General features: G+C 41.9%; 1 protein-coding gene and 1 long non-coding RNA gene across 3 annotated transcripts; one reads left to right on the top strand and one right to left on the bottom strand.

Annotated features, from left to right (window-relative positions):
• Window positions 1–16,133: 16,133 nt before the first annotated feature.
• On the bottom strand, window positions 16,134–64,978 carry Galc (galactosylceramidase). 2 transcript variants are annotated; one of them, XM_048449371.3, is made up of 18 exons: window positions 63,352–63,819; window positions 60,828–60,897; window positions 58,222–58,290; window positions 57,923–57,986; window positions 55,219–55,332; window positions 53,612–53,751; window positions 49,861–49,899; window positions 45,791–45,921; window positions 39,751–39,906; window positions 37,214–37,338; window positions 34,611–34,738; window positions 30,468–30,557; window positions 27,608–27,694; window positions 25,771–25,921; window positions 24,507–24,687; window positions 22,330–22,493; window positions 20,947–21,023; window positions 16,134–17,489 (listed from the first exon to the last, which is right to left on the bottom strand). In XM_048449371.3, the coding sequence occupies exons 2-18, from the start codon at window positions 60,864–60,866 to the stop codon at window positions 17,343–17,345; spliced, it is 1,902 nt and encodes a 633-aa protein (XP_048305328.2). In that variant the 5' UTR covers window positions 60,867–60,897; window positions 63,352–63,819; the 3' UTR covers window positions 16,134–17,342. The 2 variants fall into 2 exon arrangements, with proteins under 2 accessions (XP_048305328.2, XP_048305327.2); XM_048449370.3 differs by lacking the exons at window positions 60,828–60,897; window positions 63,352–63,819 and adding an exon at window positions 64,751–64,978.
• Window positions 64,979–65,824: 846 nt separating this feature from the next.
• Window positions 65,825–69,493, top strand: LOC125410058 (uncharacterized). The gene is made up of 3 exons (XR_015739213.1): window positions 65,825–66,212; window positions 67,252–67,306; window positions 67,508–69,493. It is a non-coding gene; the product is annotated as an uncharacterized LOC125410058 (long non-coding RNA).
• Window positions 69,494–72,089: the final 2,596 nt, after the last annotated feature.

Genomic DNA, 72,089 nt, shown 5'->3' with positions numbered 1-72,089 from the left:
TTGTGAGCAATTTGGAAAACCAGCATTCTCTGTGACATTGCAGACTCATGAAGGAAATACAGCTTGGCTTGGCTAGCAAGAGAAGGATCTGGGAAGAAGGATGGTGTAGGAGGATATCTGAAAAAAGCAGCAGCAGGCTGGAAATAAAGTCTCCTTCCTGAAGGGAGGGCTAAGAGCTCTCCTGCAGAGCGGCACTTCCAGACATGCTGTGTGGGATGGAGATGCTTTCAGCCCTCTTGCTGGTCACCCCATTGGCAGCACTGAGCACCCCATTCTCACTTTGCATGTTGTATACATTCTTTTTTGTCTCTACCACACTGGCTATCTCTCTGTTTCTTTGGCCAGTGTCTCCTCTCCTTACCCTCCAAACTGGGGAGCATACAAGATCTCAGTCCTTTTGGTTCTCATCTTATTATTTCCAAATCTCTACCTGACCTCACCCAGAGGATCAAGCTGTCTTTGGCAGGTAAATGTAGCTCTCACCCCTCATCAAAGAAGCATCTACTTACAGCCAATGGAGATCATTACAGAAAACCACAACTGGATATAATGCAGAAATCAACAGATCATGGGGAGCCCAGGCTCATTGGATACATCGACCACATAATTCCTGTACCTAAGGCTCGGAGAACATCCTGGAAGAACGGGGCAGAAATACTGTAAGAGCTAGAGGACTAAGAAGTCTGCTGTGTGATCCAGCCCTGACCCTGGAACCAGAGCCAGTGAAAGAAACCCACCCTGACCCTGAAATCAAAGTTGGTGAAAGAAATCTACCATAGCCCTGACACTAGAGCCAAAAGGCTGAGAAGAACACATTTTGACCCTAAAACTAGAGCCAAAGAAATACACTCTGCCCCTAACCAACTGAGCAGGAAACCAACCAATCCCTGAGCAGGAAAACCAACCAATCCCTGAGTATGAAACCAACCCGGTACCTGAGTATGAAACCAACCAATCCCTGAGTACGAAATCTAGCCAATCTCTGAGCTTGTCAAGCTCAGAGGATTGAAGTCTGACCAGTTCCCACCCTGAAAATCTTCTCCCTGTAAAACTCTGCCCCCAGGAAGTCCTACGAAAACCCTGTGCCTCTTAAGTGGGCAGCTCCCCTTTCCTACCCTGACAGAGGCAGTCACTCTCCTAGATTTCTCCCTCCCAAATAAATCTCTTGAAAGACTTTTGGGTGAAGACCTTCTTTTGCCAGAGAGGAACAGAATCTCTGCTGGGAGACTCCCTAGTGGAGCAGAGCAGAGAAGTGACAGAAACCTCTGCTGGAAAACTTCCTCAGGGGAGCCGAGCAGAACTCAGCTATACAGGCTTTCTTGGAGAGGAGCAGGATTGCTACATCCCCAACAGAACCCTGCTTCAGGTATAGACTGATTTCCCAACAAGTTGGGGTACCCTTCTCTTCAGAGCTGTGGGTAGCCAAGATGCCTTCTCTTCACAGCTGCAGGTATTGCCTGACTTCCAACAGGCAGGGTGTCTTTCCCTCAAGAGCTGCAACACTTGCATCAGTGACTCGGACGTGTGGCACCAGATTCCCCAATCACAGATCAGTACACCCAATGGTCATTCAGCATCTTTACTAGGTATGTGGTATATAGCCTAATAAGTCACAAACATAAATTGTTGGTCTTCTATCCCAACTCTGCTCGCCTCACCTGTGTGCCCTTTTTCCAGAGGTAGTATAAGCTCTTAAAGCCATCCTTGGAGTTTGCTCTTTCTGATGTGCCTTAAATCTAGACTATCAGCAAGGCTGCTTTCTTCTACTTTATAGTTATATCAGAATCCAACTGCTTCTTACCACAATGGTTGCTACCACCATGGTGCCAGCCACCGTTCATTGGTATCTGGACCATTGAAATAACTTCCTAAGGAGTCTCCAAGCTTCTGTGTCTCCGCAGCATGCTACTCCAGAAAGACACAGCCTTTCCAGGGATTCAAGCAGATTATTTCCCTGCTCAGAACTTCTGAAGATTCCCATCTTGCCCCATTTAAATTCCTTCACCATCTGCCCCCCGTTATTTGTTATTAATTCCAAGTACCCAGTTACACATCCCATATGCCTTACACCTATAGACCTGTAAACATATCTCGACACACACTGTAGCTGCAAACTATCCCCCAGGCCAGCCACATGCTTCTTACAGGCTCCTATTGTAATACAGGCATGAGCAAAGGTGCCCGCTTTGACTAAACTTCAGCCAATACATCCAACCCTGCCACCATCTGTCTGTCTCTCAGACTATTAAGCTCAAATTTGGCAAGGCCTCCACCAACTCAATGCAATAAGACTCCTCACCTTTGATATCATTTAAATTCTTCACCTAAATATTTGCCGTGATGTTCAAAACAATTCTGTTGGGTTGGATTAAGGAGAATCTTCTCTCCTTGATATCTAATCGCATTCCTCTTAAGAGTTTTCCCATCTCCATGACTTGTTCTGCCATATTCTGGCCTGAGTAGTTCCATAGCAAAGTCTTTTCCCCTTCCTATAGTGACTTGAATACCTACTTTGTGTCATTCTTAGCAAGTATCCAGTGCAAATTTTTCCCTCACACCATTCATTTGCATGTTGCCCATGGTGACTTATGAAGAGCTTCGAGGCAGAGGTGAGTAGTTAAACAGAACGCATAATCTTTGAAACTTAAAATATTTCCTCTCTACTCACTTAAGCCTGCCAACCCTTGCTATTGATTGTGAACTCCACGAAAACAGAAAGCTTGTAGATGCTCGGCAAATATTGATTGAGTAAATAATAAAAACGAGATAAAATCAGAGTAGTAGCTGGGTTTCTAACAAAGGGAACAGGTTGGGACAATCAATCAAATATGGCCTTACTGCCATGATTATAATAAAGTAGTAGAATACTTCTCTCCAAATATGAGGTTGAAATCCCTGACGCCACAAATAGTGTCTGCTTCCAAAGGAAGGAGCTGTGAGCTTATTTTCAAGAAAGATCATACTTTAATTTAGAAAAACTATCCCACTCAGATATAAATAGATTCCCATCTGGTGTCATCAGGAACTATGACAGGGAGCAACCAAATGCTTATGCCCCTGATGCTATTTCACTTAATAAGGTAAAAAGAGGGATGCATTTCTGTAGAGCTGCAAGTTTTATATTAAGGTAAAGCAAAACTCTCTCTCTCTCTCTCTCTCTCTCTCTCTCTCTCTCTCTCTCTCTCTCTCTCTTGATACTGAGGGAAGCTGAGGGAAATACTATGGACTCTGAGCAAGGGAGGATCCTGGGTCATCCCAGTGTTGGAAAAGGAGTAGTTTCTTGCTTCTGATGACCGGCCAGTGATGGGGAAACTCTATCAACCAATCACATTTAGTTAGGGTGTGGCCACCTGGAGCCCAGGTAGAAAAATCAGTGGATACAGGTGCGCGGGCACTCTCTTCTTCTTCGCGGTGCCCACTGGACCGATCAGATTTCGGAACTCCCATTCTTATAGCGCAATTTTCTCCTCTTTAATCATTAAAGTATTCCTGTTACTCTTGAGATAGCCTGGCTACTTATCATATCGACCTAATTTGCTACAGGCTAGGAGGCAGGGAGAAAGTGGCCTTGGGGAGGCCAACCTGGGAAAAGCCTAGGCCTACAGTGACTAGTAGAAATTTGAAGTTCTTCTCTGTGGTATGTAGGTCTCTGAAATACTTCTGGAAGCTACAGGAAGAACACAGCCCAGGTGAGAGATGGGATGGCAAGAGTAGAGAGAAGCCCATCCTACCCTGAAACCAGAAGTGGGTTTTTTAGACAAGACCAACAAAAGGTAGACAGGATCCCTGGAAGGACTGAGGGTGACAAAGTCTGGGTGGCAACAAGGTGGACACATCACGTAGAAGCTAGAGAATGACAGAAAGAATTGGTCCTGAGTATAGTGGCGCGATAGTCCTTATAGAACACCCAGAATTATATTGGGGACAGGATTTCTACACTTAAAGTGGAAGGAATGCTCCAATGTAGATGTCTCAAGTAAAATGTGATCTTATTTTAGACCACAACCCACTGTCTTTTTCTTGTCTCCTAAGTTCATTAAGAAGAGGTATCTGGGGGCTTTCTCCCAGTAGGCAATTCTGTTCTTGAAAGACCTAAATAACTGAATGTCACTGGGAAATAGTGGCACACGCCTTTAATCCTAGCACTTGAGAAGCAGAAGCAGACAGATCTCTGTGAGTTCAAGGTCAGCCTGGTCTAAAAGAGCTAGTTCCAGAACAGGCACCAAAGTACAAGAACTCAGCTATCCCTGCCACACTCTTATGAAAACAGCTTCACCAGGATTCCCTGAGTCCCCTGCCTCTCCTCAGGACCTTGCTCCACACTTCAACAGTGTCAGAGCATGGGTAGAGGAGACAACAGACGAGTACCAGTTTGTTCTCCTGAGAGTAGGTGGGAGTGGTTCAGGCATCCTTTATGGATTTTGGAGCAGTCAGTTCTGAGACATGTTTTTCTTTATCATGGGATATCAACCTTCTAAATCATAATAGAAATGATTCAACAGGGATGCATCAAACTCTCATTGGTGTCTCTTAAACATGGGGAGGTTGGCAGACTGCCAATGCTACATCGAGTCTTCACTACTTTGAGGTCTCAGTTGTGGGTTTTACTGGAACTTCTAGGCAAAGTGATTCCCTTCCCTACCTGCCTATCAGCCACACCTATTATTTTTATTTTTTAATATCTTAAAACCAAAAATTTCACACTTTCTGGACAGACCCCAGAGAAAATCATTCTCTGGCCTTGGCTAGAGTTCTAAAAGGTCTGTGTCATCACATTTGGTAAAAGAAGACAACTTGGGTATGTCATCAGTCAGACCACACACTGACTGGTAGGAACTAAATGATCTCCAGATTTCAATGTTGGGTCACACGCAAGTGTGATAGAATTGGGAGGTACAGCCTTGGAGAACAATAGAGGAAAGATGAGGCCATGAGTACGGGTGGCATTGGAGCTGTTTACGTTCTCTGGCATCTTTCTACCTCCTCTGGGCACAGCAAAAAAAGCAACAGCCTAGAGAAAAAAGAAGGGAGTCCTCCACATATAGAGGACCTGCCGGAATCTTGGCCTTGAACTTCCAGTCTCCAGAACTATGAGCAATAAATGGCAGTTGCCTGGTCTGTGGCCTTCTGTTATAGCAGCTCAATATAAGATACCAACGACTGATAGATCAAGAGAAAAAAAAAAGATAACATCGTCTGCAAGGGTCTGGTCCCTCTGTTTCCTGGACCAGTCACAGCATATTTTAAACATCTTTTAAGTGCCAGTATACGGCAGGTGTTTGGGAATCCAGGATGCATGCAGTCCCGCCTCCTCCTACCCAAGAGTGGGCATTAGTTTAAAGAAGAAAAAGGATCTGAAAATAAATCTTTACACCACAAGACCAAGAGCAGCAAAGGAACAACTAACTATTCTTTGAGAGAATCTGGACATTCAGATGGATAATTCTTGCCCTCAATTGTGAAAGCAGACTACAACAACAGAATACTATCAGGTCTGAGGGGACAATTCAGTTGGTCTGACTCCATGTAAGAAGAAAAAGTCAGGTGTAGTAGCATGTTTATAAAGCCAGGACTGAAAAGGTAGAGACAAGCGGGTCCTTGGACAGCACAGGGAGCCAGTCTAACCTATGTGGTGAGTCCCAGGTCAGTGAGAGACCCTGTCTCAATAAACAAGCAGGCAGAAAGTGTGTGTCTGAGGAATTACATGAAGTTGTCTTCTGGGGCATTCAAATGTTCATGCATACACACACACAAACACACATGTGCATGTGCAAACACACACACACACACACACACACCATCCTACTCACATTCACACACATGCACACATGCACATCTACACACATGTAGTCACATACATAGTCACATATATTTTCACCCAAATAATAAATAAATTCAAATCACAATACTGGGGGTTGACAAAAAGGCTGTAAATAGCACTCAAAAAGCATGACAGGTATGATTTATTCTCATACCTCAAGTATCTCAGGATCCCCAAAATATCCCATCAGGGGCAATAAATACCACTTCCCAAAACTGTCCACGACAAGTCTCCCAACTGTTGTAGAGCTTAGAAGTAGAACAAGAATCAGGCCTTCTTTGAGTTGATTCTGACCTAGAATGAGAATCAGTGGGTGGAAGTCCTACAAAGGCGGATCTGTGGGTTCAAAATAAATCATTTCTGATGACTCTCACTCCCGCAATGAAGGCAGCTCTGTGGAGGAGCAGAGGCACCTGCCACGGAAGAGGTCAGACAGAAATCACACCATCATAGTGAGAGCTACAGAAGCATGGATTCATCTGAGGTCCAACATGACCTCCAGGTAACTCAAAGACTTGTTCATTCTATTGTGAAGCAGCTGCTCATCTGGATGCCACATTTTCATCAAGCTTATTAAACCATCTCTAAGGCTTCGTGTCATTACAAGAGGTAAGCTTTGTCAAGGAGGGTCATTTAGGAAAACAGCTTTTGTGCCAAACTATCCATTTGCTGTTTAGTCCTATGGTCAAAGCTTGGAGTTCTTGCTGTGGCACCCATGGAAGAAAGAGGATTGCTATTTTAAAAAATAAATGGGTCCAAAACTATTTGGGGGAAGGGGTATGAAAGATAAAAAGACTTTCTTCCTTCCAAACTCCATAGCTGATGTTGGATTGTGGTTGTCATGGTGACCTGAGCTGGTGCCTGCCTCCTGCTAGGACACCTCCCTACTCCCCGCTGGGGTACAGTGAGCTTCCAAGTTTGATAGATACTCAGCTTCCCTCCAGGGACCTCAGAGCCCTTCTGACAGTAGTGAGTTATGTTCTGCTTTAGTCAAAATGAATTTTAAAAAGGAGGGACTTCAAATCCTGGTCTTGTGTTCTTTAAATAAATTTTAATCACTTTATAAAATACTAAATACACATTATAAACAAATACATCTCTATGTACACAAATGCTGCATAATACAAAGTAAATCCACCTGAAATTCTATTTAAGGAGGCTCTCTGTGTGTACCAAACACTGGAAAATGCTGTTGTTTGTTCCTCCATTCAAGCATACAGTTGCTAAAAGGGACATATTGTTCTAATCCCTTTAACTCTCAGAAACTCCAGGCAAGTAGGGTTCCCTGCTTCTGGGACTATTTTACTAGTACCTTGTTTCACAAATAGCAAAGGGATGTATTGAGTTCCAAAACCACAGTGATGTAGGTGGGTCTTCATTCTATGTGTTGCTTTCATTGGTTAATTAATAAAGAAACTGCTTGGCCTGATAGGTCAGAACATGGGTAGGTGGAGTAGACAGAACAGAATGCTGGGAAGAAGGGAAGTGAGGCAGACGATGAAGCTCTGGCCCAAGATGGACGTTGGTTAGAATCTTCCCAGTAAACCACCACCTCGTGGTGCTACACACATTAATAGAAATGGGTTAATCAAGAAGTGAGAGTTAGCCAGTAAGAGGCTAGAGTTAATGGGCCAGGCAGTGTTTAAAAGAATACAGTTCCCGTGTAATTATTTCGAGTGTAAAGCTAGCCATGCAGGAGCCGGGCAGGATGAAAAGCAGGCCTGCTTGCCTCCTCACGACAGAATAGTGCCCAGCTCCTGTTACACCACAGAGCTAGGAAGTGGGAGGAATGAGATTCAGTTCCCCATTCCTCACCCAAAACCTGGTACACTTAATTGCCACATGATGTCTTTGAGAAACAGTAATTTTTCAAAAGTAGTATAGTACTATGAAGCATAAATGCACCCCTGTCTATCCGTCTGTCCCTTTTTTGATAGTCAGGTAGATGGTTGGCAATGATGAGCAACACTAATAGGCTGGCTTAGCTATAGCCCTTATGAGGTCATCTCCTCCACTTGACATTCCTGGCAGTAGGATAGGCAAGCAGGGGCCCCACTCTGCCCTGACTCTAGAAAGCAAGGTGAATGACACCTAAAGTATGACAATCTTGATTGATTTCTGAAGCACACATGTATGTGTGTCCATGCTTATGTATACACATGAACACATACATATGCACAAAGAAAGAATCACAAAGAAGAAATGCATTATTTACAAAGCTGTCTTCCAGTCTCTCTTCATTCAATTCTCCTAGTAGCATTAATTTTCTTCTCTTCTAGGGTAGTCTAAACAGAGACGTGAGTCTCAATGTTGTCTCCTGTGGACTGTGAGATTATAGGATTCTAATTTTTCCTGGTTTTATTTTATTATTATTGGCAAAATAGAAATAATAGTATCTGTATTGCAGGGTTTGGGAGGATTGGATGATTTATTTGGCACACAGAGATAAATACTTTTTTCTGGCTCTCTATTCTTCTTGCTGTCTGGTAAGAAAAGCCACGTCCTTGCCTATTTCTAACTTTAAGAATGGTTCTCTTGCTGGGTGGTGGCACATGTCTCTAATCCCAGCACTCAGGAGGCAGAGATGGGTTGATCTCTGTGAGTCTGAGGCCAGCCTAGTCTACAGAGCAAGTTCCAGGACAGATTCCAAAGCTACAGAGAAACTCTGTCTCAAAATCTAAAACAGATCAACAAACAAGAGTGGTTTTCTCTTCTGGCTCTAGAATTCCTTATGCTCTGTTTTGGCAGTGTTGCCTGAGCTTGGATGGATGTCTATGTCCTGTTTACGGTTCAGTCATCATCAATTCTTAGCCCTCCGAAGAGCCATATTTGTCTGCGTTCATCGCTGTTCACTGTAAGATCAGCTTCTTGGATTAAGGATGGAGAGTAGTATCTGTCTTTTGGGTACAACCATAAGTGTGGAGAGGACTTCTTGGTACCAACAGAAAGTCACAAAGCAAAACAAAAGGCCTGTGGGCAGAAGGACAAGAAACAACAGAGATGGGAAGGCTATAAGGGAGGGCGGCTTTGAAAGCAAACAGGAGCACATAAATTGTCAAAGAACAAAGTAAGACAATTTTTTTTAAAAAAAAAGAAGTCCTTCTGGAGAAAAATGATTCCAGACTTTTACTACGTTAGCATGCTGAAAACAACTTACAGGATTCTTCTAAATATGATCTATCCTCCCTTACTATTTATCCCACACACACCCTGGCCTTTCTCCAGCCACCTTTGCCACATCTGTTGACATCCAAGCTTTTCCTCCTCCTTTGCCCATCACATTAACACAAAGAGTTACATTGCAAGATTTCCACTCTGGGTGAGCCTTTGGTTTGTAACCCTGAACTTCACTTGGCCGTGGAGCTGTCGTTTCGCTCACTGCTCGCTTCTATTTGTCTGCTCTTTATTTGCAGTTTTTCATATTGATATGCTGAGCATGGCCAGCTGACGTCTCGCCCACCATGTCCAGGGGCGTGCTTCCCGAGATCACCAAGTGGTGCCCTTTCTCCTTCGCTCTGTCAAACTGCCCGAGGACTGCTCCTTCGTCAGCGAAACTGCCCAACTGGAAACTGTTTCTGCCTGATGTTTTATGGAAAATGGCAAGTGTGTTATTGTTCCATGATAATTGGTCATTTTCACTTGCTTCTGTTTCTCTTGAATTAGTTCTACTCAGATCTGTTCACAGAAAAGTACTCATTTGGGCTCATTTTGCCTTTGTCGGCAGGTTATCCAGATGTTATCCATATCTGGACATAACGGTTATAGGAAAATGACCTTTAGCCCAGGTTTCTTTAGTATTTATTTCCTCAACTAATTAACTTACAATTTAAAAGAAAATTCATTGTTGAGTACCTCACACTCTGTTTCATAGTCTGATTTCTTTACTTACCTTCTAAACTGACTAGGTCTAGTCTTTGATGGTCATTAGAACACCTTCCAAAAGAAGCAAGAGACCACCAGTTAGGTGAGGAAGGACACCAGGAAGGTAAGGGGTGAGAAATGGCCTCCAGAAGTGCCTTCCTCTTCTACAAGAATGGCTCTCTGTCCTGACTACACATCAGAATTACAGGCAGTGCTTACAATAAGAACCAATCCTCAAACTCCTCCCCCAGACCAACCAACCAGATTCTCTGGGATCAAACTCTTCAGATATGTTTAAAGTCCACCTAGTTGATGATGATTCTACTCTAAAAAAAAAATGGCAAGAGCAGAGTTTGGGATGTGGAGACATCAGAGCTCTTTCGGGAATATAGCCACATCATCTCTATTACATAGTGAGTCAGATATTAGAAGGCGAGGAAGTTTGAGGGTGGATCCCGCCTCCTTTATAATCTTCATATTATAAAACCAGGAACTTAAATTTTGATCACTGAACAATAGAATGAGATATGAATCATATTTTCAGCCCTGGTGAAGATAGCAAGTCCTCAAAGCCCATACGATTAATATCAGAGACTCCCTGCAATGGGACAAAGACATACTAGTTCCCCCTCCCTTAATCTAAACAGACCTATCAATCACCTGCCCAGTTAAACACATCTGTTCCTGAAATTTTACAAATTAGCGCAAAATCCACCGTAACAAGGGGCATGATGGCCACTCTCCACTGTCCTTTCTTCCCCTTGAAAGCCACTCCTTTTGTCCTGCTTGTTTTCTCCTCTCTGGGGTCCTGTCTGAATTAATTCAACAGAGATCACAAACACCAGCATGTTGAAGGGATGCCAGAGCCAGAACCCTGTTACCAATCCAGCCCATGTCTGCCACTAAAAGATCTATTTGATCCATAGGTATGGCTTAAAGAGTCTCTGCAGACACAGGGTTAAATCAGCCTCCGGACTTAACACAGGCTTCTAGGATTAACCGAGCTCAGGAAACAAGTCGTAAGCAAACAAGCACACAGCCATGCCAAACGTCCATCTCCTGATGGAGATGGGAGGGAAGTGCCAGAGGCACAGAGAGCCAGTTCTGTTCTTCACCCTTGCAAAAACTCATGACTTCCTTCGGAAACTTTAGAACCACGGAAATCAGTCCAATCCTGGGAGAATCTATGTCTCCTATTCAGGACCTATAAGACATTTAGACAGCATTTTTTAAAGATGAATGTATGGCTCAGAAGAGCAACATCTCCACAAAGGTAAGTGGAAGCTGTTTTGATTAACTGCTAATCACTCAGAATCACTTCATTCATCCCCCGAAATATCCAAGTATCTCTGTTTAAATTAACGTGTCAGCTTTTTGATTTTCTCTAATTGTTTGTAAGCATAATTAATTTTTGTGCTTAATCACGTGCCAACTAGCCAGACAGACCTCAAAAACTACCCTTATTTGGGCTAGGGAATTTGCTGTCAGTAAAGTACTTGCCATTGTAAACATGAAGTCCTGAATTCAGATCCCCAGGAGCAGCTAAATATCCTGGTGCAGTAGAACACAGCTGTAGTTCCAGCACTGAGGAGGCCGAGACATGAAGGTCCCTAAGGTCTAAGGTCCCTAAGGTGCCCAAGACAGCCCAGACAAACCAATGGGCTCCAGTTCAGAGAGACCCTGTCTCAAACAATAAGGAGAAGAGTGATGGAGACACCTGATGCTGACTTCTGACCTTCATAGGCATGTGCATACACATGCATGTGCAAACACATACACACATACACACACACACTTCTTCCTACTTAAAAGTAGTTTTATACATTTCATATGGTAATCAGTGGCAATTCCCAGCTTCCCTGGTAATCCAGGAAGGAGGCAGGCACCAGCACTCTAACGTCCTGTGGGTTTTAGTTGCAAACTAAAATAATGTAACTCATGAGAATTACTGAACACAAGATATCCGCTCCTCACAAATACTCCATCTATCCTACGGTAGTACTTTGAGAATGGCCTCCATAGGCTTATATATTTGGATGTTTTATATATTGGAATGCTTAATTCCTTGGTCCCTAGATGGTGGCTTTTTTTTTTTTAAGGAAAGATTAGGAGGTGCGGCCTTGTTAGAGAAAATTCAGCCTACTTGGAAGACGTGTCACTTGGGGGTGGGCTTTGAGGTTTCAAAAGCCTATACCAGGCCCAGTCTTTCTCTCCCCCTCTCTGCCTCTCCCCTATGGGCCAGAGGTAAGCTCTCAGCTATTGCTCTAGCATCATGCCTGCTTGCCAGCTGACACGCTGAACTTACCCTCTGAAAATGTTAAATAAAGCCTCAATCAAGTGCTCTCCTTTACAAGTCGCCTAGCTCACGTCGTCTCCTCGCAGCAGTAGAACAGCGGCTAAGATGCCTCCCAACAGGTACTTATTCGTTGCCTCTGCATTAATTATCGGGGCCTACACGAGATACTACAGATATGGCTCTGCACGGAATCAAACTTAATCCCCGTTTCCACGGAGCTTACAGCCTAATTCTCAATAAATGCCTGCTGATATTATTTCAAGACGCTAAGAAAGGGAACAATCCATTCACTGCTAAAAATAGTGTGGGTGGTACAGCAAGAATTTAGTCTTTCCCTAGAACATGCTGGTTCCCAAAAGGCAGGGATTTGTAAAGTTTCATGAGAAGAAATAATGCTGTCCCGGAGGGCCAGATAACTTTCTGCCATTAATTAAACGTGAAGCAAGGGAGACGGGCTGAGTCGATGCGATGCACGAGGACCATCTTCCTGCTCCCGAAGTCTTCCCAAAGCCCTGAGAGTCACTCACTTCACCCCTCCTGGGCCTGTGGGGGGGTCCACACACACAAATTCAGGAGCTTGAAGAGGTCAGAGGTCTTGTGTCCCCTGGAACTGGAATTATAGGTGGTTGTAAGGCCCCTGATATGGGTACGAGGAACCAAACTCAGGTCACGTGCACGCGCAGTAAGCATTCTTAACCTCTGAGCCATCTTTCCAGCTCCTATATTACAGATTTTAAATACTGCCATTTGGAAAGATAGTGAGGATCTTGAGAAAATGAGAGCACACACCTAAGAGCGGTCATGGACTTGCCAATCTGAAAAGTTATCAGATTATTTACAAGACATTAGAACTAAAGTTCCCAGAATAATAGCACCTATGTTAAAGATTCTCCAAGGCAGAGTGATGGTCTAGAATTTTAGTAACTATGGAGAACTGGAATATTCAGGTCTGGAGCCAAATTATCTTGGGCCATCTTTACCCCTTCAGGCCTCTTTATTGTTTTTTTAACTTTTATTCTTTGTGAATTCCACATCATGTATTCTAATCCCATTTACCTCCCCATCCCCTCCAAAACCAAACAAAGGAGAGAGTGAGTAAGAGAGAGAGAAAGAGAGAGAGAGAGAGATCTTGCCATGGAAAGTGTAGTGTGTCCCATTGAGTCACACAGTGTACCCTTTAGTCCATTCATGCTCACCACGAGTCGTGGGTCTGGTTTAATATCGGTGGCAGTGCCGTAGCCAGCGTCTTCAAGCCAGATCCTTGTGACGATCAAATTTAAACCCTTGTGAGGATGTATGAACGGACCTCTAAATTCCACCCACCCAGACTAAGAATGTCATCAGACAGCAGCTCAGGCCCGTATCTGAGAACTTCCCCACCTTGCTGTAACCCATCTACTGATATTGCCATCAATTTTCTTCAACAGTGCCTTGGTTCTCTTACTATAAGGACTTTATGAAATTGCTACCACACAGGAACATGGGATTTGAGATAACCTAAATCCATGTTCCTGGGCTGTAGTCACTCACATCTTGCTCAAGAATAAACTATTGCTGCCTTTGAAGCGAGATGTGCACTTCCGCATCAACAGTATTACACAACGCCCTAACACTTCCAGGGCTTTTGAAGGGCTCGGCAGTTTTTCATTTTCTTGTATCTGCTCCAGAAAGCAATTCTCCTACTTGCCAGCTCCAGCATGCATCTCAGGAAACTTCTAGACCTTCAGGAGCTGCAGTCCAACCATCTTCAGTGTGAGACAAACATCAGTCTGTGGAAAAGACCACTGCCAAGTCTGTTTTGTTTAACAGAAATGGGTGGAGCTAAGACACTGTTCTACTGTACAATCCAGGCTGGCCTCTAATTCAAGCTCCTCCTACCTCAGCCTCCCGGGTATTGGCACTGCAGGCCTGGCCGATTCTTGAAGCCCATTGCAGTTGTTTTAATGCTTAGTAGTTTATCTCACGCCGTTAGTTATCAACCTTTGTGTTAAGTGTTTTCTGTCTTCCATCTTTTGACTGGCCCCTGACTGAGAGAACATAAGAATTCTACAATTTAAGAATGTCACGATATGTTGGAGAAAATCAAGGAAGAGAAGCCAGCTACTAGCTATTTTTAGAAGGGATCACTCTGTAGCCCAAGCTGGACAAAGATTTAATAATGAAATCAAACTAGAGCAATATTGCACATGGGCATGGATGTCAACACCCTTATTCAATTAAAGAACTTCTGGGGGTTATCACCTCCCCCAATTTCAAACTATACTACAGAGCAATAATAAGAACAACCACACATTATTGGCATAAAAACAGACAGGTTGATCCAAGAAATCTAATTGAAGGCCCAGAAGTAAATCCTCACACCTATGGACACTTGATACAATGGAAAAAAAAAAAAAGAAACCATCTTTAGCCAATGGCGCTGGTCTAATTGGAAGTCAGCATGTAGAAGAATGAGAAAAGATCCGTATCTATCACTCTGCACAAAACTCAAGTCCAAGTGGATAAGAGGCCGTAACATAAATCCTGTTACACTGAACCTGATAGAAAAGATGGTGGAAGTGACTAGCTAATGACTGGCCCAGTCAGAGGAGGCCCATACTCTGGGAGGGAACTCACCCGACAGTCAGGATCCAGAGGCAGTATACCCCAGAGACCTAGGGTAGAACCAGATATGACTGGGGGGGGACAAAAAAATCAATGAAATGATTCCTAATTATATTCTGGTATACTCATAGACTGGTGCCCCACCCAACTGTCACCAGAGGCTTTATCCAGCAACTGATGGAAACAGACACAGAGACTCAAAGCCAAGCATTAGACAGATCTCAGAGAATTCTGCAGAAGAGGGAGATGAAGGATTTTAGGAGTCAGAGCGGTCAAGGACACTACAAGAAAACTCATGGAGTCCACTAACCTGCACTCTGAGGGGCTCACAGGGATGGAAAACACAATCAGGGAGCCTACACAGAACTGACATAGGCCCTCTGCATATATGTTACAACTGTGTAATCTGGTCTTCTTGTGAGAGTCCTAACAGTAACAGCAGGGGCTATTTCTGACTCTGTTGCCTATTTTGGGGACCTGTTCCCACAAGATTGCCTCTTCCAGTCTTATTAGAAGAGGAGGTACCTAGTTTCACAGCAGCTTGATATACCATGGCTAGCTGATATCCACGGGACACACCCTGCATCTGAAGGGAAACAGAGGAAGGGGAGTGGATGGGGGAGAGGGGATGTTGGGGGTAGAAAGCTCAGAAAACTGGAAGCAGAGGAAACTTTCCCTAGATAAAGGGATCTAAAAACAAAAAAGAGATGAGGAGGGGGAAAAGAAACCCCCGTCTTAGAAGATCACGCTAAGAGTGAAAGACGTTCTCCCCAAGATTAGGAACGAGGCAAGGAAGATGCTCTGAGCACTCCTCAAAACTGTACCTGAAAGTTCCAGCGAGCTCAAGATAGCAGAAACTTCTGAAACAAAGCAACACGCTGGGAAAGAAGCAAAACACCTGGAGCCACAGATGACAGAAGTGTGTGTGCAGAGATCTTCATCTATCCAAACACAAAAAACTGTATCGGCAAAAATGCTGTCATTGGTACATGAACACTGATGATGGGAGTGCAACATCATGGGATCATTTTGGGAACAACTGGTGGTTTCAGATGAAGTGCAACTTAACATAAGAGCTAGCAACTTTTCTCCCCAGTTCATCCAGTACAAATAAATGAATAGTTCCAAGATTTGTATGGAAACGCTGTCATGAGTTTTACTTTTCATCTCATTAAAACAGAAGATGGAAAACCAAACTGTGGTAGAGCCATTCAGTGGAGTTCTCTTCAGAAATAGGAAGGAGCCCACCGCTTCAGCAAGCGATAGCCTGGACAAATTTCACAGCCCTATGCGGATGGAAAGCAACCATTCTGAAGGTCGTTTCCATAGCAAACACGTTTAGCAGCAGAAGCAGAGTGGTTGCACGGGTGTAACAGGAAGCCCTCCGGGGTGATGGAGACAGATGATGACGTCATCACAGTGCTGCTTACAAAGGGATACATTTACCAAAACAAACTACACACTTCAAATGGGAATATTCTATTATATAGAAATTGTATGTTAGTTTTCAAAAATATTTAAAAATCTAAATTATAAATCACTTAGACTTGGTTTAAATATGATTTTCTTTAATCTGCATTATACTGGCAATTAGCTTCAAGTTTTGAAAAGCGACACGAAACCTCCTTCTGGTTCTACCAGTGTTAGACTGCTACAAATTCCCACGTAGTAGAATTAATTCAATGAGTAATTTTTTTCTTATAAAGAATTCCAGAGTTCTCTTTACCCACATGAAAAACTGATTTGGTTCTAAGAGTTACATTCATGTTTAGACATAAATCATACTAATGAGAAACATGCTTACCAACACTTAAATATAAACAGTAGGAACATAATAAGTGCACCTATCCATAAAAACACTAGGAAATGGCCCAATTTAGTAAGTAAGAGGCTAAGTGTACCCTCCTGCCTCACAGAGAGAGGTGATGGCTTTCGTTAGCACTAGGCTGTTTCCGGAGGCACCTGTGAGGACAAATGTCAGGAGAGATGAGGGGAAAGTTCTCAAGACAGTAATAAGGGTGAGAAGAGTCAAAAGCCAGAAGTAGATACTTAAAGAATACAAACAACCCAATTTAATCTGATTATTTTTATTACTGCAAAAATGGCTTTAAAGTTAGTTTATTAATGAGGTATTTTTCAAATTATCCCACCAATTCCAAAGGCAGCATTATGAGGAGAGGAAGGCAGAGAGAGAAGGAGGGAGGAGGGAGAGGCATGTGAGGAGAGAGGGTGTGTGTGTGTTTCTGAGAGAGAGAGAAAGAGAGAGAGAGAGAGAGAGAGAGAGAGAGAGAGAGAGAGAGAGCAGCATGTTAAAGTGTGCACTGAAATGTTCATCAGCTTCCTCTTAAGCATCAGCATCTTCTAAGGATGCCTCTACTCACTTAGACACATGGTCAGTGCTTGCTCACAAACCACCTGCGGTTCTCAGGTCCCGGCCATCCACATGATCATTTACAAACAATATGGAGAGAGCTACCAAGGTATCAGTGCCAAGACTGCAAGGCAGGTACCACCCAAATCACTCCTAAGGATGGGACCAACAGTGTTACAGCTACCACAGGCAATGCCAAAGACATCCGCATTCCTTCCGAAATTAGTTCTAATTAAATCTTTCACAGGATCTGGCAACCGTGTACCATTTCCCCTATATACTCTTCACTATTGCTAGCCTCAAAGGCTCACATAGAGGTCCATCAAAACTGGCCCTGAATTGAAATCAAAAATAGAAAATCCAAATCGCGTCTTGATGCCCTGTGAGTACTAGTGAGCCGCTTCCACGTGAAAGTTGTCAAACTGCGCAAACTCGAAGGTATGCGTTCCGATGGCAGCCCAGCCATTCCCTGAGTATTTCACAGGGACGTTTTCCCACAGGACCTTGCCGTTCAACATGCCAGAGGCGAAATAACCCTGCAGGAGAGAGAAAGGTGTTGTGTGAAAAGGTGGAAATGATCCTCAGAAGTCTATTTAAGAATGTAGCTCACATACTTAGTGGAACAAATATCTCTCTCATTCAAGACCTAGAACTATAAAATACAATTTCATGTATTTGAGCAAAAGTCTAAAATACTTCAAAATATTTTTGAAAGAATTAATAAGAAGTACCTGTCTAAACAGTTCCCAAAATACATTAAACCTCGATATTTCCTAATATTCAACCCAAAACCAAAACCACAAAACAAGGCCATAATATTTTTATAGCATTACTATGAAGCTTCAGACAAAAGTCCACTTAAAATAACACTGCAGTTGTACACACGGGCACTTTGACCATGGGAGATTCCTCCAGAGTTTGCTGAGCCCAATGCCTGCTGCAAACTACTATGTGCTTAAGATCTCAATTAAGGACTGTGCACCCAGTCAGAGAAGGAATTAGCTTTCCTTTTGCTCTTTTGTGCCCATGAGGAACATGTCACTACATGTTGGGCTACTCTTGGGTCAGAAGAGCAGTCATCATGAGCTAAACAGAACCATGGGGTGAAGTGGCAGGGGAGAAAGGAAAGTGCACAGAGGTGTGATTTACTGCTAATGAGGGGAAGAAATCAAGTGTGTCTTTCTCAGAAAGTGGCCATTACATTTCCTTTACTGTCTGGCACACGGTAAATTGTAAATTTCAACCTTTATTACCTCTGCTGTAGCACACTATGAACACACACTCAAAAGCACAGCCAGCCACCTAAAATAAGCTACTTTCAAAAGAGAAAGTGCTGGAGAGTCGAGCCATTAGGCCAATGTCCAGCCCAAATCTTTCTGTCTCAAAAGTATAGTACACTGCTCTTTAATTTTATAGATGAAGGCACTGAGAGTTGGGCTGAGTAAGATTCTATGTTGAAGGCTTCAGAGGAGCCAGGAAACAAATCCAAGTCACTCAGGGCCCAGTGTGAATCCACACACCTCTGACTACACAAGTGCACAGTTGTCTTCCTCTCAAAGGCACTCCTGGACACTCCCTGCCACTTCTAGAGCAGTGACCATTAGCCCTGGGCCAAGGAACACAAATACACAAATCATATTAGACATACAGCCTGTCCCATGGGGCCACAGTGCCTCCTGGTCCCACTCCCCAGGCTCCAGTCATCTGACTTCCCAGATGCTCCCTAGACAAGGCTAGACCAGCCGCCTTCTGCACCAGCTATGAGGGCTACTCAGCTTGTTCTCGGCCTCATTCACATCTAAACTCAAGCATGACCCACTTGGCACAGTCTTCTCTAACTTCCATGACTAGGAAGCCAGAGCAAGGGGGCCATTTTATCACATTACCCCAAATTTCTTTATATCTATGTCTGCACTCATTTCCAAGCTACCGACTTAGAACAAAGCTCAGCAAACCCAGGCCCCAGGCAGCCACCTCCTTCCATAGTGAACTTTGATTGGCATGCAGGCACACTAATCATTCACCTCCTGTCTGTCATGGCTGTCTCATGACAACAACAGAGTTGAGTGGCTGTAGCACAGAGCACATGGACCACAAGCCCAGCTGTCTCCCATCTGGCTCTTCAGGTCAAATGCTTGCCTAGTCCTGAGTATGAAGTCCTTCATCTAGCATGACTAATCTAGAAGGTAGCTAATTCCAAACCAGAGAATGGCAGAAGTTAATTGGTGTGCCCCAAGTCTCAAAAAAAAAAAAAAAAACCCCATTGGTGGCAGAATTGGACTTAGAAATAGACCTTTTGGTGTTTCTCTCTTACCTACCTGGCACTATTAACAGGTCATAGGATCTAGGAGAGATCCCACCACCACTCCCTTTCCACTTACCGAACATAATATTACACCAACTCTTAGTGACTTAAACCTATAGACTAATGTAGCTTTCAACCCTCATCCGAGAAGCTTCCTTTTGCAGCAGATGGTGATTAACACATAGACTCACAACTAGGCTAGGTGTAGAGAACGCTCCACCCTACACAGGACACCTACATCACACTCATTCTCCCAGGTGATCATGGGATCATGCAGAAGAGAAGATGGGTTTATAAGGACCAGAGACAATGGGTGACCACAGGAAAACGGTTTTCGGGACACAGCAGGACATCTGGATTATGAGCTCACAGCAGTTGGGACAGCATGCATGAGCCTTGTGCAAGCTCACACCAGACAACTGCCAAGGCGGAGAGAAGAGGTGGGTATGAAGCCCCTCCTGCCCCAGGCCAAGGAGCAACTGGCAACTGACAACCACACTGAGAGGACGGTTAAGTTTTCTTAAAGCATGTGGCTCCTGGTAGATAGAACATGCTCTAAGGGATTTGGCACATACCCAAGAGGATGTGGGCAATGTAAATTGGATTTGATAGATTTAAAAAAAAAAAAGGACACAAAGTCATGTGGGTAGGGAAGAAGTTAGATCTGGTAGAAGATGGGTGGTGAATATACCAAAATACATTATAGGAAATTCTCAAAAATAATTTAAGAATTAAATGCAATTAAAAAGAAATAAATGCAATTCTTCTTATAAATGCCTGTCTCCACCAATCACACCACATAAGCATTCAGGAACTATGTTTGGGATCATTCTATCAAAGAACAACGAAAACCAATTATGCCATTAAGAATGATACGATCAAATAAACTATACCACAGCACAATTAGATCCTCAAGTCTATTAATAAAGAGCTTAAAAATCAGAATTCTCATTTTCAGTGGCTGAATGGATACCAAGAAAAACATTTTAAGTTTTTTTCAGTCTCAATTTTAATTTCTATTTACAACCAAAGTGAAGGTATGAAAGGATCACTATGGAAGAGACACTTTCCCACACAGCATCCTTCGAGAGCACTGCCAGCCAGCACCGTGTGATCAACCAAGGATGCTGATGTTACTATGGAAGAGACACTTTCCCACACATCATCCTTCGGGAGCACTGTCAGCCAGCACCGCATGATCAACCAAGGATGCTGATGTTACTAGGGAGGAGACACTTTCCCACACAGCATCCTTCAGGAGCACTGTCAGCCAGCACCGCATGATCAACCAAGGATGCTGATGCTAATGCTTAGATTTCCTTTATCCCATGGTTACTCCAGTATCATCTCTAATACAGACCAGCAGGAATAAGCTTCTATGGCTTTGCTACTCTGGAGGGTTCTATTTACACTCATGGTTCAAGAACACTGAGAACTGCTAGTTCACTTGCTCACTTAACCAATTACAACTCAATTTAAAAGACAAAAACCAAGTTCAAAGAAAACAGTGCTCTAAAAAGTCAGGTTATGGGTCTCTGGCGCACCACCCTGTCCCGCAGATGGAGACTTTAATGACTCCACAGCAGACTCCCTCGTTTCATTGTTTCTATCCTTCCGTTTGTTTTCTAATAGAAAATTCTAGAAAGTTGCACATTTTATCTTTACTCTCTCCTGTCCATAATACTCACCTTAATGCTTAGGCTGAGTGTATACCATCTTTTTGCTGTAATGTCAGTGTGTCCTGAAGTATATGTGATCCATCCACCTGTAACACAAAACAATCTCTCAGCTGGGCTGCTTGTACAACCTAAATCCCAGGGTCTTACAACTTTGGGAGCTTCAGAAATGGCACCTGTATGTAGTTAAGTCTGCCTTAGGGAAGCACTGTCCCTTCATTTCCACATCTGTAAGTGACTTCCAAGGAAAATCCTTCATTCAGCTACACACTACACAAGCCTGTACTGAGAGTCTATTCTACACCACAGAACATAAGTGCACTCACGGCAGAATGAATGAGATAAACTTAAAAACCACTCACGTCTGACAAAGCAGCATGTAAACCCACAGATGTTCTTATATCTGATTAGAGCAGTCCAAGACTACCAGAAACTATCAGCTAGTAGATACGCTTACATGGAAACTATCAGCTAGTAGATACGCTTACATGGAAACTATCAGCTAGTAGATACGCTTACATGGAAACTATCAGCTAGTAGATACGCTTACATGGAAACAGCATCAGTTACAACAGAGAGAGAACCGAACAAGCTAGTTTTGCACTTAGGGCATTTGAATGTCTGGAAGAAACCTAGGGTTAGACATCAAGCAAGTGACTTCGAACTACAGCAGTGGGTACTGAAGATGCAGGTTGAAATTCCTAGTTCTGGCTCCACCACTAACTAGTTTGAGGGACTTTGGGATGAGCAATCCATGTATCAATGAGGCGTCTCCTAGATGGGCCACACTATGACAACATCCTTACCACCTGTCACTCTCTGTTATTTTATTTACAGGGTTGGAACAAAGAGCAGAAAACTATAAAATAAAAAAAAATGTCACTAATGTGGTAAACCAAGAGACTGAGAATTAAGAAGTTACCACCACAAGGCCTCATGTCACTGCAGCTGTGTGACCTAAGTGCCATCCAGTGTCAACAAGCATCTAGGCCCGCATTGGGCATTAAGAGCTGTTCTGCATAGGCCAGCGCTGCAGAGACAGATGCCAGCGAGAAGAGGCAAACTCCTTCCCAGCATTCCGTGTATTAGGGGATAGGAGTCGCCGTGCTAAGAGGCTCAGCCTGCCCCTTGATTTCCATAAGCACCAATACTTCCAGTCTTCCAGGAGGCTCCCCAGTGTGTTCTCCCTCCATCACTACCCCACCCGGGTCTCCACGAACCCACGCCCCGAACACCCAACGCTTCCTACTGTTCCTTCTCATTGCTGAGCTGCCCTCCTCCACCCTAATAGCTGTGATTTCGAATGGCTCGGGACTTGCTGACACACGTTGAAATTCTTCCCCCTAGACACACAGGCTCCAGGTAAGTCCTGACCCGTTGAGATGTGTCATTTACCCAGGTCAGCTGTGACTCTGTAAGATCCGTTTGCGAAAATCCAGAAGAAAACTCCTGTAGCCGTCCTCACCAAAATGCCGCCTTTCGTCACCCTTCCAGCGATGAACACGCCCCCTCTCTGAGGGGTCTCTATGTAGACATCACACTGCACAGTCATGTTGGCCCTGCAGGATCAAAGAGTCGATTACCCTCTGCAGTCCTGGTACCAACCCAGCAGTAACAAGCCGCTTCATAGCAAATGTCTCCCGTCCTCAGTTGAGAGAGTAACTGGCTATGTCTGAATGGGTAGTGAGGACGGGCTTCAAGAATCCTCACTGATGGCTGTTTCAAGTTTTACACGATTAAACGAACCGACTTTGTTGATTCTTTCAGTGGGTTGGTGGACAGCGTTTACTGGCTTTAGGCACTGGAATGGTATGCTACTTGTCTTTCTATACTAAAGCAGTTTGTCATCGTGTGGTGTGATACCGAATGAGGCACTTCCATAGCGCATAAAGCGAAGTTTCTGGTGAGTCTGAATAGAAAGATTTACCTACATTTCCATCACAGCACAGCAGGCAGCCCATGCCAGGGATGTCTCAACTACTCTGAGGCCAATGTGTAGATCTCTATCTATCAAGATTAAGGAACCAACTCCCTTAAAGATCTGACTAAATTCTGTCTCTAAAGGGACTGTTGATTTGTGGGCTAGAGTGGCCCCACCGGATGGCCCTGGCTCAGTTCCTGGCACTTAGACAGCAGCTCACAGCTGTCTGACCTCCAGTTTCCAGAGAGTCGATGCCTTCTTTTGGGCTTTGCCAGCAAAACACACACAGGGCACACAGATAGAGAGGCAAAACGCCCATATATACATCAAATAAATCTCAAAGCAATGAAGATAGTATTTTACGTTGATTCTGCATCAGGACCTCTAAGATATAACAGAGAGTTTGCTAACTCAGCAGAATGGTACCATCTGCACGGTGCCTAATTCAGTAGGTCTGAGGTGGGCCCTTGAATGAGGCTTCCCAGGTAATGTGATGATGCTGGCCCACAGATATCACTTTGAGAAGCATTTTACCCTGCATAGAATGTCTGCCTGAGGCCTGTATGGATGCAGCAAAGCACTGGTTATAGGCGCACTGGTCCATGGGGCTATCAAGGGAAGGGAAAGATTCTGCCATGCAGAAACTATCAGAGCTCTTACAGTAGGCTCTCCTCTCTGTTGGTTTCCTTGAAACATCTTACCAGGGACAGCTCTTTCCCTCTGACACAGCTCTCCCACTCCAAAACATCTTCCCTGAAAACAACCCACTTTATACTCAACAACTAACAGCAAAGAGGAAGAAGAACGTGCACATCATCGATTTAGCTAAAGCAAAACTAAGGGTGCCAGGGTACCAGGGCGTCTATCTGGGAAATAAGGTGCGAGGGTATGGGATCCAGAGCTGTGTGTCCTTTACATCTCACAAAGCTCCTTCTGAAGTGAATTGTTCACAGCTGAACTTTACCACATAGGGGGACGAGGGTCAGGAGGGGAGAGGAGAGAGGAGAAAGGAGAGGGAGAGAGGATGATGGAGGGAGAGAGAGAGACAGAGAGAGGGAGAGAGAGAGACAGAGAGACAGGGAGAGATAATTTGTAGGTGTCTGTAATGAGAAAAGAAGAAGATACTACCTAAAGCGGGCAAAACAGAAAGTCAGCATCCTAAAATTCCATAACTAAATTAAAGGTGAAGGTATAAGTTTTGTCAATTGTATTTTAACTAGACAATATATATATATAAGTTGTGTGTTTAATATATATCTAAAGAAAAGTTTGAATGTTTAGGATTGCTTTTTAAGTAGCTTCCTCGACTTAGTTTAGGTGTAATTCTACTGTTTGTCCAGCAGGTGGCAACACCAGCTCAACAAATCAACTCTGGTAAACTATTCAAATCACAAGGTCTGCAAGTAAGCATTACATTATAATATATTATATTATTTGTTATATAATCAAGTCCAAGTATTCTCAATTCTTTTGTTAAAGTTAAATTTCTCTCACTAAAGTTATTATCAACCTGGAATAATCTGAGGTCATTTGAGTTCACACAACCATGACCTGCCTAGTAGGCTTCTTGACATGAGGACTACTGCAAGCTCGTCACTCAGAACGGACCCAGATCAGAAGGTTAGGCACTGAGGGCATCTCTCTCACACACCAGTGGTAATCGCCTATAATGCTGATCGTACTGGAAGCGTCGGCAGCCCAGGTGATAGGTCGTTGATTGAGAACTTGGCGCAGTGTAAAGCGGTGCTGTCCGGGGTCTTCGTTATTTATGTAGTACTCAAACACGCCGGTCTGATCAGCAAAGTTCGGAGCTTCGCTAAAAAATGGGTACTCTGTCAGAACACAACAAATCTTCTGCTTAGTGTCTCAGCGGCCGAGCATCAACCCCTTACCAGTCCCCTCCTATCTGATATCTGTGGAATATTGTGAGACACTTTCCAGTGATTTTTAAAATATAAATTATACTTAACACCAACCAAAATTTAGACCTAAAGATGTGTGTGTGCGTGCGTGCATGTGTGTGTGTGTGTGTGTGTGTGTGTGTGTGTGTGTGTGTGATATTTGGAGATGTATAGCCAAATAGCTGACCAGACGCCAGTACCAAAGCCCAAAGGCCCTTCTATGTCAAGCAGCTGAACGTTCATGCCCTGCCATCGGAATATGAGACCCAGCAGTGATTGGCACAGGCGGGAGTCTCCATGTTGGGTGGAACAAGCTGTGCTGCCCTCTACAGGAGGAATGCTGGTACATCACGCTGTACATCTGTACATCTGGACAGTGGTCAATTTTGGAGGCAGATTATAGAGCTACTGAACTCAACTTTGAAGCCTTCAGACCCACCAAACACTACTGCTTCGCAAGCAAATGCTGTTGCTTGCTGGGTCCTCTAGAGATACAAGTGCAACAAGCACGCTTCTGCTTTCAGATGGTTTCCCAATGGTGCATCCTCCAAGGCTTCTCTAATCACGTCAGGGCAGACCTCCTTAAGACCCAAGGGCTAAACTCCAGCAAGCAATGAGTTGAAGCCCCTAACTCTAGCATGGGTGCCCTTAGGCACTCAGTTCCCTGGCACCGAGATACAGACACAACGTGATTTAGCCTCCACATGAAACATATAGGGATGGCCAAGGAGGTGGTACCTAGCTATCATCTTAGGTTTCACCCAAAAGAGCTTAGAATTATAACTTTCCTCCTCACAATGACTTCTGCATCTTTTTCTGGAACTGAAAAATACAACTTCACCTCAAAGAACTGGAAACATTGGCTATCTTTTAACCAGATAAGACTCAAAGGGCTAGAAGGGACATCATGACCTTGGACATCACACATCTGTCATTCATGCAGTCCGACGAGAAGACAATGCTCTGCTCTGCAGAGGATGGATGGCAGGTGACGCCAGCTTAGAGACCACTCACCAACGTTGAAATCATCCTTATAGCTTCTCGGGAAGGGCTGCGACTTGGGGGGTGGCGGGTAGCTGCCTTTGCGCCCTGTGGTGAGAGTGGTGAGCGTCACCAGCTCATCCTCCTGCAGTTCTATGGCAAAGCTGCCACCGCTGTCCAGGAGCTGAAAAAGAACACAGCCCCACGTTCACGGCCAGGTGCTAGCAACCTCACGGGCGTGGACGTGGGGACAGCTTTGAAAGAAGCAAGCTTAGACAGTCGTTCTGCTAGAGCTTCCTAAACACGTGGGGAAGACACAGCAATACCAAGGCCCTCAACACTTTCTAACGGTGTTTTTCAAGAGGGTATAGAAGACATTTTGTAGAAAAGAAGTTTCACCAGACAAGGTGAAAAGGCCAAGATGGCCTCCTCCTCCATTGCACTGCAGGCTCCTTTAAGTTCACGTTGGTTTGATTAATGCAACTCAGAGGCTTGTTTGTTTCTTCCAGAGCTTTACTAACAGACAAGAAGGCATGAAAGCTCCCAGACAGCTCAACTGGTGAACAACAGGAACCTCTCACATAGGGGCTTCAACTCATTGCTTGCTGGAGTTTAGCCCTCGGGTTTTAAGTTGCTGGAATAAGCATAGCCCTCTGGAGACATTAGAATCCCACACAACTAGCGGGGACCTGAGATTGAGCCCATTTTTCAAACTTTAATGAGTTTTTATCTACCCTGAACTAAAGGATTTAGCATTATTTCTTGGCTTTAGGGGTAAAAAGATGCAGAACCATGGACATCCAGTGCCACACTCTGGCTCAGGATTAACGCCAGATAGTATTCTTATGGGAGAAATCAGTTGCATTATACTATTTCTAGCAACTTATTATACAAGTAGAGAGTGTTCTATAGGTACTTAATCACTGATACTGACTAGCTAATTGTCAGAACATTATTATTAAAAATGCAGCAGACAAAGTCAGTTCAATGATGTAATATGCTTGCTTGGGCCAGTTCATTCTTTGAATTTTTTCCTGAGGAACTACCAAGTACCAAACACCTCTAGACTAAAATAAGGCAGAGCCCCAATCTCAAGGTAGCCAGAGTCCTGGGGGAGTATTTAATGAGATCCACACAGAGTCCTGCACTGGGTCAGGTGAGCAAGGCTTCAAAGAAACGGACACTTGGGCTGACGTGTCTTCAGAGATACGACGGAAGCCATTTTAGGAGTTTACTCTCTGTGAGCAGAGGCCAGCTACTGAGATCTGCCTCTGGAAGGGAAAGCTATCTTCCAGGGTCTGAGAAGACAGAGGTGGTCACATGACAGGACAATGATAGTCACGTGGGGAATGTGACCTGACGGGGAAGATTGATGATGCATTCCAAAGGACTGCAGGCACACCACCCTAGCAGCAGGACCATGGCTTGCCCTGAGACTCAGATTGGAGTCTGTTGAAGCCGTGGGCAGTTTCTGAACAATGAGGCTTAATGGAGAGCGGACACAGGCAGCAGGGAGAACAAGAAACAATGGTGAAGAAGTGAATACACAGAGGGCAGAACCGCCTACAGCCAACTGCCAAGGGGACAGACCAGGACAGAGGGAAACAATCTCAAAGGAGACCTGCATCTCTCAATTGGGCGGCCAGACAACAGTGGGCACATCCGCCAATATAAACAAGCACTTAGTACAACTACCAACACACCAGGCGTTCACATCTCAGTCAGGATTTCTGTTTAAGAACAATACGGAGAGATGTTTATCTCTACTGTCCTGGTGCCATAAAATCAACTTCATTTTTAATTCATTAATCACATTTGTCCCTTTTTACTATTGTAATGCCCCAAATGGAGGAATCAATTTTAAGACTACCCATAGAGAGTCCAGTTGTTTGAAATGAAGCCTCTCCGATGGTCCTCTAAGCTTGGTATACCACACCTGTAGCTCTTGTATTTCTCTCTGGGAAGAAAACACAAGAAAGCACACTTGAGAGATTCATCATATCCTGGAATTAGTCTCTCAAAAAGAGAGCTACGTCCAGTGTTTCACGCTGCGGAAAGAACTGTCTCAAGGTTAACACAGTAACACTTTCGGAAACAGGAAGCCAGGCTCCAGCAAGGCTCTCGTTTCCTATGGATGCCAGCCACTAAGCAAAGCAGACACCACCAGCAACAACACGTCTATGTCAAAGTACCTATACGATTGTCCTTTTCTGGCTTTGTTTCAGTGGAGACACTCTGGAGAAACCCAAGGAAAATCAGCACAGCCCGAAAGACACTGACTTGCATTGTGAGGGAACCTAATCAGCCTGGATCGGTACTCAACTGGGCATGCTCAGAAGTGCTCCTGCCATCGTCTGCTTTTGAGTATGTGTTCTCTGACCTTGCGTTAAGTAGGTCTACTACTGAATCTGTCTATTGCTTTTCCTGAGTAAGCCACCACCTTAAACTGAGAGTCCTTGGGAACAGTGGGCTTTCCTCTGTGACCGTGGCCAGGGTCCCAGAAGAACACTGTCATGTTTCCTTTTATGGGAGAGAGTGCTACAGAAATAAATCTCCCTCCTCTGTTAGCTCATGGCTTTCACACCTGAGAATGCTGGCAAATGTCAAACACAGGTCTTAGTGCCTTGGCTTCCCATGAAAGAAGCTTTGTTAAACATTTAATTACTTTAAAATGTCTTTACTTATTATCACAGAATCTTACCTGGCTTTCTTCTGCCTTCTTGTGTTATTGTCATTCATATAAAATTAAACTTCTTCAAAGGTAATCATTATGTTCTAAATTTTTTCCTTCAAAGTATATAATATTATGGTAAATGCAAAAATACTAACTAAAATCTGAAGATCCAGTATGAATAATTAATAATGTCCTAAAAGTATCTTAAATTATTCTTCATATTTTCATAATTATCATTAATTATAATATTATATATTACAGTAATTTCTCTCAAGTTAGTAAATCCTGAGGACCACTTTGACAAGGGCAATAATTCTAGACATATATAAGAAAGAGACTCATCTTTCAAAAGAACTCAAGAGGAGATGCATCTCCATGCTCACAGTTGGTCCACACGGAAAGCACCAGACCCACGTGAGTTTTAACAATTTGGTAATGAAACATTTCCAGCGGCATCTTAGGGTTTCTGAGCAATAACCCACACGTAGCTGGGTTGTCTTAACATCTCTGAATGTCTTCGTCATGTGCTTTAGATAAATACGTGGGTGGCAAGAGCTTGCAATATAAAAAAAAAATAAACATGTAGCTTTTGGCTTGATTTTGGAGACAGCTGTTCAATAGCAAAAAGCCTAGATCTGTGCCTCTTTCTGAAGCCTTCCAGCTTCCTGGAGTAGGACGTTTAATCAAATACAGAATGCAGTCATTCCACTGTCTGTGCTTTGTGAGCAAGCTCACCTTTGCTAGGATGCTCAATCAAATACAGAATGCAGCCATTCCACTGTCTGTGCTTTGTGAGCAAGCTCACCTTTGCTAGGAGTTAGAGAAACCACACTGCTTTTTTTATTACACTTAGTAGACGTTTTGTCTTCTTTTATATTAATAAATTTTGTTCACTTAATTTTATGAATGTATATAATGAATTCTTGTTGGGCTCCCTTTATCCTCTCTTATCCTCACCCCCAGCCCTGCTGGCTGCCTAATAATTCTATGGCATAAAAACTTATTCTATGACTTCGCTAGTAAAAAAAAAAAAAGTATACTGGCTTCTTCCATTTCAACTTTAATAAGAGGTTTTTTTTAAAAAAATGGTGACTTTTGGGTATTTTTGTTTAATTTGGCTTCATTTGTTTGTTTTTCAGTATGGAACACTCTAAGCTTTAGAGCTTGAAAATTTCTCACCAGGTGGTGGTTGCTGTATGCCTTTAATCCCAGCACTCAGAGATAGAGGCAGGCAGATCTTTGTGAGATCAAGGCCAGCCTGGTCTACAGAGTGAGTTGCAGGACAGCTGGGGCTGTCTCAAAAAAAGGGAGGGGGGAGAAAGAAAAAAATAAAAATAAAAGAGAAAAGGAAAATGAAAATCCCTTAGGCCACAGAACTGTTCTTAGACCACCAATAATAGTTTTCCTACAAAGGACTTTTTAAGTCCCCAAAGCCTTAGGCAGCTTTATCCAGTACTGGTCTCTGTTTGTTTGTGAAGGTCAGAAGCAGAAGGTCAGAAGAGGCTGGTAATGTGGCTCAGTCGGTGGCAGGCTTGCCTAGCATTCCTTACCCAGCACCCGCTGAAGCAGGTATACTGGCACAGGGCTGTAATCCCAGCACTCAGCAGGAAAAGGTGGGATGCTCAGGAGTTTGTGGTCATCCTCCACTGTGCAGTGAGGCCAGGCTAGACCAGCTATTACATAAGACTACTATTAAAAAGGGAAATGAAGGAGATACAAGACACCAGGACAGGTTTCATTTATATACAAATTCTTAGTAATTCTATAATACAAGACTTCACTTAAGAATCGATGACCTGTAATATAATACAAAATTTTAAAGATTTATTTTATTTGCTTATTTCTGTATGTCACATGTGTGACATTTGGAGGCCAGAAGAAGGCCTGAGATCCTCTGTAGCTAGAGTCATGTGTAGTTGTGAGTTATTTGACAGAGGTGCTGAAAATCCGGCTCCAATCTTTAGGGAAAGTAGCAAGCACTCTTAACCACTAGGTCATCTGTCTAACCCCAAGATAAATGTTGAAAGCAAAATGAAAGTTAAACATATGTACTTACCAAAGATCCCTTTAGCGTGAAGGTGGCCAGCTGGCTTGAGACATTATAATACGGCAGATATGGCCGTATACACATGGAGTGTTTATGACTCTGAAGGAAGAGAGTCATGTAAGTTATCCAAATAATATACACACTATATTGTGGGGGAAACTTTACATAATCAATGCTTGAAGAGTAGCAAAAGAAGCAAACATTTATAACAAATTTGAATTTAATACAATCCTAACATAACCTTAATGAGGGTGTGCCTGGCCAAAGCTTAGAATAAGGGAATGGCCCTAATGGCAAGCTAAATACATAGAAACAGATCCAAAGAACAAGAACCATAAATCGAATAAATATAACAGGTCATATAAATATGTACTGTCCTCTTTTCTTCTCTATACTCTTAAAACATCATCTAAAGTAATAATTTCACAGCATTCTATTCTCTTCCTGTTGGAAATGTGATATGCATAATAAAAATGGGAAAACATAAAAGCTAAAAGGGAATGAAAAGGCACAAGAGCATCCCTGCATCTGCGCAGGACCAAGGAAACTGAAGTCTGAAGTAGTCCTGAAGCAGTAAGGTATACGTGGTGAATTCTGAAACTATTGCTAAGATGCAACTCCCAAAAGTATAGTGAAAAGATCATTAAATGAGCAGAAAGCAGCCTCAGGAAGCACTCACTAAATGTGAAAGAAAATGGCAGAGGAGGAATACAAAATAGAAACAAAACCATGAGTGTGCAAAACAAAGATCACAAGGCAAAAATAAACTCAACTATAGCAACACTAATGCCTATCCAACAATCGAACCACAATGACAGACAAGTTTAAGAAAAGCAAGATCCAACTTTGTGCTATTGAAAAGGAGATAAGGTTTACATTCAAAGAAACAGGCTGAAAACAATGATTAAGGGAAATAAATACACTAACATATACCACCAAAAAAAGTAGCAATGAGAAAAAATCAACTTTAAAACAAAAGAAAAAATAAAAACAGTGAGAAAAATTAATGCCAGAAGTCAATACATTAAAATATCTGAAATAACACCAAGAAAATCTCAAAATAATAGAAAACAAAAACTAACAGAAGAGAGACTTGTAGACAGTTCTACAAGGTTGAGAGTTTACTTGTCACAATTCACAGTGGAGAAATGAACACAAACAACCAAACAGATCTAAGAAAGAGTTGTGTGGAATTCCATAGGCAACAAGGCACCTAGTCTACTCCAGTGCAGTGTTCGGCATGGCCCAAGGGCAAGGCATCGGCTGCAGCTCCTCTCGGGAACACCGGGAAGTATGCTCTCCAATCAGAATGGGATGAGATGAAGCATCAACAATGAAAGTTGCAAATTTCACAGAAACACAAATATAAAGATACCTTGGTACTGAGCAATGAAGTCGAGAAATAAATCACAAGAACAATAAAAAACATATACTTTGTGATCAAAAATGTTAAAACGGAACAGAAAAGGGATAAAGTACACTAACGTACCGCCTACAGAGGAAGTGAAGCCGACTCATGTTTATATATTTGAGGTTCAAAGGAATAACCTTGACTTCTTTAAGAAGCTGGACAGTTTTCAGAAGAACAAACCAAATCCACGGAGGGGCGGGGGGGAATGAAGACAATAAATACTGGTGTGAAATACTGAAACACAGAAAACAAACAAAGATAATATTATTCCCTTGAAAAGATAAATAAACCTTTAGAAGACCAACCAAGAAGAAAGAGACGTGACTTGGGTGACTAAGGCTAGAACTGAAAGAGGAACATTGGGAACATTCCTACCAGCTTTATCCGAGTAGAACAGGAACTGAACACAGGCTTCTGTGCTAAACAACACAGATCAGAAGGACGGAAAAGACAGAAAAACAGAAAATCCCAACGCTTCTGAAAACATAGCATCTGAACAGACACAGTGAGTAAAAAGATCCTTAAACTCATGAAGAAAAATCCTGGGGTCAGATGACATCATATATGAATTCTGTCAAACATTTGAAGAGCACCAGACCTTCAGAAATTCCCCAGAAACATTCCCAAATCACTCCATGGGGTTAGGAACTATTCCCCTACCAGAGCCAACGAGGCATCACGAGGGGAGGAAATTCTAAGGGATCTAGGAAGCTGAATCCAACACAGAATACAAAGGCTACCGTATGACGTCAGATGATGATCTCGGGCATGCATGGGTGGTTCCACACACAGAAGTCAGTCAGGACAACGTAGCCCATGATCAGCGTGCATAACAGGCAAAAGCAGCGCAAGCGTGCATGCGGTGAAACCAGAACTCTGACTAAGGATTCAACGTGCTCCCTACAAAAGGCAAGATCCTCAACCTGAAGTTTTACACACTGACGCCACACCAGCAGCTAAGAGCACACTCCGCAGTGGTTTTCTCTAGATCAGCAGAAGGGCAGGATAACTGGGCAAACAAAGGAAACACAAGGTTTCTAGGATGATACGGGGAGGACTACCAGGAAGACTAAAAGGATCTTACTTACTTGATGTGCTCATTTAAACAAAATCCTCTAGTAATCCACAGAAAGAACTGGTTGAAAGGACAAGATCAATACATAAGAATCAATTGCATTTCTACACATGAGAAATGAACACTCTGAAAATAAAATTGAGACAACCTATTTATTGTAGGATCTGAAAGAATAAAACACCCAGCAATATTAATAATAAACAAATCAATAAAAATTTAATAATTTAATAAATAAGTTTACTAAATTAATAAAAAGAAATATGACTTCCACAATGAAAAAGACAACATATCATAGAGAAATTAAGTAAGACATAATGCACAGAAAGACCCCCACATTTGTTGACTAGCAGGGTAGAATGCTAATGCTTCCCCATATTCATATACAGAGTAAGTAAAGTATCAATCTTAGGCTGCCTGCTTGCAATAACTAATGAGCTAGTCCTAAAACTCATGCTGAAATTCAAAGTACCCAAAATAACCAAACTTGAAATTGATCAAAGCTAAACTCGCCCATCAAACTCTCACTCAGAAGTATAGGAATTAAGATGCAATGGTAGCCACTAAAGCACAAGTACAGAAAAAAATCCAAATTTGTTACAGATTGCTTTTCAGCACGTATGCAAAATAGTCCAAGTGGAAAAATAGACTGTTCACAACATGGTGGAAGACCAACTAGGCGTGTGTATACAAGCATACATACACACACACACACACTCAGGAAGAAGCTGAACAAACGTTAAGCACCTCAAGAAATAACAGGATCAGAAACCTAAATGTAAGACTTAAAATAACAGCAATCTTACCAAAAAATACACAAGTTTAGAACATTTTTACTTCAGAGAATGCCATTAGAAAGAGAGAGACAGGTTGGGCCTAGCGACGCCAGCATTTGGGATATTGACACAGCAGGACTATGTGAGATTAGCCTGACCTACCCTGAGTATGCTATAATGATGGGAGCAAATACACAGAAGCCACATGCGTCTTCTGAGGGGTGATAGATAGATTAGATGAAGAACTCTTACAATTCAAGACGAAAAATAAAAAATACTCTTAACTTAAATGGCCAGTGTAGATTTAAATAGACATTTCTCCAGTGAGAGCATATGAAAAATACAGCCAGGATCATTAGTCATGAGGCAAAGGTAAATAAAATTACAATGACACCACCTCACATCCTTGAGAATGATCATACGCAAAGAGATGGACAATAATTACTAGAGAGGACGTGGTGATACTGGAAGCCTTAGGAACTGCTGATAGCAAGGAGAAATGGCATGGGCAAATGGCAATCTTCACCCCATTAAAGTTACTGTTTAACTTGGCAGGCCAGCTCCTAGCTACAACCCCAAAGGGACTAACACACGCGGTCCCAGGAAACCTTCCATAGGAGTGTTAACCACAGTTTTTATAAAAAGCCAGGGTGAGGGTCAAGGCCAGCTATCCCAATATATCTTTAAGGATAAGGAAGTCTTAGAAACAACATGAGGAGCAGGGTAACCATCAGGCGCTTTCCCCCCTCCTTTCTCTCAGGGAACCAGTGGTAAGACTCTTAGAGAAGTGCCCTCTATGCCCGGGAGAATGCAATGCCCTTCTTGTCTCTGAAGACCAAGTTTCTGGTAAAGTATGAGGTGCCCACTAGCTGTGCCCAACAACAAACCGTTACCATGGTTTCGATGATGATGGTGAGGTTCCCTAAGCCATCCGTCAGAGCTACATAGCTTCCTCCCTTCTCTAGATGGCCAACTGTCTTCAGGTAATACCAGCCTGGCTGAGTAAACTGAGTTGTATGAGCTGTAGAGAAAGAGAAGAAGATGCAAATGAGACGGCTTTGAAAGAAAATAGTCTACCGACTAGCGTCTGATTCTAACCAGCTACATTCCATTTTAAGAAATTATCTCCCAACTTCATGCTTCCATTTTTAAATACTTCAGCAGAAAGGCAGAAGGACTTTCTGAATGACTGATGAGATTAAATGAACCTGGAAATTCAAGAATAGTAGTTGTGCATTCCCATTCCCAGAGTACACAACTAAGTGACTCTTGCCTAGTCTTGATCATCCATACTTGTTCCATTCTAACAGAACAGGGAAGAATTAAAAGAATGTTTTTAAAGGAACTTTTAAAAAGTTAAAAAATGTATATCAGAACTATTTTATGGTTTGGTGTTAAACAGATTTGTTTCTAAGTTCCTAAGTATTATCACCTCTGAATCTGGTCCTGAAAATAAACTAAGCAATATTCCATGTTCCTACCAATGCCCCAAAGTCAGAAATTTAGGAGAGGGTTACTTCTCCTAAGTAAGTGAAACAATGCCAACAACTAAGAGGCTATCCAACCAACACACAGAAGTCTTGCTTAATTTTTTCACTGTTTTGAAGAGCTACGTAAGGAATTTAAACTAATGCCAGGATTACAATCAGAAAATAACACACAAAAAAGAAAATCATCAAAATGTGGATTTAAATTAAAGCAAGTTGACTTAGAATTATCTTTCTTTGGAAGAAATTGGTTTTTTTTTTAAGACTATGGTATAATTTTGACACTCAATAAATTAAATGTTAAATATTTTACTAAAATACTAAAAATGTTCATTATTGTTTTTTATCTTATTTATGAGATTATTAGCTATTAGTATGGTTATGTTCCTTTGAATGTGACTGATACTGAAGAAGACCTGGATTTCACTGGAAGTATGTAGCTTTAGCAGCCCTGTTTTTGAGCCATGTAAACTATTGGTGCGGGAGAATTATCTGTATTCTGTCAATCATGTATTTTAATAAAACGCTGATTGGCCAGGCAGGAAGTATAGGCGGGTCAACCAGACAGGAAGTAGAGGCGGAGTAATGAGAACAGGAGAATTCTGGGAAGCAGAGAAGTTCCTCTGCCACTCCTGCGCAGATCACGGAAGAGGCAGCATGTAACATGCCCAGCTGAGAAAGGTACGGAGCCATTATGGCTAACATAGATGAGAATAATGGGTTAATATAAGTTATAAGAGTTAACAAGAAGCCTGACCTAATGGACCAATCAGTTTATAACCTTATAGAGATCTCTGTGTGATTGATTTTCTCTTTGGGGCATGTCGGCGTGGGGTACCGGGCGGGACAGATACCCCAACAAGCCAGCCCTCTCATGTTACAAACTATGTCAAGTCTAGAAGATATTTTAATTGATTTCCTCCCAGTTGTGAGAAACTCATCTTGTCTCCACTTATAATTGATCTCAAGTTGCTTTGCCTTGATGACTTTTCCTCTATGCTGATTCTAGCATTTACCTGGTTTCTTCCTTTCATATGAGAAACACAAAATCTTCAGTGTATGACCATTTTTAATCTATATGAGAGTCATAATTTTATCTTTTATAAAACTCATTGTTGTGGAATAATCCTTTTCTATACTGTAAATACTTGTCACTTGAACAGGTTTAATAAAAAGCTGACTGGCAGAAAGTATAGGTAGGACAACCAAACTAAGGATGCTGGAATGAAGAAGGATAGAGCCGAGGAGATGCCAGCAGGGGGAGCAGGGTATATAAAAAATGAGATAACAAGTCATGAGCCACATGGTAGAGGGTAGATAAAAAAAAAATGTGGCTTAATTTAAAATGTAAGAGATAGCTAGTAAAAAGCCTGAGCCATCGGCCGAGCATTTGTAACTAATAAGACTATCTTGTGGTTGTTTGGGAAGAAGTGGCTACTGGGATGGGAAAACTCTACCTATAGTTCATATCTTCAAACACTTAGTATGTTTAGGGACCATTGTAAAGTCATACTATTTTACATAACATGTATATTTCTTTTGATTAATGATTATAATTGTATTAGTATCAAAATTAATATACTATATTCACTCACTTTAGTGCAATCAATAAAATGGAACTAATATAAAAGAATAACCCCCAAACTCCTAGACATGCTGAGCTTAGCTGACTATTTCTAACTATATTCATTCCATCAGTTATAACCATGATTTGGGAGCATAAACTTACATGATTACCTCTGTCTCCAACAATGGACATCCCCTTTTTCTATGACGCTATCTGTCCCCTCTCTATTCTCCCTTTATAAGGGCCTGATCTTAGAATAGCCAAGTATAAAATACAGAAGACAGTCAGGTTATCCAAAATAGTCTTATGAAACACTGGCTTAACTCCCTTAAAAGAGTCAAACACTTCAAGCATGGACAGTTTGATAACCACCTTTGGTGCTTTCTGGTTTGTCTCACAAAGAGAACCTGCGGAGAGAGAGGTGGAATCTAGACAGCCATACCTGATATCCAGATAGGAGCTTCCACTACATAATGCCCACTCCACGGCTCCTGGGCGGTCATCAAGCCACTTCGCCCATAAGGCAATTCCTCATAGTAACTAGCCACCAAATTCCAAGCAATTGTGCTAAAACATTAAGTTGGAAAAGAAGAAACACCAAAGTGCTATGTAATATAAATATTTAACCAACTGGAGTAAAAATCTCAGAATGATATGTAAGTGAACATAAACTTTTAAGTACCCCAAACAAAATATATGACGTCTCGGTTCACTCTCATCTTGAAAAATTCAGCGCAGTGCACAGCCAAGCATTTGAACAGTGAATCAGAGAATTAAAAGTAACACACATGTCTATATTCTTGAAAACACACATATGTATTCATGTAAAACACATGCATACACATTTACACACACACACACACATTCATATGCAAGAATTCAGCCTAACCTGACATGTCGAAAATGTGAAAGCAGTACATGTAAGAGCTTATCTCTAACTGCTCTCCATGGACAGCCTTCCTAGTACCCCAACTTCACAAGGTGATTTCCACCAACTTGACTTGGAGCTGCTGCAGTGTGAAAACAAGAACTCCCAGACCGGGTTCAAATCAGGACTCCACAGCCTCACCTCTGCTGACCGCTGTTCCCTCCCCTGTGGACTGAAGATGATGACTGCACCTGGATCACCAGGTGGCTGGGAGGATTAACTGTATTGACACAACCCCAGCCTCTATCCTTCCTCCTTCCGCTAAAGTACCAACTCAAACAGCTTGCTGGCCTGTTTGGGGCCCTTTCTTTAAGGTGAGAGACACTAACAGTTTACAGCACATACTAGCTCCAGGAGCACAGCCCTACGGCTCTCAGAAAATTCAAGCACAAAACATTATGGGTTCCTTACAGCTGAAGTACTAACAGCACCCACCCAAGGACTCCACTTCCCTGACCAAGCGCTCTCCCCCAAGACACAAAGCTACTCTGGCATGCTTAGAAAATCTAAACCTTCTCATTACCTCAACATAAAGCAAAAATAATAATGCTAATAAAACACACACACTATCAGTGGAGAGCATCATAAGAGTTCTCATGATCTGGGTCACACATGACTGGCATCCTCTGTTTTGTTCCAGGTGTTTCCCAAACTTGGGCATCAACAGAACTGCCCTAAGTACTGAGCAGATGTACGGGTTCCAGGACCCTGGAGGTGAATAGCTGCTTAGGAGCCAGTATAACAAGCATTGCAGGATGTCTTCAGACAGGGCATACTTAGGAAATACTTGTTTATGTGATGGAATGTATGGACGTCTGATAAGTATCTGGAAGTGGTGGTGTATGCCTATAACTTCAGCACCAGGAGGCTGAGCGAGAGTAGAGAGAGTTCAAGGCCAGCCTAAGCAACAGAGGAAGACCTTGTCTCAAAAACAAGACAAAACAAAAAATATGAGAAGTAAAAACATATTTATCATGAGAAAAACATTACAATACCCTGTTAAGTAAGAGGCGGCTTGTTCAGCAGACCATACACCAAGGTGTCAATATATTAATTAAAAGTCTATAGAGATAAGGGGATGTTTTAAGGACCATTATTTCAAGATGGCAACGTTAAAGGCAGCTTTGTCCCACTTGGTACTTATCTTCATTTTCTCAATGTCTGCAAAGAACATGCATCAGCTTAATACTGAACAAGCGGCCACGAAAGTATGCATATTGGTTGGCTTTTATTAGACTCACAATTATCTTATAAGGCTGACTGACATCTAATTACTCCTCAGCTGTCGTCAAATCATTTAGGAAATGTTCCCTTGAAGGATAAAAGGGATTGTGTTGTCTTTACAAACTTGGTTTTGTGAAGAATTAGATAAAGAGGTCCCATAAGGACTCAGCTACTCAGAGTGAACGTGGGTACCAACGAAAGGCTACTACCTTGGTTTTTGTTTGTTTGTTTGTTTTAAAGGTAGCTATGAAAAGAATCTGAGCTAATAATTCCACATTAAAAGAGGCAGGGACCAAAACTGCTAAATGGAATACACAGACCTGTGCTATATCTTCTTTAAAACAAATAAAAGTTACAAATGACATTTTAAAAATATGAATAAAGACTAAGAATTAGAAATATTTTATATGCTCATATTTATGAAAATAAGATATTTATATTATTTAAGAATAATATATGTGAGAAAATATCCTAATGCTCTGGAAAACACACTAAAATATGATGGTATGATATGACACAAAGTAATTTAAAATATATGCAAATTTTCAAAGATCATTGCACTGCCTGAGTAGACTGTACCTCAATGAAACCAACGTTACTTAATACAGACTCTTCTCAAACACAAATTGTCACATTCATGCAGAAAAGAAGGCATAAATTAGACAAATATTAGGCATATGTAGATTAAGTCAATAAAGCATATATTAAAAACCATTGAATCTAGAGCATGAAATTACAGAGATCCATTATACTTTTCTACTTATTGTATTTTATAAAATACATTATAATAATAAATACAATATAATAAAAGACTACAAATAACTTACGAGGTCATATTGCCATTGATATAGTTCTGATTCAATATGCGACCCCAGCAGCCTGCACCAACATCATTATTGATGGTGCTAAAATCTTCCGACGACCAGAGCTTCTTCCCTGTCATCCTTGCATTCCACGCTGTCCGGGTCCCAGGGTAATGAGCTCTAAAAGAGAAGGGGAGCAGTGGGAAGCAGTCAGAAGGTACCACTTCTATACGGGAGATGAGGGAACGAAATACACATCTTCGCCAAGGTCTGCTATTTTAAAGCAGTCAATCATCTTCCAGAAGAAAGATAAAAGATGGGAAGGAGGCATCTGCTTCCCACTCTCCCATTACGGGCACTCTCCAAATGACAGCAGGTAGATAGAAAGGCAGAACCTTCAACCATGCACAGAATGAAATGACAATATTCAGAAAACCTTAAATGGATGGAAGTAAGTTGGCTGACGATGGTTAAAGTGGCCACAATCTGGACCACTACAAGTGGAGAACAAAGTAAAGAAATATTTGCCCTTTCCAGGGGAAGCTGGGGAGCTTTGGACAGGAGGAAAACACCCAGGAAGAGGCCAAGCAAGGTGAGTGAGTCTATTCTTTTTTTTCTCTTGGTTTTTTTGAGACAGGGTTTTTCTGTAGCTTTGGAGCCTGTCCTGGAACTAGCTCTTGTAGACTAGGCTGGCCTCGAACTCACAGAGATCCACCTGCCTCTGCCTCCCGAGTGCTGGGATTAAAGGCATGCACCACTACTGCCCAACTTGAGTGAGTCTATTCTACCTAAGAAGAAGCAACCTCTCCTATATTCCTGTCCTTTGGAGACAGAAATCTAGGCATTTACTCCAAGGTAAAGCACTGAAACAAATCCACAAAGGCTGCACCTATAATAGTGCGTCACTAATTCTTGTGTGAAAAGAATGAACTATGCTGAGAAAATTAAGTTATTGTCTCAAAGCGATAGTTATCCTCAGCCATGGGGATTCAGTCCTGAAGGGCCAAGGCAGCAATAGTGGGACACTTTGTCAACTGTCCCTGCTGAAGCAGGAAAGGTTTAACAGCTGAACTTAGTAAGCAGGATCCACAAATGCCACTACACAGCCTGCAAGACAGAGGACAGGTTCCAACGACAAAGAAATGCCTAGGGAAGAAATCAAAAGTGCAGCAACTGAGGATCTGTCCCAGAAGACCAGGCCCTTTCATTCTAGCATGGGAATAGACTCAGTCTGGTAAAGTATAAATATATACCGATTGTTGGAAGGATAAAATACTGCTCTCATGACAGCTGTAGACACTACCGATTAAATGAGTCAATATGACTAAGATATTAAACGAAAATTAGAAACTAGATTGATAGGTGATACACTAATAAGAGTACATTTGCTAAACTTCAGAGTAAGAGTAGAAACTTTCCAGGTTAATTATTCACAAACAAGCAGAATAAATATAAAGCAGAATAATGGAGATTTAATATATAACAATTCTAATCTTTGTACTTTCTAGGGTAGTACAACACCAAAAAAATGACTTTAAAGGCTTTCTAATCAATATCATCTTAGGTCAGGTCATTTTAGCAGAAAGCCCTAAATCTTGGGAATCATTTGGATCAGGTGAGTTGAGGCATAGCATGAATGGCAGGATGAACTGAATCGCAGGCTGCATATAACAGAGCGCCAACAAAGATGCTGGAGAGAAGTGAGGCTCCAACAGGATCATGTCAAGCGGCTCAACACAGCTGAGTCAGGCTGCAGGTCAACCTGACGAACACCCAAGAGCATCTCAGCTCCCTCTAGGTCTAAGAAATTATGGACTTACCTTATTACGCCACACTTTAAAAAAATCAAACTGCTAATTCAAACTACTAATGACTGCAAGCTTATAATTCTAACATATTCTTACGTCTCATTTTTATATCTATATATAGATAGATAGAGATAAAGGTTTCCAATCTGCCTGGGTTCTTTATAGTTTTATATCTCATTTTAGATCTAGTTAATAATAATCCTGAACAATTGGTAATTAATCTAAGTTTCTGATCCCCTGGGACGGGGTGGCTGGGAACTGAAAGCACAGCCTCCAGGGACAAGTGCCTCCCACTTCTGACACACCTAAATTAGATCAGTCACATTCCCGGTGAACCGCAGTCGCATGTGACTGGTGGCTATTGAATCAGACAAGGCAAGCCTAAGGCCTTGACAAGTTCAACAACAGGTAACAAACAATCCCTTCAGGAACGGCAGAGGCTTGTTATGAATGAGATACCAGAACAGAATACAAACTAAATAGGGGGGCCATGTTTACAGTGATGTATAGTACCCAGAAGCATTAGGAGGATGGGGCCCAGCAGAAACATCCCGGGAGGAATGAATATCTCAGAAGACCAAAACCTAGAAACAACACAAATAACCACTGAGGAAGGATTTAAGAGCCACAAAATTGCTCAGCCAAGTAAGCGTTCTAGGCCCTTCTGACCTTGGGAAGGCTTTCTAGAGCACAGACTATCAGCATGACATCATATTAGGTAGGTACGATGACGCAAGCCTGCAATCACATCTCTTAGGCAGAAGTCACAAGGGTTATTTAACATCAGCCCTGGCCAGAGAAAACAACAGAAAAGAACACCCCCATTAAATATCTTTCCTTCTCACCCGGAATCTGTAATGAACAATCGATAATAACATCTTACGTGGTCAACAATGCAATTATACAAATAGCTTGTTGAAATCTTGAGACCTGCCTGCATCTGCCTTCTAAATACTGGGATTAAAGGTGTGCATAATTTTATAAGTTATAAAATAAGTATAGAAGTGACCTGAAAGGTTAGCAGTTCAAAGTTCATACAAAGTTCAGAGAAACATTGAAGAGAACTATGTTTCCCTGGTTTACTAATGGCATGCATGTCTAACTAATGGACAAACATTAAAGACAGAACTACTTTTTTCATGATTTTTTTTGCTGGTAAAGCTTTTAAGCTAAAAAGATGAGAACTGCTTTATTTATTTTCCTTCCTGATCAATTTCTAAGTGTTCAACTGAGGGGAAAGCTATGCTCCTCTATGAAATGCCATCATAATGAAATTTTATGTTCTTTGCTGTTAGAGGTCAGGATAATGGCTACAATTTGAGGTAAATGCATAGAAACGTTTCCAACCTGCCTGGGTACTTTACAGTTTTCTGGGTGACAGGCCCATATGTATGCACACTCTGTGGTAATTCATTAGCTTGCCTAGCATGGAAAATAACAATCCCAGATACAATTAGATCCTCATCACCTCTGTTTGAAAAAACAAACAACAAAACCCAAAGAAAATAGGGAAGAGCACAGGAGCATAGAGCAGTTCCTCAGTTTCAGCACAACCAGAATCGTGGGCTGGTTATAAACATGGGGGAGCTGAGCTGTGTACCCTGGAATTTCTGCAGACACTTCCCGCATCTACCCATAAGATGCTAACAACAGGTCTTTATCTAAGATATTTACAAACACTCCCAGACGTTGCCAAATGTTTCCTTGGAGATAAAATGATTCCCATCTGAAACACCCAGTATCAAACTATGAATCAGAATGGCTGAGACATGCAGAAACAAAAGCAAGTCTTGCGAAGTAGGAAGACACCTCCTTAAGCAAGAACCAAGAAGACAAACACCACAGCAGCAGAGTTTGCCTTACTGGAATCATAGGACACATCATTAAATAACAGAAAATATCTGCAACGTGGAAAACACAAACATTAGTTACACCAAAAATTGTAAATGTGGACTGGAGAGATGGTTCAGTGGTCAATAGAGCTTGCTGCAAATCCAGTTCCCAAACACCCATAACAGACAATGTACAAACTCCTATAACTCCAGCTCCAGAGGATTCAAGATCCTCTTCTGGTCTCCAAGGGAAAATAAACACACACACACACACACACACACACACACACACATACACACAGAGAGAGAGAGAGAGAGAGAGAGAGAGAGAGAGAGAGACAGACAGACAGACAGACAGAAACAGAGACAGAGATTTAAAAAGAAAAGAAATATTAAGACATTTTTCAGAGCAGTATTAGAGACCAATATTTAATTCAATACAAGAAATGTATCTAAAATAAAATTACCTTGAAAATAAAAAAATGTAAAGTTAACAAAAACTGAAAGCAGGATTTCTTTTAATCTCATATAAAGAAGAATTCAGCTCAAGAAATACTGAATAAGTTACAGAATGACATTTTCTATCAGTAGTTACAACGCACAAAAAGATAAAACATCCATTATCTATGAGCCAAGTAACATGGCACCAACTCTCATGCAAACAACCGTGTAAGACTGAAACAGTCAGCACTGTGCTAGGAAGAGAAAATGTACATAGCAGCTCCACACAGCTCACGTCAACAATGTAATTAGTATACAGAGAATTTAAACTATATCAGTGAATTTATATACTCAACCAATCTGTTTTCTGTTAGCAAATACATCTTAAGTCAAAAAGCAATTTTTTAGAAAAAGCATTTAAATAATACATTTACCATTATATGAGCACAGTCAATAAAACATTAAATTAATGAGAACAAAAGAAACTATGAAGTAATGCTATCGCTCAGAGGAAAACTAATTGCACTACAATACCTATGACTAATGAGCAGTGAAACTCCACACTTCTTCGTGAAGTACACCAGAAACTACCCTTCACTTCCGACAGCCTTGCTAGCCAAACACGTTCAAGAAAAACAGTCTTTCCTCCTTCAGATCTGAGCTGTTCAAGTGGATTCTAAGGCAAAATCTTCCATTTAAAAAAAAGTTTAACTATAAATGTACAATTACACTTTCTCTTGCAAAAAAATCCCATATCTAATTTACTCTCATCAATTTTCCAGAAAAACAGGATAGACATGTGTATTAAAGTACAAGGACGAAACTGTTAAAATATAGACTACAAAACTTTACAAAACAAAAAACCCAGTCACCCAAGTAAGTTACAAGAAGAAAACAAGCAAGGAGTTAAAGGGACTGAATTATAAATCAATGGGAAGAGACTTAATTACCAACCAATAGATGAAACTACAAAATAAGAATAATACATATTTGATAATATCAAGAAACAATACATGCATAGGTATAATAACGGTATTATTTATGGCAAAAAGGGAAAGACTATCTTTAGGAAGGCCATGACAAAAATATGAAGAAGATGGAAAAAGGAATGGATTGACACAGGAATGAAAAATGGCCATGTGTTCTTACTTTCTGAGGCTGAGTGGTCAGAACATACATATTTATTATTCTTCTTACTTTTGTAAACATTGAAAACTCTTGCAAGGGAATATAGTTCAATGGTAGAGCACTTGCTTTAGCATGTATGAGGCCCTGGGTTTGGTCCCCAGTGCTGAAAATCCAAGATAAAAATAAAACACTAAAAAAATCTAAAATTTTTCTTTTAGAAACAAAATATATACAGAAATTAAGCTGTGTCACAACAGATTAAAAATAAAATTCCATGCATATGCAGACTGTAGTTTTAAATGCTTATATACTGTCATGATACACAGAACACGTGTTTACTTTTAAAAAAATCAAACTTCTGAGCACAGTTCAGTAAGGACCCAGAGAGCTATGCAGCAGAAATTAAATTATAAAATAGATTATAAATTATAAAATTAGATTTAAAAATAGAGTCAGATGTCTGAGTCAAAATGCTAAGGGTACAAGAAGAAAAGACAGTCAGTGTGCATACCAAGCCACTTACAAACTGTGCATGAACCCTGAGTCACATCATAGGAAACCTGAGCTAAACACTAAGTTCACAACATTGCTTTGGTAACGTCTAAGACTACATACCTACCTTCTAATCTAAATAAAACCCTGTTTTATTCATCTAAACATTAACTCATTTATTGAAAAAGTCACCAACACATTTCTCAAAGAGGAAGGAATGAACTGTGAGAGATCAGTGTGTTACTGAGTGAATACTACCATGAAATGTAATCAAGGGGGTAGGGGAGACGAGAAGAAAGGCATAGTCAACACCCAGATAAGGAAACCTTGAAGTGCTGGTTTTCCAAGAGAGCTGCACCTTACCCAATAACATCAACCACCTTCCAGAGGTCACGGTCAAACAGCATAGAAGAAGAAATCGGCTCCCAGAGATTATCACTTGCTATGATTTTCACTCGTTGCAGACCATGGTAGTCCAGCATTTTTCTTAATTCCTTTGGAGAAATAAATAGGACATAGCAAAGGTTAATAAGCTTTTAGCTGTTAGACTATGACCAAAATAGCCAGAGAATCTTTGGAAAATTCTGCATTCTGATGACTGTCAAAACCTAGTCTAGTCTTTATGGACTTACTCTTGAACAATAATCAGGAAATGTGTATATATTTTTATATGCAGTGCAATTGAAAACATTTTTAAATGCACGTAATCTGTAAGCTCTGATTTACAAATCAGTTTCTGTCTGATATGATTACAGCACTCTGTACAGAATTACGTGCATTTTATCCTATCTCAAATGTTATCTTTATTGAGCGGTCCCTCCCTCCCAAAATCTTCATCTATTTTATCTGTTGATGGGAAAAGAAGGAAAGAAGGTCTGAAAGGCCCAGAGGCTTACACACCCACATCTGTCCATCACTCTCAGACACTAACACCGTGAACACAAACTACCAGGAAACCAGAGTCAATCATGAATATAACTGCCCTGCAAACATAATCCTAAAATAAGTGATACAGAGCACATAAATAACTGTATCATATATATTTTATTCTTAAAAACAAATTCCTCTTTTCTCCAGAAGTCATCTTACCACACAATAAGGACCATGTATTCATTAAAGCCATGTGAACTGAACATCTCCCTATATTCATTTGTCACTATTTAACTCTGATATAAAAATATATAAATTAAACACTTCTACATCCAGAGAGATTAGTGTAAGAAAACTCAAGGTCAGAAGAAAATTAAATGAAGTCTGAATTCAAAACAATAATAGTGAATCTTAGAGCAATAATTAAATTACTAACTTAAAAGAAAATGGAAACCCAATGTTAATAATTCTAACATTCCGGCTGGGCAGTGGTGGCACATGCCTTTAATCCCAGTACTCAGGAGGCAGAGGCAGGTGGATTTCTGTGAGTTCAAGGTTAACCTGTCTACAAGAGTTAGTTCCAGAACAGGCTCCAAAATTACAGAGAAACCCTGTCTCAAAAAACAAAGACAAAACAAAAATTCTAACATTCCTAGAAATGAAACAAACACTATTTTTACTATGCTAGGAGTGCACTGCCTTCATTCAGCATCCGTCCCTGCATCTTTCTGACTCACAGCCTTCCACCAACAATCCTGTGCTTCAGTTTTCTAATAAGCCCACTGTGTCATCTCCCATACCCAACTCACTCCCACACCTCTATGAACAAGATCTAGAAAGAGCAGTAAACGTATCAGAGCTTCAATGATGGGGAGAGGCTGGGAGGTCCAGAGCTAACTGCAATTGTTTAGCACCTTAAATCACTATTGTTTGCACACCTCTGTGTTGGACCTACCGTCCCATGACTAACAGAGCACTTGAGGAGATGTATTGCTTAACAGAACCCTAGTTTCTACCAGTCAAGGGGCTCAGGGTATCATCAGATCACATCTGAGGCCTCCAGCTAATCAGTCTGCTTTGCTGTAACTACCTATTGAGTGTGTCCACCAATGGTGTGGGAGAATTGTCTGTATTCTGTCAATCATGTTTTAAATAAACACTGATTGGCCAGGCAGGAAGTATAGGTGGGTCAACCAGACAGGAAGTAGAGGTGGGGCGATGAGAGCAGGAATATTCTGGGAAGCAGGAAGCTCCCTCCGCCATTCCTGCCCAGACCACCAAAGAAGCAACATGTGACCTGACCGCTGGAAAAGGTACTGAGCCACATGGCTAACACAGACAAGAATTATGGGTTACCGTAAGATGTAAGAATTAGTTAATAAGAAGACTGAGCTAATGGGCCAATCAGTTTATAATCTTATGGAGTCCTGTGTGTGATTTTTCTTTGGGGTTTGCCGGCTGTGAGGTACTGGGCAGGAGATACCCCAACAAGCAGGCCCCTTCATGTTACACACCAATGCATAGGACAAGTGTCTTGTCATATATTTTTCTTTGTTTTGTTGCTATAAAACTGTTTCCATGTTGGAACATAAATTTGGAGGAACCTAAGCCTGTGTCCTAGACCATGGCACATGCATTTGTCTCCAGAAGCATCCACTTCTCTGCTACTGCACTGACATCACCTGCTTACCACCCTATGTCAGGCCTGCAGCCTGGCACTGGCACATGGATGCTCTCGATGGAGCTGCAATGTGGCTGCAATGGATGCTCTCCAAACAATACCCTACCTCCTTGCTGACGACAGAGTTGCTAAAATGTGCCCTCACTTCAGGGACCCCCAGGACCCTACTGCCTGGGCTCAGTGTCAGTCTCGCTCTTTGGTCTGATGCACCTTTTCACAAGGGCTCTTCCTGTCACCTTCAGCTGTGACTTTAATACGATGGGCTGCCTTAGCAACCTGGGGGTTACAACTGTACATCGTCTTTCAACAGACCTTCCTAATCAAGCCAGGAACAAAGTCCATCTCTTCTAATCACTTTCTGAAAAACCAGTTTTTTCACTATTCTTTTAGAAGAATTATGACTAACATTTTTGTCTCTATCCCTTTGCCAGAACTTCTTTTGGGCATTAACAGTATTCTCTATCACCGCATTCCAAACATGCTAACGATGCCTGACATAGTATGCACTGAACAGATATCGGCTGCTTTGCTGACTAAATGAGTAAGGGAAAGAAATCCATTGGAAATGATATGCTTAGAAGCATATGCAATTGATTTGAAGAAAAACGGGGAAAAAAATTAAACAAAATGTCATTACAAAATATTTCTTGGAGAAAAGTGACATAAGACAAGACAAATAGAGATGGAAAGCAAACTAGTGAATGCTAAATATGGAAAGTAAAACTACTGGGCTTTTCCAGTAACAGAAATCATTTCAGTTCTGTTTCCTGAAAACTGGTAATAACAACCACCTCATGGCAGGGACTTGATGGTATGAGAGTGATCCGAGAAAAGTAGTGAAATAAGATTTACAAATACTGGGTACTACTCTCCAGCAATGGCAAACAGAACTGTGTTGTGTGATGTGCTCTGTCTTAGCTAGCTTTAACTGTCAACCTGACACAGGCGAGAGTCGCATGAGAAGGGAGTGTCTATTTGAGGGACTGCCCAGATCAGATGGGACTGCCTTGACTGTTAACTCCTATGGGAAGGTCTAATTCACAGTGGGCAGCACAGTCCCTACACAGATGGCCCTGGCTAGCTAGCATGAAACTGAGAGTGGCTGAGCAACACCATTCCCCTGTGGTTTCTGCTCCAAGCTTCCTAAGTTCCTGCCCTCATTGGCTCAGTGAGGGACTGACTTGGGAATGTAAGTCAAATAAGTCCTTTTCCTCCCCAAAGTTGCTTTTGGCCAGAGGATCTTAGCACAGCCAGAAATGGAACCACAACACACAAGAAAAATATCATGGATATTTGAAAGAAATTCAGAAATACGATAAAAAAATAAAGCTAAATTTCTTGAGTCTTTAAAATCTAAAATAATGTTGCTTTTATAACATTTATCAGAATTATAAAGCTAATACATATATATGCACACAATATTTATATTTGTACATATTTTTGCTTGCTTGTTTGTTGAGATATACAACCCTGCCTATCTTGAAACTCACTATGTAGACCAGAGTGGGTTCAAAATCACAGAGACCTGCCTTTGCCTTCCAAGTACTGGGATTAAAGGTGTGCCACTACACCTACCTAATGTTTTGCTTCATTTTGTTTTTCCTTTTGGTGCTGAAGGGCTTCAAATAAGCATGACTTCCACTGGAAGCCACAACCTTACCCCAACATTTAACATTCAACCCAATTCTTCAGATAGGTCATTCAGGGCCTATGAAGAATTGCATACAGACTTTTCAATAGCAAGAACATAGACATTAAGAATTTAATTTTTTATCACATTTAGTAAATTAATTATGCTATCAAAAACAATGTTTCAAATCTGTCTTCCAAACTTCTGTGTATAAAAGTATAAGAAAAAAAGAGATTATATAGTTTTACAGACCTTTATATAGTTGGCATCAAATGGCCTTTCATTCCAAATCTGCAAAACAAAAATCCAAAATTTTTCAATTGAAAATATTTAAATATCTGAAAATGAACCTTATCATTAAAGGGCCATTTTTCATACCATCTTTCATTATATCTGATAAGCTATTTTCCTGTCTTTTGAAATGCCTGTCATGGAACTTATAAATATGTTTATAAAGCAACATAACTTTTAAAAAATAAAAGTTTTAACAATGGGCCTGGAGAGATGGCTCAGAGGTTAAGAGCACTGGCTTCACTTCCAAAGGTCCTGAGTTCAACTCCTAGCAACCACATGGTGGCTCACAATCATCTGTAATGAAATATGCTGCCCTCTTCTGGCCTTCAGGGACAAATGCAGGCAGACCACTGAGTACTTAATAAATAAATCTTTTCTAAAAAAGTTTTAACAAAACTAAAATAGAGAATATTTTTTCAAAGTAATTTATGGGTCTAGAGAGAGATCGCAATGGTAGCAGCACTTGGTGCTCTTTCAGGGAAGCAGAGTCATCTCAAGTCCCTGTGGTGGCTCACAACAGTCTCTACCACAGTTCCCAGAGAGTCAGCACCCTCTTCTGGCCTACAAGGGCAGTAAGTATATATGTGGTGTACAAACACACACACAGGCAAACACTCACATACATAAAATCATTTTTTCAAAGTAAGTCATTTATTCCATATTTGTTTATATACAACAAAGTATATATTCATGCAAAAAAATAGAACTGTAATGTAGACAAAGGGTCCAGTGGGCACTGGAGACTAACAGGTATGAGAATCATTGAAATAACTCTGATATATAAACAGAGTAAAAAGCAAATTATTCACTAGGGCACTGTATAGAAGGAATTTGTTTACACAGACAAATGTAATGATCAGCAAGAACAGAGGAGCAGACTCTTAATCAGGAAGGGTAAACTGAAACACACTCCACTCTCTGGAGTTCAGAATCAGTAGGGGACAGTTTCAGTTTTGAAAGGGAACTTCTGAGACTTTAGTTTTTAGTCAAGAAAACCATTTGGATTGGTATGTATAATGAAAAAAAAAAAGATTGTTTTCTTTTTTTAAAAAAAGTTAAAAAGATAAAGATAAGATAAAATTAAAAACAGACAAAGAAAACCATTAAAGAGATGACCCTAAAGTCTGGGTGTAATAGAGCAATTCTTATTAAAGAATGTCTACCACAGCACGTGGTTATTAGAGCCATCTGAACAAAATGAGACGTCAGCATCACTCACTGGAAATATTAAGTGAACATGGACACATCAGAAAGATAAAGCTAAGAACTCTATCTGCTTCTAACCACACCACTGGGTTAAATATGCCAACACTAAAAACAATTTCCAGACACAGGCTGTCAGCTATAATCTGGAAAGGGAGAGTAAAAGCGAGCATCCTGTTGTGTCTGCCGTCCTGCGGCCAGGGCTCCTCTTCATGCCTCTATCATCCTACAGGAGGCCTGGGAATCTGCGGCAGTGCCTGCCTCTCACTGACAAGAGCTCATTAATCTGATGTTGCAGAAGCATGACGGGCACAGCTCTGCCACACCGTAGGACCTCAGGAAGTGCTGGCTAATAATCTAAATCGCGAGTATATGAAAACTTCAATATCAGCTTTAGTCAGTGCTGTATTAAAACACAAATGTTAATGGAGACCCACTACAGTTATGCGAGGCATCATAGGGTAGGTATAGTTTCAGGTATATGGTTGACCCCCAACACACAAACTCAGTATGTTTTATACTTTTTGACACATTACAATATGTTATAACACTTTCAGACAGAAGGAAGCAGGTTTTCAACAGCCTGCGGACCCTCACCCATCACCTATGCCTTCAAGGTCTGAGGGTGAAAACAGTTTTCAGTTTGAAATGATTATACTGCAAATGACTATGTGTCTTAATATTGCCTATGATCTACTAGTGCCAACTTAATATCTACACACTAGCTCTTTATTAAAAAAATTCCTGGCTTAGAAGATATTCACCAGAATGAGAATAACTTATCACATTATTGCTTAAGAACTAGAAAAGGCTTTGAAGGAGAATTTGAATTGGACTGACACCAAAAAAAAAAAATTACTAACCACAGTCGATCAGAATGCAGAGTAGTGGAGGCTAGCCCCACTCTACAAAACACTCCCACACTCGCCCACGGCTCAGAAAATATGCCAGTAGAAGAGACAGCAAGACTGCAAGAACCAGAGATGGGGAGTTTGCTGTGAGACATGCCTCCTGGTGACGTCAGAAACAGCTCCCATGAGGTCTCCCCAACATGACTGCCCAACTGTGAGCTGAACATGGATGATACCTACAGACATGCCCAAGTGAATGGGAAATGCCTGTGTGGCCTCAACACCACACAGAGAATTACAGGCAACCAAAGGAGCCTGGGAGGGGGTGAAGTTCCCCAGGAAATTCCACATCAATTGGTTGTCCAATGGCAAATGGAAACACACAAACAAACATACAAGTAACAATATATGGTCTGAATAGGTGATATTTAGGAATATACATGTATACATACACATATATGTATGCAATAACAATTAGAGAAACAAAGAGGCCATGGATTTGAAGGAGAGTGGGGAGGGGTATGTGGTAGGGCATAAAAGAGAGAAATGCAATTATATTGTAATCACAAAAATAAAATTAGAAAAAAAATCCTTCCAATTAAAAATGTTTTACTGTGAAAAAAATTTAAAGAGAGGAAATATTCAGTGCTGTCCAAAGGCAAGAATAATGTGGATTGGCAAAGAATAACAATAAGGGGTCACCTGCAGTTCACTTGCTGTGCTTCAGACAACAAAAGAACAAATCCAACTCGTGGCACAGATGGGTTAATCAGCAAAGCACCACAGAGTCAAGTGTTAGGTGGGGAGGAAGGGTTGAGTGCAGACAAAGGGCACGTTCCTTACAAAAGAGGATACAAAGCCACATTGTTTCAAGTTTCAGCTCCATCGTGGTTTTATTTGGTTTGATTTTCTCAGGTTCGTTATATGAGTTCAACTTTCTGTTTATTGAAGTAACAAGAGCCATTTGTACATTCCCTAAAAAATCCAACATGTATTATTCTTTTTGAGGCAATGATGTAAAAATAGGGATTTCTTTTAACCCCAATGACTAGGAATTAAACAAAACTAGTCCCTGAACATATTTTTCTCATTGATCCATTTTTGAAAGAGTGCTTTTTAAAATCTATTCTGAGTTTTCTAACCTGAAATATTTCCCTTTTTCTTCTTAAAATTATATCAAAGGCTGGAGAGGTGGTTCAGCAGTAAAGAGCACTGGCTGCTCTTCCAGAGGACCCAGGTTCAATTCCCAGCATCCACAACAAGGCTCACAAACACCTGTAATTCCCAGTCCCAGGGAATCGGATGCCTCCTTCTAGCCTCTGGGGACACTACATGCACAGACATACATGCAAGCAACACATAAATAATAATTAAAAATAAAAACTATATTAAGTCATAGTGCAATGCAATATGAAAATTGTATTTCTACACATAAAGTATGGTTATAAATCTTTTGAATGGAATAAAATATGAATCAAATTACTTTTTCTACACATAAAGTATGGTTATAAATCTTTTGAATGGAATAAAATATAAAATTTTAATAAAATTTTAATAAAATTTATATTTTAATAAAATATAAAAAATAAAATTACTTTCTAAAATTTCTAAAACGCACATCCAAAAATAAATTCAATTTCCAATATGTTACTAACCCCAATATAATCAATATCCAGGTCATGATAATGCTTGGCACCCAAAATCCATTTTACGATATAGTAGGCAGTCAGTGGAAGATTTACATAAGGCCAACTGAAACCTTTGCCCAGCCATCCAGGAAATGACCATGGCAACCCTGCAGGGAGAAGAAAGGCAAACGTGGAATATGTGAAACAATGCTGGCACTACCAGGAACAAGATGAGCAAACCTAAATTGGGCATTATATAAATATATAAATGTCAGGAACTCGAGAGGAAAGGCCGCTGTGAAGGGAGTGCATTCTTCCTGTGACTCTTTTGACTGTGAAGTCAAAAAAGGGAACAGAAAGCCACTTCAACTGTGATATTTTCAAATAAGTTCATTTCCAATTGAATATATTACCATCTAGTTCACTGCTAAAAACAAAATCAGAATCAATATGATGCAATTTTTCCTAAGCTAATTTCACTACGTAAAAAGTATGACATTAAAACAATAGACCATTTAAAAACAACAGAAAGCTGGGCACAGTGAAGATCCACCACGTGAGTCTTTTGCTGGGCTGTGGTTTAACAGAAAAATACCCACACCTAAATGAGGTCTGACCTTGACAGCACAGCAGGGAACATGTGATCAATTCAAAGATGCTTACACTCTTCCAAAAACAATGAAGAGAAGACACTCTTCATTGATTCTTTAATTTGGAAAATAATATTCTTTCCTTTAACTATCAAGGGGATTAATTTTTGTAATTAGTAATTTTGAAAGAAGGCATTTAAAATAATTTTATTTAGCTCAGCTTGAATGTAAGTCTGCTTCAAAAGAGCAAGGGATAAAGTGACAGAGTTCATTTCAGATGATAAAAGCCCGAAGCTCTGGCTGTTTAAAGCAGCCATGCTGCTACAGAATGTGAAATGAATATGGTCCATCTTGAGCAACTACCCAGTGAGTCTACTGCTAACAGCTAAGCTCTATGTGGGCAGGGCATTTTTTTAATTAGTGACTGATGGCCTAGAGCCCAGTCATTGTGAGCAGTGCCATCCCCGGCTGGTGGTCTTGGGTTCTAAAGGAAAGCAGCCTGAGCAAGTTCTGTTGAGCAAGTCAGTAAAATGCTCCATGGCCTCAGGGTCAGCTCCTGCCTCCAGGATCCTGCCGTGTCTGGGTTCCTATCCTTACTTCCTTCGATGATGAACAGTGATCTGGAAGTGTAAGCAAAAAGGAAAAAATCCTTTGTCCCCAGCTTGCTCTGAGGTCATGGTTTTCAGCACAGCAACAGATACCAAGACTTAGCAATAACAAACCAGGCACAATAAAGGCAGCCTGTAACCCTAGCACTTCAGAGACAGGAGGACGAGTGAGAGGCCAGTCTGGGCTACAGAGCAAGTTCCAGGCTACCCTGAGTCACAAACTGAGATCCTGTCTCAAAACTCAATCAATCAATCAAATGTATGAATATAAAAGAATAAAATTATAAATTATAATGCATAAAGATACAAAATAATAAACAGTGACCATGAAGATCAGTCCTGGTACATGTTTTGTAGCTGATAGTGGGGAGAGGGGCATCACAAGCATGATTCTTAATATAAAAGTTAAAGAGACCCCCAAGCACTGTAACCTTACCCATTAGTATAATATTAGGGTTCCTCTTCTTCGCTTCCTTCATCAACCACCACTCATAGCCTCGGAAATAATTCTCATCTAGTTCATAGTGCATGTGGGATGGTTCGGTGCCATCTGAACAGGAAGAGAGCAAAAGGAAGGACATGACCCATGAACGGTGCTGTCTAGAGTCATTCAAGTTCTATCTATCTATCTATCTATCTATCTATCTATCTATCTATCTATCTATCTATCTATCTATCTATCCCTCAGCTGTATGTATGTGTATATATATCACAGACACACACACACATTCACACACTCTACTCACACACTTATACACACACAAACACAATTTTTAAAGTAGTACTTTCCTTGTATTCTAGTTGTGAAGTTGTAAAGATAAAAATTATATAAGAAGGTGGCTGTGCAAAGTATATCATTTCCTACTTTTTTATGATCTTAAGCACTATAAGGTCCTTAAATAATAAAACCACAGTGTTACGTTAAAAACAGTAATGAGAGAGAAGCTATCGCATTTTATTACTACAAATTCCCAGAACTGAGTTCTGCTGAGCTTTTGATCTCTCTGAGGTTTTCCAGCTCCCGAGTCCAACTTCAAGTCCATATCATCTCAACTTTTCATTCTCAACTTTGGGTATGAATCCCTGTACTCCTGAGCTCCAATTCTTATATTCCACTTATATTCACTATTCCATGTCATATGGAAAAGTGAATACCACAATATCAAAGTCCTATGGCAGCATTCACAATTGGCAGAGGAAACACCGAGGTCAGAGGTCGTTCTCTGACGTCCAAGAAAGTCTGCACGTGCTCTCATGCATCACAAACCCCAGTTGTTGCTCAATGAATGTTGTATATGAATGATGCTTCTGAACCATTTCTTCTTTAATGTCAACATGAGAATGTACGTATGTGTCGTTATCTCTAATTTAGCTTCAGCAAATGCACCAGATCAGCATCAGCACCTTATCTGCATCAGCACCCTGTCTGCATCAGCACCCTGTCTGCACTGGCACCCTGTCTGCATCAGCACCCTGTCTGCACTGGCACCCTGTCTGCACTGGCACCTTGTCTAAATCTTTGAACAAGACACTTTTTGAGAAAAGTCTCTGTTCTGCAGGACCTTTTTATCTTTCCACATAAATTCTACATGAATACTGAAAGAGGGTCCAGCAACTGACCTACCTCCCTCTCATTTTCTTCCTCTCTGACTTCATTTTGCCTCACTTTTTCCTTCCTGAGTTCTCCTAAATTACTCGGTCCTGCCGTTATCCTGGAGTCTAAGAACAGTTCTGATCCACAAACACATCTTTATCACAGCAGACTAAGACTGCCTCCCAAAACAACAGCAAGCCTCCAACAGTAGGTAAGAAGGGAAATCAAGCTGCCCTCTCAATGGAGGAAGGCTTCTCGGGACCTTTGCAGAACCAGCCCTGAGATAATGAATGATCAGACTGCAGCCTGACCAAGGCTACCGCTCTACCAACTATGCAAAACTCTAGCTAGCCAAACCACAGACACACGCCCTTGCTCCCCATTTCCATACGACCTCAAAATCCTTGTCAGCCCCCTCACAACAAGCCATAGTTCACTAGACCTTTCTTTGATCTTCCAGTGTGGTCTGGATGGTAAGAGTGCCCTTCCTGTCCACCACCAATGCTGTGTCCCTGATAAGTAGTCAAACCAAGTTTGTCTCACTAGATGCCAAGGTTTTTGTCCTGAAACTCCAATAGAGTACTCACTCAGAAGTACCTGTTAGAAAATGACTACCGGCAGGCTAGAGACATGCCTCAGCTGTAAAGGATGCTCTTCCAGAGAACATGGGCTTGGCTCCCAGCACCCACATGAAGGCTCCCAACCATCTGACACTCCAGTCCCAGGGAGTCCAGCTCCCTCTTCTGGCCCCTGCAGGCACCAGGCATGCACACGGTATACATATATCCTCACAAACACAACCCTCATACTCATAAAATCAAAATACATCTTTAAAAAAAAAACTTTGAAATCGCTAGCAGGAAGACAAATATATAGAAGATAGTCTCAAGTTAATATTAATGGGCTTAGCCTGTAAGTATTAAGTTAAATACTGAACAGAAGTACTTTAAAATTTGATTATGAGGGTTGAAGATTTAATTATTTAATATATGTTGTTTTTTTTAAAAAAAGCTCTGTGTTTCTAAAATACAAGTTGTATTTTACAATACATTTTTAAAGTTTATAACTTCTTAATATCCTATACATAATTAAACTTTTTATAACTTTTTCGTAAACTTCCAGTTGAGCAATTTAGAGTATTAATACCATCTTGAAAATTTTACATTTGACATAATTTTTAAAAACAAAAATAAGAAATATCAGATCAGCAAGATGGCTCAGCAGGCAAAGGTGCATATCACCCAGCCTGACGACTTCAGCTAGATTCCCAGGACCCACACAGTGGGAGGAAAGAACTGACTCCCTCAAGTCTTCCTCTAACCTCCACACAGCCATGAACATACATAGACACACACACACACACACACACACACACACACACACACACATATGCACACACATGCCTAAGTATCCCAGAAATGAGAAGGGAGAAGAGGAAAGCAGTCTGTGGAGGAACAGCCACCTGCTATGAGCTGACCCTCCTCACGCCCTGCGTGTTTAAGCACAGGTTAAAACGTTGGGGATCCTGTTCCCCAGATCCTCCTACCTGTTGTTTGCCCATCACCTCCTATTTCCACTTTTAAAATATGCAAAGAGGCACCGAAGTTTGGCTGTGGAGAAAAACAACAGTATTATCACCATGCTCCATCATGTCAAACCTCCACACAATCATCCAGAGGCTTTGGCTGCACAGATGCAGAGAGCAACACCGCACAAGGCAGTTTATTCCAAGCGGAATCTGCCATCGTCTACAAAAGCTACCAGGAAGCTGATAAACTCTATGGTTGAGATTGACCATACACTTTCAAAACATCATAAGCCCAGTAGATAATTAATTTTCCTTACCTTAAAGAGATAATCCAGTATTTCAGAACGAAAGGGCTCTGGGTAATTTACTAGAAGCCGAGAGGTTGCCTGGAAAAATAAAAGTTTTCAAAAATATGAATAAAACAAATATAATCATCAATATCTGTCTACAGCATTCACATACAGCCCACCCTACCCCCGGCCCCACATGTCCCTACTGGACCACTTCTTGGGCAAATGGAGCTGGGGCAGTCGTTTCCCTGCACTGTTTGGTCTGTTTGGTCGGGCACCCGATCCCTGGTGCACAAGCCTATTGTTTTTCTAAGAGCTAAAAGGTTTTCTTATGCTGGTACAAGAGCTGATGAGAGATAGGCTTATAAAAGCTACTAAAGCATTGTTGATGGTTAACACTGTCAGCTTGACAGGATCCAGAACCACACACTTCTGGGCCTGTCTGGGAGGGACTTAGTTAACTGAGGTGGGAAGGCCCATCCTCAATGTGAGTAGAACCATTTCAGGGGCTGGGGCCTCAAACTGGCAAAGAGAAGCAAGGTAGCTAAGCACAGACCAGCATATCTATCTCTCTCTATCTATGTATCTCTCTCTCTCTCTCTCTCTCTCTCTCTCTCTCTCTCTCTCTCTCTCTCTCTCTCTCTCTCTCTCTTCCTCTCTCACTCTGTCTAGTTGCAGACGCAATGCATGCAGCCTCATCCTCCTTCCCGACCATGATAGACCAAACCCTCAAACTAGGAGACAAAATAAATCCCCGCTCCCTTGAATTCACTTGGGGTATTCTGTCTTTGCAACATGAAAAATAACTAATGTAAACATGATTTCAATTTTATCTTGAAACTGGAATAATCTCTCTTAAACCACTTATCAATATCTGGGGGCTAGGGCTTTTGGGACCTTATTCCTCACACTAGATCGCCCTGTCCAGCCTTAACAGGAGCTGAGGGCCTTTACTGCAACCTGATATGCCATGTTTAGTTGATATCCATGGAAGGCCTTCACTTTTCTGAATAGAAATGGAGGAGGACTGAATGGGGGTGGGGCAGAAGAGGAGGTAGGAGGAGGGGCTGGGAGGAGAGGAGATGAGGGAGGGGAAAGCGCTGTTGGGATGCAAAATAAATAAAACTATCTGGGGGCAAGGATAAATGAGATGAATCTCAGACAATTTTACCCATTAATATCTTACAGCCATCAGAGTAATACTGAGAAGAAACAGTACTCCCCTCATCTTTATAAATTCCATCTGCAACCATTAGATCGACTACACAATGATCCCCAAGGCAGGGCCATATGAAAGAAAGAAAGAGAGAAAGAGAGAGAGAGAGAGAAAGAAAGAAAGAGAAAGAAAACCAATAAGGAACCAAAACCTGTCCTTTGGGAGGTCAGATCAAGGGCAAGGCATAGATAGGAGGCAGCCAGGAAAAACTAGAGTTGTTTTTCCTCTCAATGGTTGTGCCTCTCATTGGGCAGCAGGAAGACATGATAAAACCAAGGACCTGGAGGCTATGTCCCCTGATGGTCAAAATGCCCCCTTTGTGATTACAAGAATCATTGAAGCTGAAGTTAGGGTCTTATTAAAAACTAGGGCAGTTGTGGCGCACGCCTTTAAACCCGGTACTCCAGAGGCTGATTTCTGAGTTCAAGGCCAGTGTGGTCTACAGTGAGATATAGGACACTCAGGGCTACTTGGAGAAACCTTGTCAAACAAAACAAAACTAGGGGACCAGGAGGACACTTTCCCAACTGCCTGCCACATACGCATACTAGTGAACTAATGAGGGTTACATCCTCCAAAGACCCTAACTTCATTACATCATTTTCATTACGGTTTTGACCCCTACACATTCCACACACACACACACACACACCCAACACACACACTCAAATATTTTTCAAGATGACTGTGGGAATCTCCTACGGTCTTCTATCATTTAGGAGAGTAAAGGTAGACCGTATCCATGAATATGGCATCAATCTCATAGTCATAAAAATTCTTTGAAATCCATAACACAAAACCCAACGGGCTGCTCTTCCCTTGCCTTGGAGACAATCTACTGTAGTATTGATCTCCTTGTAGCGTTTGCTTTGCTGGATAAGCTTTGCTTAAATAGTGTGTCAGCCTGAATCCTCTCCTTCAGGAATACAAGAACTGAGGAAAGGCTTTTGCCTGGCGACATAAGCAAGGTAAACAGGGCTAGGTTTGGTTTTTTTTTAGCATAAAACAGGCAATCAACTGACAATTTACCGTGAATATGAGCTGGGGTTTTTACAGGGATCAATCCACTCTAAGCGCTCGCACAGATGACATTTTGCTTTGTGCCTGCCTAGTCTCCTTACTCAGAATCTTCCTACCCTGTCTCTCTGAGTCACAAACCATGTTATGGAGCACAACAGATCCAAATCAAACAGCATTCTTGCCCAATCTGTTTCTTCTACATTTTCTACCTTCCTAAACAGCAACAGCTGTCTAAGCCATAAACCTGAGGTCACGCTCTCAACAAACTCATCCTCGGTGCTCTCAAATCCATCCCCTACTCATCAACCCCACTTATTTAACCTCCTCACTAGATTAAGGAAAACAGCTTAGGGGCTTATCATTCACCTCCCTATGTCCAATTCTCCCCATCACTTACCAGTTCAATATTCTCCAAACAAAAGTGTAATCCTGTCATTATTTCGCTGAAGTTTCTTGTTCTCTGATAGCTTTCAAAATAAAATTCCAACTGCTTAGTTTATACTACAGTCCTAATAACTTGGACTCAGTTCTGCCAGCTTGCCTATCACTCTTGCAAGTTTAATTCAGACATATCAAACTGGTTTTTGTTTCTTGCCAGCCTGGGATGTATACTGAACCATCATTTTCTAGTCAACTCTTATTCAATAGTTAACTATCACCTCAAAGTCCACTTCTTCAGGGAAAGCTTCCTTCCGCCACTCCCAGTTAATCCAGGTTCTTGGGCAACACTGGTACCAGATCCACGTCTCTATTCGAACTAATCCTACATCCTAATCACTGGTGCTGTTCTCACCTTTAAGTTCCTGGTATGCTATGCCATTCTCAAGCTCTTGTCCTTATTCCTCGTTATTCATAAGCAGCTATTTAGTATCTTCTATGGGTTTTTTGCACAGGTACAAGGAACAAGGGTAGGAGGCTTTGAACTAAATGTAGCATGCGTCCTGATTTTCTCACAAGACCATGAGCAAGTAATAAAGCCGGGCACTCATCCGGGTGTTGTAACTTTAAGATGTCCATTGAAAACACAGCAAGAGCTCAAGCACACAGTAAGCCCCAGATAATTGGTAGGTTTTACACACACACACACACACACACACACACACACACACACACACACACTTTGAAAAAAATACATTGTTCTAAAAAACTTTACAGCCTTACAGAGGTTCAAATGTCAAAAAAAAAAAAGCATTCATCACGTCCACACGCCAACATATGCTGTCATAAGTACCTTCCCATTTGGCATTATATGATTAGAAATGCTGTTTGTGGCCTGTGAGTTCTTTTGCTGCCTATGTTTATCTCCTATTAACACAGAAAGTACCGGGTTTAGAAAAACAAAGCTATACTCACACTACAGTCAGTGTAACTATTAGGCAAAGGCAATCGACCTAAATGTTGAAACCCATCGTTAAACAATGAATTTTCAAATTACTAGCCAAGGTGCCGAAATAAGGCCTGAAGCTATTGGCAATGCTAGGAAATAGCATTGGGGTACACTTGTTCACCACAAGACTTCAAACAACTTCCTCCTCCCTAATCCCTACAGTATTACAGTAATCACAATTGGCTAATCATACCTGTCTTCACAATGGTACAGTCAAGCAGTTATCTTTGTTCCCTCAGGGGGGGAAAAAAAAAAAAAACCTATGAAGTGAGGTGAATGTCCTTACCAGAATGACTCCAACAACCTGTCAAGCCCACAGCCCACATTTCAACTACTGCACCAAAATGTTTTCCCTAAAAATGTAAGGGTGAAGTGAGAGCAATCTAAATGGCTACGAACTGTGCTAGGTAGCAAAAGTTACACACACACACACATGCAGACCAGCTCAGTTGGAACCCTGGGACCAATGGGACAGGGTCTCAGGAATACGTGGGTAAGGAGTTGGCCAATGACAGACACAAGACTCAAAGGAATTGCATCTGAATGTGTCTTTCCTAGGCATGAGGCATTAGACAGAAAAGATGGTTTAACAGCAAATATTATTTTTTTCATGTGGTACAGATTATTCTTAGAATCATCGTATCAGATATGATACATGAGAATAGAATTTCATCAGACAGATGTCTCCAGTGTGAGTCTACGGTTAACCATGCTAAACACGGCTGGGCATTAGTTTCGATATAACTCTTTATCTAGGCTCTGAGTTCATGGCATTTTGAGCTAAGGGCAAGCGGTTGTGGTTAACACTAACCGTCTCCAGTCTTTTTACATTTCTGCAATCTATGCAGAAGAGCTTCTTCTTTTCTTCTCCTTCTCCACATTTCTAACTCCTTTTCAAACCTTCCCCAAAACAATCTCAAGATGTTACAGGCATTTATCTCTCTTCTATCCTTATCCCATTTTTTTTCTGAATCCGTCTTAATTGCTTAATTAAGTTTGCCTTTTGTTCTTTGTTTACTAAGCACCAGATTAAACTTAAAAACCTTTTTCCCTTGAATGTTAAACCCTCTTCCTCCATTAGCATCATACACTCCTGTATATGGCAATGGCTCATCATAGACTCTAGAAACTTAAACATCCTATCTTCCCTTCCAGAAGAAACCAGACTGTGTTCCTTAGAATACAAGCAGGTAATGCCAAGAGTGCACGGGCTCCAATGCAGAAAGCACACACACCTTCTCTGCGGGCACTCTTCCTTGAAGCTTGTGCCACAGCCTACGTGAGAGATCGGTGGCTTGAACTGAGTCTTGTGTCTGTCATTCGCCGACTCCTTACCCACCTATTGCTGAGAACCTGTCCCATCTGTCCCAGTGCTCTGGCTGAGCTGGTCTGTCACACACATGTATACATACACACAGTTTAAACTGGTATGCAAATAGTATGTTCGACCATCTTCATTCACTGCTGGTTGCTCTCCTAAACTGAGTAACACAGTACAGAGACATTAATAATTGGATATTTTATAGATAATTACCTGCTCTGGGGACTGGAGAGATGGCAACTCAAAATGACCTACTTCTTCTGGCCTTTAGAGGTACCTGCTCTCACATGTACATATGCTCACACCACACACACACACACACACACAATTAAAATCTATAAAAATAAAACTGAATTTCCTGCTATAGGTTATTAACTGATTTTGTTTTTTAGAGACAGAGTTTCATTATGGTGCACTTGGATGGCCTGGAAACTGACTATGTACATAGACTGGTTAGGCCTCAAACTCACAGAGAGCCATCTGCTTCTGCCTCCTGAGTGCTGAGTGGTGTGGTGGCTTACTCCACACCAGGTTATGAAATTATTCATTTTAAACTGAGCTAAATAAGCAAAACTAGAGACTTTGGATTTTTTTAAAGAAGTCTATGCAATTAGACCTAATATCACAGAGATAGCATAAGGAGAGACTGAGGATTAATATGAAATATTTGCTATTTTAAATTTTAATGAAAAAAAACAAGAAACACTACACCACTGAGAATAAAGAGATTAGCTCATTAGTACACACACACACACACACACACACACACAATGTTGGGATATATAGAACATTATACTGTGCTGCTAACTTTCCTGTAGATCTAAAGTTACTCCTTAGTTTCACTTGGAAAACAAAACCACTTCCCACGCCTGAGATCTTCGAACCAAAAAGAAATCTTTCTCAAGACCTCTTTGGAGAATTAACTGGTGTTTATGACAAGGTCAGAATGGAAGAGGAAGACTGAACTTAAGTCCTAGCCAGTACACCTGACGATTCTTAGGCACTCAAGAGAGCCAGCATTCCCCATCACTGCACAGACTGCATAGCCCCTAGGCAGTTTCTGTTCGTGAATGATGGTAGCCCTCTTTAAAAACAATATCCCAGATAGCTTCAGACCGTACACAACCACACTCGCATGGGGAGGAAGAGGAGGTGTACTGTCGGCTGCTCAAGAAGGGTCCCCATGCCCTGCTGCACTGCTCACGTCTTCTGACTCCCGGGCCCATTATCTAGCTCCCTAGGAAGGAAGAGAACCACTATGGCAGCCCGCTGAGGCACCGCGTTCCCGCTCTGGCTTTTTCTGACCCTTCCAGCGTGGCAAGGACAGCCCAGGAGGGCGATCCAGAGCGAGGGCACCCTCGAGCCCTCGCCAGTCCATTGCAGACACTTGTCCCCTCGAGCCCTTCGGGCTGCTCGGCTCAGGTCTAACTGCCTGCCTGGCTTCTTCTCAAAGGGGCGTGCGGGAAGCGGCGTCCGCTCGCCCGGCAACGCCGCGGGGGCTTGTGGGACCGGCAACCCCTGCCTCCCCGCCCCCACTCTCCGCCCCCACCCCCGCCCCACCCCGCGCCCCCGCGTTCCACAGCATCCTCGCCTCCCGCCAGCCCGCGCTCACCCCGCCGCCGCTGACTGCGCCGATGCCATCGAACTCCCGGCCCAGCCCGTCGGAGTCGTCGAGCACGTAGGCGCCGCTGGACGCGAGCAGTGCGCACAACAGCAAGAGCACCGCGACACGGCCTGCCGAGCCCGCGGCGGCGGCGGCGATCATGGCTTTAGCCCGGCGTTGCTGGGAAGCCTTAAGTGGCCTGTCAGCCATTGTGCGGGTCACGTGACCGTGGCGCCCAGGGAGGCGGGCCCGATCGCCTCCATGATGAAGAACAGGGGGCGGCTGAGGCAGCTTTCGCCATCTTAAGTAAGGGCTGCGGGCTATCCGAGCAGCCGCAGTAGTGTTCAGCAGGGAGCAGCTGAGCGAGCTTTACCTTGGCACTCCTGTGTCAATGAGGTGGTACCGGTCTGTGCGTGTAATTGCTTAGTGACCACTCCTGCTACCTCACCTGATGGATCATGGTAGTGAATGGGAAGTGGATGGTCAACAACTGCCAAAAGATGAGGACTGTGAGTGGTCCTACCCTAGTATCTCAGTCCTACCCCAACAGCTCATTCTCAGCAGGAGACCGCAAGGAAGGGGACCTTGCTTGAAGCCCCAAACTAAGCACCCAATTAAGCCGTCATCTTGGTTGAGTTGCTTGGTTTTAGGACTCTGAACTTTTCTAAACCAACAAGAACGGCAAGTCAGGGAACCTGGGATTAAATAAGATAAAAGCAAGATAATGGGCACTCAGGAGCACTTAGCAAATGCTCACTGACAGAGTTTCCCTTTGATTAAGCACTCTGCTCTATCCAGGGCTTTTAGCCTTAAAGGAGTTGAGAATATGATTAGTCCACCATAAAATGTTGCTGTAACATATGACTATTTTAAATTAGAAGAGCTAAACTATACAATAGGTCCAGGATACTCTGACCTTTATTCTGTTTCTAAAAGGAATATGAAAGTCACTTAGGAAAGACGCCCTGACTAAACTATGAGGAAGCAGCACTGTTGGCCGATTCTTGTTACAGTAACCCTTACCTTCCTGCTCACTCTCTAGGTTAAATACCCTACCAGGTACATCCAGCCCTGGGCCTGCAGACCACATGTAGCAGATGTTAGCTATAGAGCAGCCCACCACGAAGTTATGCATATACCTAACTCAAAACATTATGAGACTGTTGATGATTCAAAGAAAAAAAAAACACTCAAATGTGCAGACATCAAGTGTGAAGTCTATAGTTGACAACAGAATGTCACAATAGCAAAGGTTGGACCAGACTGCTGACCCGTCTGCATGACCATATCTTACACACTCCAGCTACTTCCTGGTCTGATTCAGCTTATAAGTCATTGACCTGTTTGGAGGAAGGGGTGTTTTCTTAGGGGATGGCTCTGTGCCCTGTAACTTGAACTTGTAAGCTTCTTCCACCTCCTTCTTCACATCAGTTTGATTCTTAGGCCCAACCAGGACCCAAAGATGGAAAAGGTAAATGTCTACTTCCTTGACCCACTGTCAGTAAACTGATCCCAGGAGATAACCCTAAATCACTAGGGACATTGTAAATTCCCTAACCAGGGAATTCTGGTTCCCCTGATATTATAGAAAATTAGAGCATGAAAGACTAAAGAAAAAGTTAATTTTTTTCCTCTAAAATTTCCTTTACTGGGAAGCGTAGAATCATTTGAGTTCCCATGTAAGCTCCTAAGACACCAGAATGGCAAAGAGAAGACAGGGGTACATGAGCGTTAGCATAATTATCTCTGTAGGAAGTTACGTTGTTCCTTAACAACAAAGCTAAATCTGTGTTTCAGGACTGCTCTCTTAGGTACCTTTCTTGTTGTTGTAGCAAAGTATCTGATAAGTGGTTTAGCCAGGGAAGTCAGGGTTTATCTTGGCTCACAGTTGGCAGGGAAGTCATGCCAGCAGGACCCTGTGAAACCTGGGTATGTTGCATCTGTAGTCAGGAAGCTGAGAGCTGAATGCTGGCACTTAGCTTATATCCTTTCTGCTCTGTCCAGGACCCACCCCCGTCTATAGTGTCAAACCACATTCAGGGCGAGTCTCCTGTAAAAGCCTTTCTGGAAACAACTTCATAGACACACCCAGAGGTGTGTTTTGTGGTGATTCTAAATTCAGTGAAGTTGATAGTGAAGATTAACCACCACAAACACAATTATAGGAAATTATATGAAAGGGTAAAATCGAATCACTTGGAAATCACATAATCAACTTTATGAGCTGCTGTGATATCTCTAGGTTCTTTCTGGACAAGAACTTTGTTCATTCCACCTCTTTAGGTGTGTAGGTGTGTGCATATGCATGTGTTTGTACGAGTGTGTGTGTGTGTGTGTGTGTGTGTGTGTGTGTTATGCAAACATGGAGATATGCACTTGAATCCTTGAAGAGGCCAGAGTAGGTGTTCGGCTGGCTTGCTCTATGACTTTCTACTTCATGACCTTGAGATGGGATTTCGTACTGAACCAGCAAGCCACAGTAATCCACCTCTCTCCTTCACCCTCCACAGCGCTGGGATTACAGGTGCCAGCTGCCATCCTCAGCTTTTTATGCGGGTGCTGAAGGTATGAACTCGGGTCCCCATGCTGATGGAGTAAGTGCTCTCACCTCCTGAGTCACATCCCCAACTCTTCCACCTTATCTTTTGAGGCAGGGCCTCTCACTGAACCTGGAACTCACATCACAAACCTGAAAGGAGGGAGTTAACGCCAGCAGCCAGCATCTGCCCTCCTGCAGTATACCCCATTCCTGCTTTTTCTTGGCAGACAGGCACAGATGGTGTGCAACGTGTGAACTGGAGAGAAGAGGACACGGAAACCATTAAGAGAACAGGTAGCCTCTGGCCACCCCTGCTCCACCCGTCCAGGAAGTATTACAGTTCACGCGTCAAAGAAACCAGCTGTTGTTTCAGATCTCTAATCTATACTCGGGAAACCAGCAGGAAAGCATTCTGTTTAAAAAAAAAAAAAGTCATGTACACAAACTGGAAAAGAAAATCCACTCTATGAGATGAAGAGAAATCACGGTTATCAGAAAAGCATTCCTGTTTAGTTTCTCTCACGGGTATGGATTCAGGATCAATGAGATAAGACTCGGAGAGGAAGGTCAAGGTCACACATTTCAAATGTGTTATTTTAGGATGTGAGGGCAATCTGGTTGGGACATCTGTCACCCCATTGATCTCCAGGGTTGATTGGGCTGATCTTGCAGGCTAGGCAGGTGTCCCTTTCTCCCTCACCACTCCATGTGTGTCCCCCTGCAAGCTGTGCACTCAGTCGAAGAGCTGTGCACTTCCCCGAATAGAGAAGGACCCGTCTTTGGTCAAGGGTATACTAGTAGCTGCGTTCCCCTGCTAGAACCTTCAAACAAGTTCTCAAATGTGTTGTTTTAAATGCTTTAAATCAGAAGTATTCCTGTGTATCCTGTTTATGTCCCTATACATCTCTCTATTTTATAAGTTAAAACGAGAGAAAAACCATAATCTTTTGAGAAAGATGAGCAATTTTGCCCTCTAAGAAAATGTGCTGATTAAGTTTTATAACAGTCTGTTGAAGCTGTTGTACCATACTGTACACACACACATGCACACACACACACATGCGCATACACACACAGGCACACACACACACATTCTAAGCAGTGTCCATCACATGGTACATATTCCGCATATATTTCTTGACTTTAAATTTTTGAAAGGTCACCAGTCGAATGAAGAGATAAGATGAATTATTCACTAACGGAGTTGGAAACATTCTTGGGAGACATCCCCAGTGTGGGACAGGAGGTGAAGATGTTTCTCTTCACAACCATCCTGTAATATCTGCTGGTTGCTCTTCGACTCTGGATATAGTTGCTTGATTGCAACTATAAACTGTAAAGCAATAGGGGCTTGTAACTCAACTTCCATCAAAAATTCTATGATTGTGGGGCTGGTGAGATGGCTCTGGGTTAGGAACACTATATACAGGGCCAGAAGGGCTAGAGTTTGGAGTTTTTATAAAGTCTGGCATCAACATGCAGCTGTAACTCCTGTGCCTCGTCATCCAGTGCTCTTATCTGGCTGCCCTCTCTCTATAAACATGCAGACTCACACATGTGTGTGCATGCACTCACACTGACATAGTCGTGAACATCATCTAAATATATGTAATATGTAATATCAAATATATGTTATATATGACACACATATATATGACTCGCATGCATGTGTGTGCATGAACTCACACAGACACATTCATACACATAAAGTTTATGTATATATGACACACATAATGGGAACCAGAGAGATGGCTCAGGATTAAGAGCCTTGGCTGCTCTTCCAGGGACCCATTCTCAATTCCTAGTGGTGCATCACAATCATCTGTAACTCCAATCCCAAAGGATTTGGCAATCTCTTCTGGCCTCTATGGGCACTGGGCATGCAAGTGGTACCCAGATAATGGGGAATCTCAGCCAATCATATTCTGCTTAAAGTGTGTCCCCCTGAGACCACACAAAACAAATAAAAGATCGAAGTGCCTGCTGTTCTCTGGTCATGTAAGTTTTTCCCCTTTTGTTAAAAGCTAAATCTTTTTGTATTGAGTTGGCCTGGTTAATTATCGATTGACCACGCCCCGCCACACCCAGACATACATGTAGGCAAAACACCAAATCATTTTTTAAATCTGCTAACTCAGAGCAATAGATTACAGTGAAAATGGTTTGGAGGGAAGAGTCTACCAAGTGGAATAAAATGTACATTGCCTACTGCATTTTCTTAAGAGTACATGAGTGTTCCTCCTTTCTCACATCCAGAAAAAAAAATAGATTGGTCTGGATTTATTACTGAGTTGGGTGCACTTTTGTGTTACCTTGTTTTAATGCTGTTTATCCTTTATCTATACTTCTTTTATTAGCTGGTTATTTATTTGGGGGGTTGACCACCCATGACACTGTGCACATGTGGAGGCCCAGAGGTTCCCTCCTTCAGCATGTATCCCAGGGATTGAACTCAGGTCATCAAGCATGCAGTGAGCACCTTCACCCACTGAGGCATTTCACCAGCCTTGTTTAGGCTCTGAGTTTTGGTTCTATAATCATCCAGACCTGTAACTAAATCCCCATGGTAAGAGTGTTGGGAGGCAGAATGATGCCTCCTTCAAGAATGAAGAAACAAGAGTCTCCGTCTTCCTGCTTTCAACGGGGTCACCAGACTCCTTCAGTCAGTTTCTTCAGACTGCCCTTTGGCATTGGAAGGGCGACCAGAGTAATGGAGTGGAGAAATCTCACTGGAACCCCAGGAGTCCAAGGGAGGTGGCGCCACAGAGACTCCCGGCACAGTGGGGTCAGCAGCATCCTAACCTGAAAGCCCAGGTCGGGTGATGGGGTTTTCTGTTCTTTGTCTCTAACCAGTTTCCTAAGCCTCATCCTCAGGGCTCCGCATCATTCATGGACCACACCCTGACTGCTTTCCAGGTCACTTTCTGCGGCAGGTGGCCACAGTTTCTGTTGTTTGCAACAGAGAACCTTGGCCGAATATTACCTTGGCTACTGTGATCATCACAACGAGTTTCCCCACTTTGAAAATTGCCTCCTCTACCTGTAGTTCATTTGTCAGCCGTGTTTACTGTATGCATTTGCTCAAGCAGGGGGTTTTCTAACTGGATCTGTGGTTTGTCTGCTTGCTTTTCAATTGTCAAGATATTTTTTTCCGCACTCCTGCCAGGAGAGGAATTTAAGAGTCTACCTAGTGCCTAGGCATGAAGAAAATAACAGTTTATATGTTAGTGACTTTTTTATTTATTTTTTCTGTCACTGTAACCAAATAACTGACAAAAAGCAGCTTGAGGAGGAAGGGTTTGTTTGTCTTAGAGTTTAAGAGGCTATAATTCATCATGATAGAGGTGATATGGCATCAGGGTGTGATGGGTCTCAATGTCACATTGTGTCTGCCACCAGGAAACAGACAGTGAACAGGAAGTGGGGCCAGGCTAGACAAAAATCAAGGCCCATTTCACTGGCCCACTTCCTCCAACAAGGCTCCAACTCCTAAGGCTTCCACTACCTTCCCCAAACAGCACCACCAGGGGGACCAAGCACTCAAACACATAAGATTCTGCAAAACATTTCATGTTCAAACCACAACGCAGTTCAAGAGGGAGATTATTTCAACATCCAGTACAATATGGCCCAACAGAGATAATAGCAAACAGGCATCGTTTGATTTTTGCTACCAGCCACATTCATGTTAAAACAGAACATTAACTTCAATGGTGGATTTTGTTTAACCCCAGATATTAAAAATATTACCACCACATTTTTTCATAATTAATTTTCTAAAGACCTATACTTAGTGCATCTATCACATCTGAGTTTGGATAAAACCTCACTGTATCTCAGCAGCTTTTCCCCCAAGAAGCCCAGAACCCCATCCTTTCCTTTCCTTCGTTTGCCTCTTTTGAAGTTCAATCCATAGGCTTTCCCCTTCGTGCCAAGAATCTTTTCTCTTTAGGTAACCGACACAAAATGACTAACTGAATGTGTAAAAAGAAATAAAAATGAGAACACGTAGCGGGATGTCAGAGCAGGATCCCGCCTTATCTACTTGCTGCTCTTCATCTTGGGAACAGTACCAGAGAAGTGATGCAGCTTCAGAACAACAAAAGGAACCTTCATCACCGGAAGAGGAGAAGTCCGAATCCAGCAGGTCCACATTCGTTTGCCTTGTTTCCTCGTTCAAGCCCAATGTGCTACTTCTGGCCAATGTCGGGTGCCTACGTTGTGATCTCAGAAGACAAGAAAACTGACTGGTCAAGAATTCTGACTCCGCAAAGCCAGTGTTCTCTGTTCTCAATAACTGTTCATTGATTTGACCTTTATGTTGTTAAAACACCTCGGCATCTCAGGGCTCTGAAGTTTCTAACTATTCATATTGAATATCCCTATAATTAAAACATGATACAGCTATATTTTTAACTTAACAAGGTGCCGACTCCATAAAAGCTGGCGAATGTCTCCTTGTGTGAAGTAAGCAAGGTTTTGTCATACTCCGCTAACATTTTTTTCTTTACTTAAGCAGAAGTGAAAGTTTGTATTTCAAGTTCTTTAACTACATCCTCTTTTTTATCTGAAGAGTAAAGTACATAGATATTGACATGGATGTGAAAATGCTCTTTCTCTAAAAACAGAAGTAGGGTCTATCGAGGTAAAATTAGATGTGAATCATGAAATAGAAAACAATAGTTAGGCAAATGTGCAAAACCAAGCAGAAAAAAAGAGATTTGGGGATTGTAGTTATGACTAAACAGAAATTATTATTTTCTTTTTGGTAAATTTTAAGCCTTTTTTCTGTAGGTGTGTGTAGGTACA

Source organism: Myodes glareolus, chromosome 11 (assembly GCF_982192425.1).
Source record: "Myodes glareolus chromosome 11, mMyoGla1.1, whole genome shotgun sequence".
NCBI lineage: Eukaryota > Metazoa > Chordata > Mammalia > Rodentia > Cricetidae > Myodes > Myodes glareolus.
Note: the sequence above shows the minus strand (reverse complement) of the source record. Positions and strands in the feature narration are given on the sequence as shown.

Coding starts and splice junctions, on each gene's coding strand:
- Galc (XM_048449370.3), bottom strand. CDS start 64,951: ATGGCTGACAGGCCACTTAAGGCTTCCCAGCAACGCCGGGCTAAAGCC. Junction 53,752..55,218: donor CCCTAATATTATACTAATGG/GTAAGGTTACAG, acceptor TTCTCCCTGCAG/GGTTGCCATGGTCATTTCCT. Junction 22,494..24,506: donor ATTATAGGCGATTACCACTG/GTGTGTGAGAGA, acceptor TTGATCCTGCAG/GGCCAACATGACTGTGCAGT.